The sequence below is a fragment of the Hetaerina americana genome, unplaced genomic scaffold, assembly GCF_022747635.1.
Source record: "Hetaerina americana unplaced genomic scaffold, ioHetAmer1.1.p SCAF_85, whole genome shotgun sequence".
Lineage (NCBI taxonomy): Eukaryota > Metazoa > Arthropoda > Insecta > Odonata > Calopterygidae > Hetaerina > Hetaerina americana.
In genome coordinates, this window is record NW_027287483.1 from 652477 (window position 1) to 724565 (window position 72089).

At 37.8% G+C, this 72089-nt stretch overlaps 1 protein-coding gene across 4 annotated transcripts; it reads left to right on the forward strand.

Annotated features, from left to right (window-relative positions):
* The first annotated feature begins 15277 nt into the window (after window positions 1-15277).
* Cont (Contactin) lies at window positions 15278-46508 on the forward strand. Of its 4 annotated transcripts, XR_011702915.1 has the most exons (24): window positions 15283-15309; window positions 15398-15470; window positions 16022-16201; window positions 16961-17187; window positions 17453-17695; window positions 18747-18897; window positions 20639-20816; window positions 20910-21110; window positions 22473-22575; window positions 23893-24074; window positions 24161-24451; window positions 26747-26884; window positions 29090-29230; window positions 33868-34037; window positions 34707-34845; window positions 35835-35975; window positions 36229-36464; window positions 38216-38386; window positions 38466-38651; window positions 40720-40888; window positions 41004-41137; window positions 41568-41751; window positions 42181-42346; window positions 45088-46508. XR_011702915.1 is itself a non-coding variant. In XM_071597290.1 (23 exons), the coding sequence occupies exons 3-23, from the start codon at window positions 16031-16033 to the stop codon at window positions 42282-42284; spliced, it is 3660 nt and encodes a 1219-aa protein (XP_071453391.1). In that variant the 5' UTR covers window positions 15278-15309; window positions 15398-15470; window positions 16019-16030; the 3' UTR covers window positions 42285-46508. The 4 variants fall into 4 exon arrangements, 3 of the variants coding, with proteins under 3 accessions (XP_071453391.1, XP_071453390.1, XP_071453392.1); XM_071597290.1 differs by having other exon boundaries at window positions 15278-15309; window positions 16019-16201; window positions 42181-46508; XM_071597289.1 differs by having other exon boundaries at window positions 15284-15309; window positions 42181-46508.
* The last annotated feature ends 25581 nt before the right edge of the window (window positions 46509-72089 follow it).

The window sequence follows — 72089 nt, forward strand, 5'->3', positions numbered from 1 at the left end:
AGGGAGGGAAATCTCAGGAAAGGCTGGAGGCCAGTGGTAGTTGGCTCCCAGCCTTTGTGGAGTGCGAAACCTCGTTACGCACCTTCATTAACCGGTTATTCAAACAGCGCTGCGCCATCAAATTTTGCGCAAAACTGGGCAAAACCGTAAAAGAGATTCATGACATGCTCAAGGCAGCTTATGGTGATAACGCCATGGGTAGATCGGGTGTTTTGGTGTGGCTCAAGTGGGAGGGAAAAATGTTCAAAATGCCGATCGTTCAGGACGCCCTTCGACCTCAAAAAGTGACAAAAATCTTGCAAGAGTGTAGGCTTGGTTGGAGAGGGATCGCAGATTAATATTTGCATACTTTCTGATGCACTTGGCATCCCTAAAAGTGATGCGCATCGCCTATTCCCGAAAACATGGGCATGAGCATGATGGGTGCACGAAAATATGGGCATGGGCATGATGGGTGGTGCCGCGAGTGCTCTCAGACGAACAAAAGGGAACTCGCACGCCGGTCTTCCAAGAGCTTTTCGACCCTGTCTCAGCCGCCTTACAGCTCTGACGTTGCTCCACCAGACTTCTTCCTCTTCCCACACCTCAAATCCATGCTGAAAGCACGTCACCACGGCTCGGTGGAAGCGTTACCACCGATCGTGACGAGAGAGCTGAGAAGAATTCCGGGCGCCGCCTTCCCGAAGGCGTACGAGGCGTGGAAAACCCGCCGGCAGCGGTGTGTGGACGCACAAGGGTGCCACTTCGAAGAATTTTGAGTGAATGTATCAATGCGGCGATACATTTTTTTAATCGACTCAGTCCTACTACTTTTAGAAGAAGACCGTTTAATATGGTAGCCTTGAAAATGTTCAGTTACATAGTTTCGAAGGTTTCTGGACCAAAACGGTCACATTAGTAGGGACATAAGAATAATTGCGTTAGACGTATAAGCTTTCACAAGAAGTATAGAATTGGTGACAAGGTCACTGAAAAAGAATGCTAAGAATAGCATCGTTCAAAATATAACAGAGAGCGAGATTTTATACGACACGGAAACATGGCTGTTGGTCGGTGTAGATTTGCGACTTTTGAAATGTGGATGTAGAGAAAATTAAAATGTACTTAAAGTAGAATAACCGAGGTAATTATAGGAATGGTGGATGATGAGAGAGGATTTTTGGGAGTAATCCGAGGCAGGCAGGAAAGGTGGAATCAAAACATTTTGATTGACAATATGGTGCTGAAGACTGTGAAAGAGGGGAGGACTATAGGCAAACGAAAAGGGTGTCGGGACTTATGTACGAAGGGATACCGGTCCCTTCACCTTTCCTAAAGGCAGGAATAGTTATAGGACCTGTTGGGCGGAATTAAGGTAGGAAGGTTTTATTTTAGTGCTGGATGTGAATTTATATTTTGTAAGAAGAGGTGAATTGGTTGTTTTTGTGACTTAATTCGTTTCCATTGAACGAAGTTGTAGGTTGTTCATAATGTTTGATGTTCCATTTCAGCAGGAAATGGCACATCAATCAAAAGTAATAAAAACAGGAGAAATCAGGATTTTTTTCGTAAATTGGTATAAACGAATCACTTTTGAGAAATACTCGTTTTTTTTCTTTCTATAATCGAAAAAAAACTACCTCAAAAAGTTGTGCAATGCTCTTTACATTCTAAGGCGTTGGACCGAAAAAATCAGCGAAATAAAAAATGCTGCGCCTAAAAATAAATCGGATAACAATTTAAAACTATAGCGCGTAAACAACTAATTCCTTAAAAATCTTAGACACCAATATTAATTTTGACCTTATACGTTGATTCTCTTATTATGGCCACTCTTATTACTCTGATTCTGCTCTCAGAAATATGATAATTTGTATGTGTATGCTGAAAAAAACGCTGCCGAAAATTTTTAAAATATTTTTCCTTCATAAATGGAAAAAAAATCACTTCTCAAAAAAATTCATATTATACTAATGACAATACATTTCACATGTACCAATTACATGTACATTTTAAGAAAAATGAGCGAAACTAAATCTCAGGCACTTTAAAAGTTTCAACATTAAAAATTTTTGAATCAAAATGTGTATGCCATAACTTATGTTCAAAGTTTTATTTCTGGCCACAAGTAACTTTATTACGTGTGTGTTCCATGGTGGGAGTGAGTCGTTTCAACGGATCTTTCTCCTTTTTCCTTCCCCTCCAAGCCCTCTTCTGAAAGAGTGCTAGGGTGAGATTTTGATGTGAGCATCGGCCTGGCCGAATCACTTTTTCCTACCCAAAGAAACTCGTACTTGACTCTTTAAATCATGTTGGTAGAGCATTCTCTCGGTAAGTGAAAAGTCAAAGGCTAGGATCCCAATCAGGTGATAATCCCGTTCAAGCCCTTCCTTGGACCTTGCCCTTCTCTTGTTTCCACGCATTAATCCGTCTCTTATGTAGCCTCGATATGGCGGATGATTGCAAATGCAGCGTCCTTCCACCATTGCAAGAAATATTTCACTTTGCCTCTATCATCATTCCACCCACGGAAGGAACAGGAGGTAAATGATTAATAATTTAAGACGGTCTAAGATAGGATTATGCAATGCGAAAACTTAGTTGCCATTTTAAATATATTTGTTCACGAACTCTCGAAGGAAAAATCACAACACTCGCAAAAGGGTCCGAATGGTTGTCAGATAATTTGAGTATTAATGAATACACATCATTGAGAGGATTAATATTTGTTGCGCTGCCAGCAAATATTTAGGTGACTTATTTCGCCGTAAATGTGAAAAACGAGGAGTTTCCCTTCAAATATACAACTTTGAGAAAAAGAGTTTCAGTTCACCCGGAAAGGGTTTCAAGTGACAATTGACAACCGTACGAAATTTAAACAAGGATACCAGTTACCCAGCGGGGAATATCCAGTTAAACTTTCAGAAAAACATTTACCTTTGACCAAGTGAATAATATTTCTACCAAGAGTTTCGCATAAATCAAATGCGTATCCAATTGCGTATAACTATCCTATTGCCGTGGCCATTCCTGTGCTTAAGAAAGAGTGAACATTTTCAGTTTGTTTTGTATAAACATTTCTCGCGGCTGACGCACACGCAGGTGACCAAAACATTGCCCATGTTTAGGGGGAAATGTTAAAAGCTTTTTTCCCTCTACCATACCCAGGGCAGGTTAAGGGTTTATATTTTAGATTACAAATAATAAGATTCCGAATTGTTCTTCCCACAAATGAGACAAACATCGTTAAACCTAAAAAATCGCGAAAGCTACACGAGTTTCAGCAATCGTCGTAGCCGAATTTGAAATAATTATTTTTCAAATTCAAAACTTCATTTCAAATTACGATCAATCTCACTCCCACAAAAAGGAAAATCATGAAGAAATGTCTTTTCTTTGCCAATTGAAAATTACTGACGGTCACGTCTTTGAACCCAGCTTGTAACGGAGCTGAGATGCTGCAAATAGTTTCATTAAAATATGAAAGAAATTGCTGAATATGTCCAGAAAGCGTGTAACTTTAAACCAATGACTGAGAAAACTTCGGACTAAATTTTAAAATTTGAGACTGAAATAACTTGCATTCTATGCGTTTAGGAACCAGGGGTGGTCTTCGGCAGGGATCTTTGTCACCTAACTGGTGTGTGAAGAGGAGCGCTTTATTCATAGATCAATTTTGACTCCAAAATTCCTTTTGTTTTCCCCATTATCATATATAATTTTTGCTGTTAAAATGCTCGCCTCATTGTGCTGGAATTGGTGTATGATGAAAATAAATTCCATTGCATTCCCAGCTCTAGGAATATATATATATTTCTTTCATTAAGAGTGGGAGAGGTTATTTCGGCATACGTTTCTTCAATACTTTCCATTTTATAATATCCTCTCTGGACAAATTTGCAGAGGATATCTCTGGAGAAAAATTCCGTCGCAGGACGATGGTGTTTGTCAGTAAATTAGATTTAGTACACACAAAAATGCTTTTCCGTACGAATGAGATGACTGTTAGACCAAGCTGAATACTTGGACTTCAGCTTGTGTTTGCCTTGTTTTTTAATAGTATTTTTACCATGGAATACGTTTCTGGCGAGAACTAAACATTAACACAGGATATGCAAATTAAAATGGACTCCAAAACTCAAGCCGAATGCTCACTTCAACTTGCTTTAAAAATTTCCAAGGACGAGTACATTGGAGCAGTTAGGAACTTTCGTGACCGTAGACAATTTGATCACCTCGCCGAACAGGTTTACACAAGGAATCACGGAAAACTGGTAAGAGTATACGGAGTTAGGATGAGTAAGGAGTTCAAGAACGAAATGTACAGTGCTCGAATTTTCGTTGGAGACGAAGTACAAATACTTGTGATTCAGGACAAATGTTTAAGGCGGAAATAACAGCCACTCACGCCAGTAACAGCCAGGTCGGCAGTTTCGTGGGAAATGAAGGAATTGAAGCGACAAGTATATTTCACAGGCATTGGAAAGTTCCGCCTCATAATAGCACTTATCCGCGCTAGAGCCATCTAGCGACGACGTCATGGAAATACTGAGTCGAAGTTGTTCAAACGAGACCATAAGGTCAGTCACACAACGAATAAAACACTGGGACAGTTTGAAGTTACGCTGAGGAAGGTCAGCCGCCTTCAAGTTCCCTTTGAGGACATAAACCTTTACCTTTTGCGTAAAAAGTAGGGTTTTGCGTATAATCCCGGGCTCATATTGAGTGGCATTGTTAACAACTTGATAGCATGTGGCTGGGAAAATTTCTCGCTATAAGCCACGACGCTGTAGAGAGGAAGAGGTTAACGAATAGAATATCCCCATTGGTTTAAAGAATTAGCTGGGTTCTATCGAGGAAAATTCTCCATTCAATGAGAAGGCGTTTTACTGACGCGCTCTGGATTTGTATTTAGAGCAGGTAGCATATAAAAGAAAGATCATTTTGCTGCCATGAATTTCCTGGTTACTCCTACAGAGATAGAAATGAACGCACCTCGTCGCGTTCATTTCTATCAAAGAAGAAAACAAAGACACCATTGTCATTAATGGCAAAAAGCCTCCTTCGGGATAACAATAGTATAAGAATATTCTGGTACAGAAACTTGAAAGGATTGGAAAACGAGGCAATGTTATTAAATGGCCTACGAAAGGAAATTTCTAAGGAGTCGATCTGTCAGAAACATTCTCGCGGTAGACCGAAACATAAAATGAGGGAAAGAGTTCTTCCCAAATAGTTCTAGGGCGTGAGTGAAAAAGATATCTTGAACTTCTCATTCTTGAGCGCTATTCGCTACGACTCCCAAGATGCTGCAAGTTTTTCCACTGTCAATAAGTTGTGGGAAAGAGGGGAAATAGGAAACAGGCAAGTGAATGTTTGGAATCTTAGGATGCACATACCAATTAGGAAAGGATTTAATAGGAATCGATGCGTATTTTTTTATTGATGAGACTTGGAATCGCGATTTGAGTGGCATGAGAAATATGAAAAAATACTTTCAGGGTTGTTGGTATTTGCTTACGGCAAAAGCTTTGTTCTCAATATTATGCTGGAAGCATTCGGCTGAAGACAGAAGCAAGACTATAGAGAATGCCACAGTCGCTTATCGAAACATTCTGAATTTTGCAAAGCGATACGGGAAGTGACTTTGCAAATCGTGCCTTTTCAAAATCACTCTCAGAAAATGAGATCTGGTTAAAGGGATCAATAAAAACACGGTTTTCAAAGCTGCAGTGATGGAAAGGTTTAACAGAACTTTGCAAGGAAAAATATATTAATGTGTTACTGAAATAACAACTTAAATTACATCGAATTCATTGAAAAACTCTCAAAATATCATAATGACGGAGTATACTGGAACACTGGAGTACGTACAAGTATCTCCTTCGCAGATAAGCCACATCCAATGATTTCTCAATTATCAAGCATCAATCTAAATCTCGGAAAAGGTTGAGTACGCATTCAGTGTTCATTCGGTGACTGCCTCGGTTTGTGTTAGGGAGCACAGATTACCCAGGGTTACAATCCAAATTATTCAGCGAAGATTTCAAGGTTATAGCTATTCCCAACAGTAGTTCGGTTCCCACGTACGAAATAGAGGATTTAAATGGTGAACACATAAAAAGCTCTTTTTGCGTTGAGGATCAGAGTATCGCAGAGTACAAAATTGCCGCAATGAATGCTACTAGATGGAGACTAGATGTTGGTAATGGTTGAAATATTGTTGCCACCGTCGTATGCTGCTGCTAGTTTAGAAGATATCTTGTGTAAAATCTTACTAGATCACATAGTCAAATCGCACCCAGCCACTTGCACGAGGACAGAATTAACGCAAATTCTTCACATTGCTGCACCCGCCCAGAAACGCTGGCAGCATACCTTTGAGGCAGTAAATATCGTGAATACAGGGCTAGAGAAAAAAAATGGTGCAGCATTCATAGCGCCTGCTGGTAGAAGATGAACAGTGGAGGTTTATTAGATGATAAAGCATGCCACCCACATACCAGCAGATGTGGTCCCCCAAAGACGTATTATTCCTTCTTTACACAGAAGCGGAATCGGACGAAGTTAAGACGCAAAATTAGTTTTTTGGATTAGTTTTCTTGTTAGGTAACATTGTGAAACAGCATATTATCGGAGACACTCGGCAAGTGTTCAAGGCTCATAAATACGACGGGAAAAGAAAGGCGTTGAATCTTCCAAAACCCTCAATATTTACCACTGCACGGGAAAGAATTCGATGTCGTGGACATGCGCAAATGTGATGACGAGTGAGCGAGGCGGCTGCAAATTTATATTGATAAATAAAGGAAAAGATTAAAGCCATGGCAGACTCCGTTTTGCGATTACCAATAAAACTTCGTTTACCTAGGTAGCGTCAAAAAAGATGCACACTAATGCAGATAAGCTCAAACACAAGATGCATTCTGTATTGTGTGTTGGTAGTCACGATAATGGATGATCTTGCCTTCCTTGACCGGAGGCACAAAAACTCTCTCCAATTTCAACATTGCAGCATCCAATGTTGTTGCATGTGCGTTAACGGAAAACCGTACCCTTCGAAGGTTTGGAGATTGATTTTGTAAAAAGATTAATTTTGTGAAATGATCATCCAGTGTATACACGTGACTACCTTCAACTGTATGCAGCGTCAGGTGTTAACCACCATTACTGCAGCAATCAAATCACCTTAGACATGTTCCGACATGGATGAATCGTTTTGGCATGGGGCTTGACCGCTGATCGATCTAGAAACACCTCTCTTCATCTGTATCGCGTAACATCCGGTTCGAGGCAAAATTTAAACACCCACTTCCGAATTCGGTGATTGTGAAACAGCAGATCAGCGATACGAAATAAATCAATGGCAAAAAAGATCAACGGCACAATAAAAATTCACTATAACATAGATGCGAACGAAAATTTAAGGTAATCATTGCCTGGAAATGTTCCTGTTTACAATGCAAACTCAAGGAGAGTGATGAGGTTCCTCGTACCCTCGGCTCTTTCCGTGTTATATATGTACAAGTTGTGATTCGAAATTACTCTAGGACACTTGCCAGAAACTTTATCAGCATAAATAAGGCCATTTAAATACGATTGGGGACTCGGTAAAATTTCGTGGATAAGAAAGCAGTCTGCCCCCCGTTGACAACACGGCAAAACATTTCACTAATACAATGAGCAAAGGTCTTAGTTGGAGCCAGTAGATATGATTACATCTATTGATGTGATTTGGTGATGATGCTGATGAGATTTTTTGCCCTAAAACTTTTTAAAATATCAAGCAGACGTTTATTGTGAATTAATGATAATGAATCCAGCTGGGTGAATTAAAAAAATATAATCCAGACCTGTCTGTGGGTAAATTACATCTTCACAGATAAAATATTGAGGGACGCTTCGAAGGAAGATATGTTTGGAAACATTTTACGTTTTTTTTAGTTTTCAGGGGTCACACCAGTTAAACTTAGGGAAAGGAGGCATTGTATGTGTTAGGCAAACGAATGAAAACTGTCAAAACCGCCAGCTAATTAGGTTAATTATTGCGTTTTAAACTGCCCAGGCATTATAATGACGCCTGGAAAATTCCGAAGTGGTTTATTTTCCATCATAAAAACTACAAGTTCAACTATTATTGCTCGATAAGTCGCACAAATAATGATAATTTTCGAAAAGAAATGTTAACAAATTAAAAGGCACAAATTAGTGCGTTTACTGGATTACCTCTTCGAGGGGCCAGGATCAAAACCCGATCATGTACGACTTTTTCAGTTGTATTCCGATCCCTACTCGAGTGTTAAGCGAACAGCAGTTCAATTGGAGCCACGTTGCATCGTCCGTCGGATAGGACGAGACACTGAGTGGCCCCTTGGATGCCTTCCGTTAGGAGTTGGCTACTGTGGCTAGGTTGTAGAGTTGGCTAAACTTCGAACAACTGTCGCAATTGGAAGGCTATGCTATTTTCTATTGTTTCACGCTTCACTTCGTCGAAGTATTTAATATCCATAATAAAAAGAAAGACTTGTACTTTCCACAGATTTTATTATATGGTACAACGCGTTTCACCGACTTGCGGCATCATCAGGTACAAATTTGCTAAACAGACAGTGCAAGAATATATACCCTCAGGACAGAGTGGGGGCGGGGATGGGTGGAAGGGCCTGAGAGGGGTGGGGGCTCTTAGGTGCGTTGAGGGGTTGTTTTGACCATTTCCGGGCTAGTTTCTCGGAGAGGAGTGGGGAGGGGCATGGGAACAATTGCTCATTACAAAGGGTCGTGTTGGGGTTTGCCAAGTGCCTTCTTATCTCCAATTGCTCGAGAGCGTCCATTTTTAATCCTTTTGGGAGTGGGTGTAATATCTCAGGGACAAAGTCACTGCTGTGGTCGAATTTCAGTAAATGCTTGGCAAAGAGAGAGTTGTTATTCTGATTTTTGTGACACCTTGCGTGTTCCTTGACTCGTAACTTAATATTCCTACCTATCTGACCGACATAAACGCTGTTGCAATCCTCGCATTTCAGTTTATAAATGCCTGATTTGAGAAGGCTATCCTGGGTGTCTTTTCCATTGGCTAGAAGTTTGGAGAGGGTTACGGGTGGGTAGGAGGCTGCTTTGAGTGAGGTGGGTAGACAGTTGGAAATCCTATATGAAATATCTCCTGGAAATGGGATCGAGCACCACTTAAAATCCTTAGATACTGCGGGCTGTGATACGGAAATACTTTTTATGGCCGTTGATTTTTGTTTTTTCCGCAGTAATGTGTCAACTAGTTTAGGGTTGTAACCATTGTTGGTAGCTATATTAGTGATAGTCAGGAGTTCAATGTTGAAGTATTTGGGGGAAAGGGGGATGTGTAGGAGGCGGTGGATCATGGAGTGGAGGGCTGCGTGTTTGTGAGGAAAGTGGTGCGCGGAATCATTAGAAATTATGTGGTCTGTATAGGTGGATTTCCTATAAATTGCAAATTCGTGTCTATTTTCCCTAATTGTGATTGCCAAGTCGAGGAAGTTGATGGGACATTTACGTCTTTTTCCATGGAGAAGGAGATATTCCGATGAAGTGTGTTTAGGTAATTAAGGAAGGAGTCTAACTGTCGGTTGGTTCCAGTCCATAGGCATAGTATATCGTCAACGTAACGAAACCAATAGCCCACGTTTTTGTTATGCTGATTGTCAGCATTGAAAAGATGTTCTTCTACAGAATTCAACTCTAAGAGAGAAAAATTGACATCGTTGGAAGCTCAGAGCACAGGACTTTACCCTTAACGTCACAATACAGGTAAGTTTTAATAAAATTCCAAAAAACATTTTTCATATTGAAAAAATCGAATAATTTATTAAAAAATTAATTTTTAGATGATTGGATGCATTAATGTATTCGTCTTTCAACGCTGGATAAGGCCTTGGAAGAGACTCTTCGCAGGTAATTTACACTATCATCCACGGTCCGCCTAGAAATGCTATATCGTCGGTCGCCCGGGTTGAGAACGGATAAAGTTTTGCACATCAAAGTGAAAACCTTCCATTTGACTGACTCACATTTTCAATCAAGAGTCCCTTCTCATAGAATCAAAACTTGTGGCAAAAAATAAAGGATATTCTTCTTTAATAGCATTGATAGCACACACATTTTAATGGTTTTACCGTTTGGGTCCAAGCTAACATTAAGAGAAGTATTAACTTAGCAAGAAGTTCTAATTTCGATCGAAGTATTAAATTGGAAACTACACGGGCAACTACTGATGACCTCTTTTCTTGCATATGTCAAAATAAACTCGATACGAAAAAGAAAAAAATAAAGAATGAAAGGTAAACTTGTTATATGGCTTTCAAATGAAATAAAATAATTGACTTAGTATTTCCACACCATACAAAACAGTGTGTGGAATTACTAAGTCCATTATTTTATTTCAATATGAGGTCTGTTCAAAAAGTATCGCGACTTTTGTGCTTTTTCAAAAAATATTAATTTATTCATGAATGTCTATTTTGTCCCCTTCAAAGTAATCCCATTAGATGTTATACATTTGTGCCAACGTTTTTTCCAATCCTCGAAGCACTTCAAAAAATCATTTTTTGTGATCTTGTTCAGCTCCTCCTTCGATGCAGTCATTATCTCGTCAATCGTCGCGTAGCGTCGTCCTTTCATATGCCTCTTCAGTTTCGGGAACAAGAAAAAGTCCCTGGGAGCCAGATCTGGGGAATACGGTGGCTGCAGCGTCTTTGGCGTGCTGTTTTTGGCCAAATATTCGCGCTTAAGCAACGATGTGTGAGCAGAGGCGTTGTCATGGTGCAAAAGCCAATTTTTGATCTTCCATAAATCCGGGCGTTTGTGGCCGATTGCTTCGCGCAAATTGCGCACACCTTGCAGGTAATATTCCTTATTTGCCGTTCTACCCTGTGGCACGAACTCATGATGCACTACGCTCTTACAATGGAAGAAAACTGTAAGCAAAACTTTCATATTCGACCGAACTTTGCACGCTTTTTTCGGTCTTGGCTCGTGCTGCAGCTTCCATTGGAATGATTGGGCTTTAGTTTCCACGTCATTACCATAAACCCATGATTCGGCACCAGTTATGACCCTCTGGAGCAAATTTGGGTCGTCGCGGACAGAGTCATTAGCGATGTTAATGCGTTGCTGGTTTTGGTCGAAATTTAGCAATTTTGGTACGAATTTCGCGGCGACCCGTTTCATGCCCAAATCATTGGTAAAAATCGAATGGCACGAGCCAATCGATATGTTTAGGTCCTCAGAGATTTCTCTAGTGGTGATTCGACGATTGGCCAATACTATTTTCTTGACTTCATCAATGTTGTAGTCTGTTGTTTACGTGCTCGGGCGTCCGGCACGCTCTTCGTCGTTCGCATCCTCTCGGCCCTCTGAGAACATTCTTTACCACCGATAAACGTTACTTCGGTCCAAGGTAACTTCTCCATATGCCACAGTCAAGATTCGGAATGCGTCCGCGCACTTAATTTCGTTTTTCACACAAAATTTGATACAGGTTCTTTGATCCATTTTTTGGAACAGGAAAAATCGAAGACAAGCCAGAACACGTTCAAGAAAAACAGCTGTCAACAATTAGCTGAACATTCAAAATGACCGAAATTTTCGGCATAAGTGAGAGACATAAGTACCAACATGACGCCACAAAATAATGGAAAATTAAATTTACGTAATCCCCGTAAATTCAAAATTCGCGATACTTTTTGAACATACTTCGTATGTTATTCAAATTCCATAAAGTTACGCCGGAAGCAACAAATTTTGTTGTCTCAGTTTCCCCCCCCCCTACCCACTCATCCCTCATTTCTATATCCTCCCGAAGATCCATAAACCTGACAGGGGAGGAAGAGATTAAGGAGAGATGGGCTGTTTCTTATAAATGAACGCAGGCCAGCAAGTTTAGACACAAACAGACAATATGACGTAGCTGAAAATATCTTAGTTTTAGGGCAACTCGACGGTGAGATAGAAAGGGCATTAATGGACACGAAACCAAATAAGGTCTTGGGAGTGGAAAAAATTCCTGCATAACTACTTAAAGGTTTAGAAAGATGCAAGAGAATGAGTTTTATGCCGAAATTCGGAGCTTTTATGAGAGCGGAATTTGGCCGGAAGACTTGGTGAGGAAGTTGTTAATTCCTATTCCAAAAAAAGTAAAGGCTATATTAAGTGATGACACTAGACAGTAAGTTTAATTTCAATATATTTAATATATTTACTTTATTTTGTTCACCTTCAAAGTATTCCCCACTGACCACTGTGCACTTCTCCAAACGATGCTTCCATTGTTCGAAACATTTCTGAAATTCATTTATCGGGATGTCCTTTAGGCCTTCTAGCGATTTTTGTGTTACCTCCTCCACAGTGTCAAAGCGCTTTCCTTTCATGTCCCTTTTGAGTCTGGGGAACAAAAAAAAGTCACAGGGAGCAAAATCCGGTGAGTAGGGGGGTGGACAATCGATGTCATGCCGTTTTTTGTCAAAAACTGCATCACGGAGAGGGCGGTATGAGCCGGCGCGTTGTCATGATGGAAGAACCAGTCGCCCGTGTGGCAAAGATCTGCTCTTTTGAACTCCATGACACTCCAGACATGTCACAGAGTTGATCAATGGTTCTGCGACGGTCTTGACGAATAAGGGCATTGATTTTGTCGACGTTTTCGTCAGTTCTTGATGTTGAAGGGCGGCCTGAACGGGGTTCGTCTTCAATTGACATTTTACCATTTTTTAAACGGGTAAACCACTCGTAGACTCTGGTTTTGCTTAGGGCAGCTTACCCATAGGTAGTCTTGAGCATTACAATAGTTTCCACGGCCGATTTTCCCAACAGGAAAAAAAATTTCACTGCAGCGCGTTGCTCATGATAATCCGCCATCACGTTTTTCGCCGAAATGAAAAAAGTTGTTTCACTGAAACAGCTCTCACGGACAGACCGATCCAGTTACAGCGACGGCGCTGCGCATACTGACGCAGGTGGCGTGAGCCTGACATACAACCGGCCGAACAAAAGCTTCCCCCACTCTCGCTCCCCATCGCAGCCCAATTTCCGTTACTTTTGGGTCCCCCCTCGTATTGCAGAAGAGACCACAAATGTGAAAAAACAAGTCTTGGTGCTTTCATCATGGCAACGCACCGACGCACACACCCCTGATTGTTGCTAAGTTTTTTTTCAATTAAAAAGTCTCATTTTTTAACAGGCCTTGCATTGCAGAAAATGGTAGTTGATTGGAGGGAATTGGAGGCTAATCAGCAACCTGCACAAATCTCACGCTGCTCAGCAATCTCAAGTTGAGTGGGGGACGGCGCGTCCCGATGGGCCGTGTTAGAAAGGGGGCAAAGGAAGGGTTGCCCATGTCATCTGCGCTGCTCAACGTATATATGGATGAAATGAGTAAGGAGACTGGATGACTAAAATGGTAAAAGGTGCGGGGTATAAGCACCATTCTCAATCGGCAGGAGTAAATAATTGTAGCTGAGCGGAAATAAGAAAATTTCTGAGGGGAACTGAGAGACAATTTTTTGTTTAAATTTAAAATAAATTCGGTGTTTTGGGTGTTCGTGAACATTTCTTAAGTGCTTCCCGGCGATGTCTGGCTGAAACCGTGATAAGTTTTTTTTAAATTTCTTAATGGGTGGGTATCACTCAAATCCATAGAAGAATCGCCAAAAGAAAAATCGTCGCCACAAGAGCCCCAAAGAAAGTGCTCATCTTTAAAATGGTCGTTAATGTGAAATAAAATATTTACCAACGGCGGATGAGTAATTAATTAACGGGAATAAAATGCCTGTGGAAAACGATGTGCTCCCTCTTATAGTGTAAGAGTTAGGAGGCTGCCCGGCCTACGGTATAATAAATGCGCTGAAATACTTAATATTAAAATAGTAACGCTGAGAATGCGGTAACTGGTTTCCTTAACTCTGATATGACTGGTATTGGAATACGGAAGGGAATTAAACCGATAATATTCTGTAATGAAACTGAAAAACCATTGCACATTACCTTTTTCCTGGTAGTCATGCAAAACGAATTTCAAATATTTTTTATTGAAATCATTGCTATTACTCAGCTAACACTGAGTGCAGTGTAATTTCATTTTTTTATACTGGAGCTACAATTGCCTGCATACCAATTTTTGAGAGTACCTCGTTCTCCCTTTTCTGTCAAATTGAATTTTGTATGGATAGTTGCTGATGGATAGTTTATTTTCTGGGGTAATTGAACTCTGCTCTGTTTTACAACTGAAGTTCTGCTCATGACATAAATCAAGATATATGATAACTAACAATGCGATAGTCCCTTTGAAAGAAAAGAAGACATTTGCATTTACTAGATGATTAATTAATATGATTGACAATGTTTCTGCTTTTCATGGACACACGTGATGAATATTTACGAATTCTGCTTGCAACATTATGATATTCTTAATTATGTTTTGTGTAATTTTATTATTACCTATTCACTCATCATTAAATTGCTTCGATCTTATCTCTGTTTTGGAAATTAGTAGGATATTTTGTCATTTATTATTTTATGATATTTAGGCCATTTAATCAGTTAAATATTTTCTTGATGCATGCATGTGCTCATAAAAAACTGACATAAAATCTACCGTGCCCTTAAATAGCTCCTAGTGGTGCACTAAAAATTCTAATAATTTTTACTTTATTTCCTAATATCAGAAAAATTTTGTTTGCTGTATTCAAAGCATCTAATAGATTTTTCACGTAAAATCGTGATTAGTACTCTTTAAGGGTTTCTCCCTGTGTTTGCATTAACATCTTTATTTTCCTGAGAAGAGAACAGCGCTCACCTTTCATTTTCAGAATGAAGATTTTACGGAATCAACATCTTATGTGGCACGGACTAGTGGTGTTCTTCAAAACTTATGGATTTACACTGAAGGAGGAATGATACATGTTTAGATGAACAGTTTCCGAAAAATATTTTTCGTAAGACTCGTTTTTCTGAAGTAACTTAAGTATTTATTCTGTAATTTTGTATATTTGGTTTACATTTCTGTAAAATTATTATAATAGCATTAAATAGTATAATAAAAGTGCCAATTTTTAAATTATTATTTATTCATTTCAGTGAATTTCTATGGACTCTTCCGTTCGTGAGGGAGCCTTGAGCCAAGTAAACATATTTAACTAAAAATCTCTATATTTCATCAAAATAAGCGTACCGCTGTCTATCACTATACAGTGCTGCCACGAATCCCATGGGAAATGCTGGTACTGTCTTGCGTTGGGCGTTTGTTTTTGTGAAATTAGTTGTTTACACCTTTGCAAGGAGGTGACAAATGTTGCCCAAAATAAGGTAAAAAATGCGTATTTTATGTATTTATAAATTAAATCTGAAAGACTTTCAACGGGATATATTCTGAAATCTTTCGTTACTGTTTTAGGGTGATTTATATTTTAGCGCGAAAGTGAGTTTCTTGCTCTGCTAGCCAATCTCTGAGAATAGCCACTCCCAAGGTGAGTCCTACTCATCGAATTCACGCGTGTAACTTCTTACATGGCATTTTTTTTATGTTAACCACTTGAATGATGTAATTGCTGTTGTAATTTTTTGCCTTTCATTTGTTAGAATTCATGTAATATATATTCGGGTTTTTATGAATCATCTTAGGGCGTTAACGGTGTGTTGAAATTTTAGTTTTAGCTGGGAATACTTTGAATAAACAAGAAATAAGTGGGATATTCCAGCCTTTTTGACAACTGGGATAGTTAGTTACTCTTCGGCCTTTTCAAGCGTACGGGTCACTGTTGGAATGTAATTGTTAATATAATCTTGTAATTATATATTATTATGATAATTTTGTATTCCTCTCACCGTGATATTGAGTGAAACGTTCGATGCGATTAAGTTTTTCGGCCTTATAATTTGTTTTTTTTTAATTACTCCTCTTTGTTTAATTTTAAGCACTTGAAAAGTCGGCGAATTAGAAATTTGGAAATTTTTATTGAAGTACGTATTTGTTTTGTTGTGCAGTTGCTGATTCTTTTTCCTCACTTTTACGAAGCAGGTACCCGATATGAAGTGGCTCACATTTTGTATAATTCTGGTGTCCTCCTCTTTTCCTGTTTATCTTCAAAGAGAGACAGAATTGCAATGTCCTGAGCATTGGGTTGAGTTTCAGTCATCATGTTATCGTTTTATCAAATCACCTCTCAGATCAAGAAATGAAGCACGCAAAAATTGCCAGGTAATACCAGATAAACTTATGCTCATTAAACAATTTATTTTAGTTGATTTGGTAAAAGCATGGCCGAAAAATGATAGTCATTCTGAAAAAAAATTGCTGTGGATTGTATATGATAAAATGAGTATTGCTTTTGGTTTTTTAAATTAGTTATGATGGCATATTTCACTGTGCATCGTGCAATTTAGTTTTCATATAGTATTGTTGTTATTGGTGATAGGTGAGACTTGGTTTTACGTCCTTTTGGACTAAACATGTTGTATTGTTTCGAGTGATGAATTTCCCACTGGAAAGATATGAGTCTGGTAATGGATACTATAACACCTTTTGTTCAAATGACTTTAAGACATCATGATTGATATCCAGATCAAACCAAACGAAAAGATGAAGACAATTGTCATTCATGATTCGAAAAATCCCATTTTCTATGACCACTATACAGTTTTAATGTATGCTAATTTTAGGTGAAAATCACTTAAGTAGTGTGTCCTAGTTCGTTTGTTTCCCTGTGTTTTTTTCTGCCTGCAAATCAGCATTTATTAGTCTTGTATTTGGCTCCTGGGAGAGCCATGAAATCCTTAAATGACATGTTAAATAAACAGGCAGTGATTGTTAACCATTGTTCTAAGAGCTTAAATAGTAATACGGTTGAGAGGTCAAGCTTTGTGCCTGCTAATGTAACTGGCTACCAGTCAATCTTGAAGTAATTTAAATCAGTACAGTGTTTCTTTGGTTCCAATTAAAATGATATTTTAATTGTAGGCCTATGACTCAGACCTGGCAAGTGTGGGCAGTTTGGAAGAGCATGGTTTCTTAGTACACCAGCTCCTCTGGAGGGACCCACAGCATCGGCGCTGGTACTTCGGTGCTCACCAACAGAGTGCTGGGTATTGGGTGAATGAGGGTGACAGCTCACAGCTTATTAATATGGATGCTGCTTTTTTACCCGATCAAGAAAATGTGTATAAGAAAGATTTCCTCGCGTATAGGTATGTCGGTGTTTGGTAGGAAGGACTGTTCCTCCAAGCCTTATGGGATACATTTTTAAATGTTGTATATATGTATGCTGGGTAAATGGGTTATGAGTCACTTATATACAAACAATACTTGGAGGAGCTTGCTGTAATTCATATAGGTAGACTATAAATCACCTGAAGTGAAATTCAGAATACTTCCAACTACTCTTTTTTTATTAATTTGAATTTTTATGAAATCAAATATGGCCTTTAACATTTTACATCCCTTTCTTTTCAGTTTCTCTGAGAGTCAGAAAAAGTGGGGGTTCCTAAAGGTTTCAGGAGATGAGCCTTTGCTGTACATATGTGAAGCATTGATTACACGACTGCATTATTTGGCAGCTGACGACCGAACATATCAGTATGGGTTTGATGCAGGGGATCCAAGGAACATTCCCAGGGGCCCATACTTCATTAAGCAGCCAGTAAATGTAGTTTTTGATTCGTACAGGAATAGTGTGGTGAATGATGTTGCCATGAGGTATGTTAAAAACCCAATTTTGCTCTAAATTAAAGAACATGCTGAGTAGTGATGTGTGAGTGATCTTTTTTCGCTTAAAGTTAAATTCAATTATGTATCAAACTTCATAGATATGAGGGTATCACCCGGGAAACTATTCAAAGTAATTTATTGTAAATTTTTGTCTTTAGAGGAATTTCACAGAATACATTGCCGTATTGTTTCCAGAAATCTTTTTAAATCTCTGTGTCTGCACTAGTTGGTTACTGGTGTCTTTGGTTAGAAGTTACAGTTTGCATCTTGGAAAGAATTAAACATGTGAACAGTTAATGTGAAGATTCTATTTTTCTTCTTTAATTGGGAAATAATCTTTTAAATTTTTTTTCGGGCAGCAGATGCTGTCTTATTTTTCTTCCGCTGTATTTCAGTAAAATTACCTGTGATCTACATTTGCTAATATGGCAATAATAAAAATAGACAATGAAAACTTTAATTATTATGCAAACAAACTAGAGCTCAGAAACTCTCATGAACGAATGGAAAGCAGTCCCACAGTGTTTCATGTTGCTTAGATCAAGTCCAGAATATGATATTTTCGGCGATACTGCAGTCTTTTTGAAAACCTAGGCATTTCATATGTGGCATCTGCTGACCTGGGATTACAGGAACATACATCGAAATAAATCTAGTATTAAACCCAAAGGTGGGTGACAGAATTCATTCCTAAGCAAAAAAATAATCCTCTATATTATTGTACTTGGCACACGTTATGTGTACCAAGTACAATACTACTTGGTGGCACTTTATTTAGTGAGTATTTAGTGAGGAAAGAGGTTATATTTCATCTCTTTCGTATAAATTATTTGGACATTATTCCTTTAAATTACCTGTTTGGAATAGGGTTCAGACTTTGTCATCAAATCCATGTATGCTTCTATCTCGTTGATGATCTCAGTTAGTTGGTCAGTCGGGACATTTTGTCCCTCACTGGAATACTTCATATCATTACATTACTGTGCACTCTATTTACATATGTATGCATAATTTGACATATTCACGTATTCATTTACAGTTGTTTAGCTGGGGGTTATCCTACTCCCACCTATGAATGGTTTAGAGAAGATTATGAAAGTGATCTCTTAGTATCGAGGAAAATTGACCCCTTGGCAGATAGCAGGTATACTGTCAGTGGTGGAACTTTACTTATCAACAATCCATATCAGGTGAGAAATGTTCATATCTTAAACATAATTAAATTACCTCTACTGAATTCATAATTACTTTGGTGGTCAGCATTAAAACGTTTGTCTTGACCTCCAAAGATTGCAATTTGTTGTTGATTTATTCGTTATTTTTGGATAAAAGTGTGACTGAAGTGACCCTATGGCACCAGAATGCTGTGCACACTAATTTGTAAATGGACATGTGTGCCACTGGCTTTGGGGCCAGTCTACTTGTTCACTTTATCCTTCTAAAGGGCACAGAGTCAAATCCTGATGGGGATAGTATAGTTTTAATGGTAATTTTAATGTAGCAAAACTTCCGTTAGATAGCACTTGACATCCAATATCTAATATTGCTGGAGGTAAATGAATGCCGCTCATCTAATGTAATATATCATGTGCTTGGTTGATCAAAATGAAATGTCCTGTGAAAATATTCTTGAGGATAGTAAACTTTTGTAAAATAAATACTTATCCTCAATATTGCATGTGAGCAATAAGCTATGCTTCAGTTCCTCTCTTTCCCTCAGGCATTTAGCCTTTGTTATGCACATGAACCTATTTTGAATGAAGTGATTAGTTCTTCTTACTCTTAACAAGTTAAATAAATCTCTACAAGTCTTCTTGTATTGTCAAGAAATGTTATAGTTATCCTGAAAGACTGGCAATAGTTGATTAAAATAATTGTTGGAAATATCTTAGTGTGTCATGAATGAAATATTGCGAATAACTCTTTTAAATCTAATTTCTTGGTGGTTGAAGCACTCGTTACTGTCTAAACACTATTGGTGGCATATATTTGAATGGAATGTTACCTGTAGTGCTACAAATTTTGTCACTCAGAAGAGTCTCATTACATGCGCTTGCTGACAGTTTCCTGTTAGTTCCCTATGAATGCAGCAGGTACAAATAGTTTGCAAATTGAGGGGTACTCATGGAATGATTTTTTAGCACCCTATTGCCTCATAGTGCTTCATTTTGCATCATTATCTAATTACTTGCCAAATTTAGATCAAACCAACCTTCTGGGTGTTTACTGGTTTGGTTTGGATTTTTCTGATAAGTTGTGGCTCTGGCAAGAGTGAGAACGCTGTTGGTCTCTATGCCATGATATACATATCAGTGATTTAGATAGTAAAAATATATATTTTATGCTTAAGTATCAGGTTGTTATAAAACCATAACCTGAATCCGACTGTTGACTGTTCAAATGTTATCATTTGTTCCAAATCCTTATTGATGAAAACCCTCTAAATATCAATAAGTGGTGACATTTTTGTGGCTATGAGAAATTGCCTGCTTTATTATAATTTACTTCTCATCCACTGTTAATAATTAAGTTTAAAAAGCATTTGAATACTTAATTGTGAAAGTTTTTGTTGATGTAAGCTTTTAACTTGGAAAAGTAAAGATGTCTCTGTGTAATATAATATATATAATATAAACAATTTTTATTGCTCTGGGAACATAGTCCCTTGGAGCAGAATACAGATTACATTAGGTTTTGAAACCTATGGAGTGAAACTGGTTCTAAACTACTGAAACAAGACATAATTTGACATCAGTTGAACGAAACATATAGTACAATACATACATACAAATACAAAGAACAATAGTTAAATATTTAGCCTGATAGAACAGTAATAAGGTCATTTTGGTAGTGTGGTAGACAGATATTCAAACATTTTCCTGTTGAATTGGGATGTAAAGCCATGATTAATATTTGTCTTTTACCTTTCAGGACAGGGATCGTGGTACATATCATTGCAAAGCTTCCAATAGGTTTGGATCAATCATATCAGAGAGTGTTGTACTGACTTTTGGTTCTATTGGAGAATTCAATTTGAAGAGATCCCCTGAAAGTGGAAACCAAAATTGGGGGAAAGCTTTATACTGTGATCCTCCAACATATTTCCCAAGTATGAAATCGCTAATGACTCAATTCAGTATAAGCTTCAATGCAAAGATGGTGTATGGTTTGCACTCATAATATTTTCATATTTTTCTTTTAGGTGTCAGCTATTATTGGATGAGGGATTTTTTCCCAAACTTTGTGGAAGAAGACAAGCGTGTTTTTTCATCGTATGATGGATATTTATATTTTTCCTCATTAGAAACTATTGACAAAGGAAATTACAGCTGTACGGTTCAAAACAATGTGTCGAACACAGGCCGCAATGGACCATTTTTCTCTTTAACGGTCAATTCTCACTGTAAGTTTATGTGTATAAATCATTATTTCATTATGACTAGAATACAGCCTCTCATAATGGATAAAATTGTTTTAAATGTTGATAAGCCTGTCCCTTGCATTAAAACTTCTTTGTTGCTATCATTTAGATATTCTTTGAACATTTGGTATCCCATAGAATTTTATATATTATAGCATAGTGCGATTCTGGCCAGAAAAATTTTATTTGATTTCGTAATTTTGTCCGAAGTAGAAAATCATGATAATTCCCAATCATAATTATGACGGGCATCAATCTCTTTGAGTCTCAAGAGCATGAAAGTTATCCCCATTGGGAATTAATTTGATAAACCATTTAAAATTAGCTCATTTGAAACTCTGATATTCCATCAAAATTTAGTGGTACAAATAAATATTTACAATTAGTAGCACAGGTTAAATATTTCCACATAGCTAAATTTTCAATGTTTAGGCATCAATATCAGTTGCTCAAGCCTTGAAACATGGCTTGTTTGTAAGTATTTTATATGTGGTGCCTATTGTAAATGTTTATTTATATCATTAAATTGAGTAAACCTTATATAACACATGGAAATCCACACCATTCATTAAGTATGACGGCCTCGCAGTGTGCATGTTTTATGATTTTTATCAAGTTGAGATCCTCATGTTATCCCTGTATTGGGGGAAAGCTTGGTGGGGATGGGGCTTACTTTGTGACATAAATATAAACTGATATATTAGAATGGTAAAACTTTAATATTGATTGCTTGGTATTTAAATTAAAAAAATAAAGACTGAAAATCCATCAGAAGCTGGAAAATCTGCAAAAAGTGGATATACATGAATAAGAACCTTCCTAAATGAGTTGTTGTGTTGAGCAGTTTTTATTTTAATTTCTTGCATTCGAGTGTATAAACTGTCATTTGTAATGTTGTTATAGTCCTGTGGGATATTTATGAATGACCTGCAAGTAGGGGAAGGCTGCCCCTTCAGCTAGCTCAAACCCTTCCCCCTTGTAGGTCTTGCCTTTACCACTACAGGTGCCCCCTACCCTTAGCACCTCCCCCCACAGAACATTGAGGGGAGGTACACATTTTGCCATGCTGGGTTAGTCTTGCCACTTTTTATATTACATCTTACAGCATATTTGACACCCCTCTGATGAACATGAAGATTCACTTTTAAATTATTTTTCCCCCAACTCAATTTTATACATTTTTTTACTGCATTCCTCGAAAATTTTAAATCAAAGTTTCACTGTTCTACATTAATTAAATCAGTTTAGATATTAAGAATTGGAGATGGGTTTTCATGTGAAGGCAAATTTTTGCCAGTAGAGAGATGCATACTCATGTGATCTTTTGCTTGGATTAATTTTCAGCCAATTACCAGCAGTTAAAATTTCCCAACAATTTTCCTAAGGCTTTTCCAGAGGCCCCAGTTGCTGGCCAAGAAGTTCGTCTAGAGTGTGTTGCCTTTGGATAGTAAGTAATTTTATTCTTATTTATCCTCATTCGTTTGAAGTAGTAAAATGATTTGTATCAAAAGATTGACTATTTCAAATGGGAAAATTTGAAACAAAGTCAGTTCCTTTGTTTTTAACTGTAGTTATTTATATATGTGCCTACATAATTTCACCTCGCCACGATGGCATTTTATTTGATTGAATTTGAAAATTGTGTTCTTTTTTATTCATGAAGATTTATTAATGGCCTGTGGGTACTTTGCTTACTGGCTAAATGAATGCCCTGGAATGGAACGGGTACATTTACTTGAATATAAGTAAGTGTTTTGTTGACATTCATGATGAAAAACTCACCCATTAGCTTAAACTTGAGCATCGTAAAGAATTAATTCTATGAAAAATATTTTAAATAAACATAAATTTGTGTAGAGGTGAGATCATGAGAAAGAATAGCAGGACTCCTGCTTTTGTGATTGTTTCTTTTTACTATGATTTACAACTGTTTTTTACTACTCTTTAGCCGGACTAAATATCGTTTTAATTAATTTTGATCTTTCAATATGAGAAAGTGTCTTATTGTATACTTGTTTATCAATTTTCCCTCTGTGTTAAGAGGTGACCAAAAAATAATTTTGCAAGAGTTGGGACTGAAGCCTTAGGGAATGGGTGCCCTTGGACCATGAAAAAGTTGTTTCCACCGGGAAATTGTATTTGATTAAAGTTACCCAATTCTACTGTACAACAATATCATATTTGAAGATGATTTAATTACTATTCACTAGGAACTTACCTTCTTAACTGCATGTAATTGGAGAGCCCATTGGGAAATATTCTATCAAATTAACGATACTTTGCCCCAAAGCTCAAAAATATTTTGCAAAATAGCAACATTTTAATCAACCTCCAGGTTGGTTATTGCAGGGGTTAGTGTTTGAGCAATGGGAAACAAGTGATTTGCCCACATTACATAAAAGCTTACAGAAACATTGGCAAAGACTACATTTTAAATACCTGGCTTAACCTTTCGTTACTTTTAAATGCAAGTGCTAGGAGTAGTAAAGAATATTATTGTTATTGTGCAATGACTTGCCAAATGCCTAGTTATTACAATTAGGTATCCACAAGACAATTATTAAACTGATGTAACTGTCGAAAGTGTAATTTTGCTGATGCAAATAATGAACAACTTTTGGGGAATTTATTTTTAGTTCCCCACCCATAGTATGCCAGTTACGATTGAATAATATCTCCAAAGATGCACTTATTTGATAAGTGTTGGCCCATTTTGGTCACCAGTTCATCCTCAAAATTTATTTTCCATTTTTTAAATTTATAGCCCAGTACCATCATACAATTGGACCAGAAAAGGGTCCTCTCTTCCTCGCAGTGCAATTACTGCAAATTACAACCGAGTTTTAATTTTACCGAAAGTTCAAGTTGAAGATCAAGGTGAATATGTGTGTCGTGTTTTTAATGACAAAGCAGCCATCGAGAATAGTGTTTTGCTTAGCATCCAAGGTAAGTCTTACTCCTGAAGTTATTTTATGTTTGAATCTTTCTTTTTAAGACTTTCCAGGAACTGTATTACATTCTCCATTTTTCAGCCGAGCCAAACTTCACAATTCCATTAACGGACAAACACATGGATAGTAAGTCTTCTCTGACATGGACTTGTGAAGCTTTTGGAATACCTGATGTGACCTATACATGGTACCGTAATGGAGAAATTCTTGACATGGAAAAAATTTCTGGTTTTGACAAAGCAAGGTACCACATACAAGACAATGTTCTCAAAATTAATGAGTTGGATCCAGAGCGAGATCAGGGAATGTATCAGTGCTCTGCCAAAAATCAGCTCCGGAACCGTTATTCTTCTGCTCAGCTACGAGTTCTATGTAAGTTCTCCCGACCAAAACATATATCTAATTCTTTGTCTTTCAATATATTCTACTATATGATTTCAGGTGCTTAAGGTTCAACTGCTCTATCTGCGAACTCAAATTTTAACAATTTCCTCTTAAATTACATAGTAGAAAAACTTTTATGAATATTTTATGAGGAAAAATTGATAGAGCAGGCTCATATGTTTTTCATTGTCAGATATGCAGATATTGAATGCTTTCATTAGTGGTAAATACAATTAATCATGGTCAATTCATAAAGAGTTACAGAATATTGAAATGAGGCAAAAGATTTTTCTATTTTGTGTATTAAAATGCATTTTTTGTACTTGGAGATTGTGTTGTGTCTTGTAAGGTTAATGGTAGAAGTTCAGTGTATATATTATGATGAAATTAGATATTTTGCCCATTTGTATATATTGGGGAAGCTAGCGCTCAAGAGTTTTATGTGATTTTGAACTATGTGGTCATAGAGACTCAGTTTTCATTTTCCCATATTATCTGTATGCTCTCTTTTATAGTTTATCAATGTGAAATTGGGTTACTCACATACCTACTGCAAATGCGAAAACTCAGTAAACACCAGGAACTCATTCACAGTCTATTTTGTTTTATGTTTTTCCTACATAATATAAATGCTTGATCTTTTCCTGACTGTGAGGTCACATTCACAAGTAACTAAATGTTTTTTAATTAATCTAGTATTCATTTCACTACTAAATAAACTATATATGCAGCTAGAAAATCTTATATAATGATATTTGAAATGGTTTTTCGCAGCTCATATTGATAACATTGTAATATATTTAGTATTACAAAGTTCATTATGAAGTATTTTACTTCAGTGACAATACTCATCAGTTAAACATATGAATCTGTTCTTTAGGAACAAGTGTCAACCGATTCTGAAATATTTATTTGTGTCAGTGGCAGTGATGCACTGACTCAGTTAGTATATCTAGTTATGCATTCAGCCGAGGTGGCTGTAAGAAAGCTAATAGATTCTCTATCCTAGCCAGAATTCAAAAGTGGGAATTCATGGTCCATCATCTCTGAGCATGAATGATCTCAAACACCCTATCAAACTCAAAGTGACAGGAGAAAAATGCAATTTTTGTAAAATGGTCTTAGCTTCCTCAAGGAGGAGATGGTGCAGATGACCTTACGTGAGGGTTAGGGGAAATGGGAAAAGGGAGAAGTTGTTACAGTGCTGGTCATTCTCTAGAGTTATCAATTCATGGTTGGTGGGTGGCCATGTAACAGTCTGAATGCTCTGGCAACAGCAAAATTAATAATGGGTGAAACCTCTCTTCATGGACATTCCTATTTAGCTACCACTCCTCTTAATGGCAACTTCTAAGAACAGAGAGGAATGAAGAGTGCCTTCTCTATTTCGACTATCTGATTAGAATTATGACAGGAAAACAGGGCCTTCAGCACATATGGAAGACTAAAACATGGACATTGCCTTCTATCAAGGCACAATGGGCTACTCTGGAGCCAAGTACTTCTGTCATTGTTTCAGGAATTCTCCTGATTCTCCTTTTTCAAATGATTTCATATTGGTTATAACATGGGAAGATTAAAGATCAAGAGATCTAGAAGAGAGGAAATTTAAGTGGTTACTCAACTTGACACGTAACCACCCTCTTTAGACCTGACTGTTGCATCACCAACTGCTTCAAAGTGCATTTCCCTTCTTGGTCTGCACATTAAACTCTATTTACTCATTTCATATTAATGTACTTCTTGATATCATTATCTTTTTCTACTAGCATTCTCATGCATATGATCAATTGTTATATAAAACTGTACTCATGGCGTGGATATTTTTTGGGCAGTAATTTAAAAGGGTTGAAAAGTTACTTTAGAAATTAACGTGGGTTTTGGTGTCATGTTATCAGACTTGAAAAATAAGACAGACACTGTGTATGACTCTAGGACAGTTCCAAGTTACCAGCATGAGCAAGAATACCATTGATATTAAAATGCTCATTGAAGAGGTGCAATTACAGTGCATCTGTGTGCATGGATTGGAACTAGGAATCCTGAATTTTTTAACTGTGTACTGGCTGAATAAGAGCCAAATAGTTTGTTATCATGTTCATGAGGTTTTTTCTCAAGTAGTTTTACCATCAACTTAATGGTGACTTGGAGTATGTTCATTTATTAATATTTATTTGAGATTCAACTTTTCATCTCATTTATCTCCCTTTTTGACAAAACAAGGGCACTTGTTTCAGAATGTGAGTTTAAATGACAACTAATCGGTGTTCATTAAAATTTCAGCTCTAAAGCCATCATTCAAGAAGAAGCCCCTGGAATTGGAAACGTATGCTGCAGAAGGTGGCAATGTGACAATTAAATGCAACCCTGAGGCAGCTCCACGGCCAAAATTTGTGTGGAAAAAAGATGGAAATGTACTTGGTGGGTAAAAGTGTGTTTTGTTGATATAAGGGCAATTAAGTGAAATTGAGGAATTAATTTGAAGATGTTGCTGCTTGCTGCTTTCTTCTTCCTCCCATTAGTGCAGAGTTGTTGAGAAAAGATTCAAAAGTCTCCCTGCAGAGATTCTTGTAGAAATCAGAGAGAAAAATATAGAGCAAACACACCAGAAAACTCAGCTCCACTTGGCCAGGAGTTCACAAAATTGTTTTAAGGTAGTGGACAGACGGAACCATTAATAATCTGTTGTTAGCTGAAGGTGTTTCTACCAACACACCTTTCAGAAGTCAGCATTCTACTTGGATTCGAAAGATATAAAGACTGCTATTTTGTTTTATATAAGGAGTTTAATTGCAAGCAATTGAAAGATTCTGTGCCTTGCATGACATTTTCATACGTTCCATTGATTTGATTCAGGTGCATTTTAATCGAGAGCAGTGGAGAATATTTAATATTAATCAAAGGATCAATTAGTCCTTTGAAATTGGTCCAGGCTTAAATTTGTTCCAATGATAATTATTGTAGGCCTAACAGACTTTACTTTTATGAGGGTACAGCATTGCCACACACTGCAAAAGCCTTTGCTAAAGTTTGCATTGGAATTCTTATGGTGATTGATAATTTATTTTGATTATGAAGTTTTTTTAAGAAAGAGAAGATAATTGAAGATTGAATAATTTAAGTTTGGGAAAGTGCAAATCCATTTATTTATATTATAAATACATTAAAATCTTGATTATCCATGTGTGGATTATCTATTTTTCAGATTATCTGTGCCACTCTCTTCCCAGCACCTCTAAATTTTAATAAAATTACAATCTTAAATATTATTAATTACTTTGAAACTTTGATACTTTTTTTCAATGTAAGTTTTTAATGTTTTGGCTTTCTTAAAAGTTTTTAATTTCATTCAAGTTGCCAATAGAATTGAATGCTTAATTTAAACATTTTTTTACTATCTGTTTTACTTTCCCTTTGGCGTGTCCCTCACATTCATTAGCCCTGGGAATCCCATATTTTCCTTTAAGATTAGCAAATACATAGTCATGCTATGCAAAAAATAAGTAATTGAATATCTACAATGAACATACAACTATCTATCTGCACTGCACATAAATACGCTCCAAACTTTGATATGGAGCATAGTTATGTATGGTGCAGAAACATGGTCATTGAAGCAGGATCTTAGGCATAGATGGGAGGGTTTTTACAGGTGGGTGAAAAAAATGATTGAGAAGGTGAAGTGGACGGAAAGGGAAATAAATGAGGAAGTACTGGGCATGGTGGTAGAGGAGGATTGTTGGGATACGTTCAAATGATGGATGGGAAAGATGGATGCGAAGCGTATTGATTGGCAGTTGAATGTTGAAGACTGTGTTAGAGGGGAAATGTTAGGCAAACAAGGAAGGGATAGGAATATGATAGGAATGTTGGATGGAATGAAGGGAAGAAGGAAGTATACAGAGATGATGAGAGGTATGTTATGGAGTAGGATGTTGGGTTGTGTTCATTAAAAGAGACGAGGACATTGTCGCTGTACAATTTGGTAGCTTGTGTCCATCCAAAACTTATCTTAACCCATTGATTACCTGTAAAAATAATATCTGCAATGCATTATTTTAAACAGTATAATGTAATGAATGTGAATCCGCATTAGAGATCCTTTTTTAAAATTGATCCTTTGGCAGTCATTTGTTTTTTCCTGGCTTCATGATTGGTGTAGCTCAATGAAAAATATATGTTCTGCTATTAACTTAATGATAGTTCTATGAGCTTGTGAATCTATATTTTAACCCTTTCTAAAATAGCTGAAAAAATGGAAAAAATGTATTTTCCATTGCCAAAAATCTCTGAGTCAATCACACGGAATGGAGAAGGTGTGTTTCCGTGTAAGTGTATTTATATCATGACCATGACCATGTTTTGGTTATCCATGTTTTTCTATTATTCGAGCTTCATCATGCATCCATTAGCTTGGATAATCAAGAGTGTACTTTATAATGATTGACTTTAAATTAATTGGCTACATGCTATTGAGTTTTCAGTTTTATTTGGTTTCTTATAACTTTTTGTGCAAATTTTTACCATTGGAAGTGCATATAAGCTCATGCTAGGTACAGTTTAAGTTTATTTGGGGCTGTGAATGTGCAGTTTTCTTCTTATCAATTGATGGCTTTGTTTGCCTAGGTGCTGGAGGACGAAGGAGAATTTTGGAGAATGGAAACTTGATAATCAGTCCTGTCTCCCGAGATGATGAGGGAGTTTACACATGTACAGCTTCAAACATGTATGGCTCAGATGAAAGCAAGGGACGGCTAATCGTGTTGCGTAAGTTGCCCTTTATTTTACTCTATCCATACATAACTGCATGCATCACTCATTGCCTTGTTTTTAAAATGAAATAATTTGATGATCTACTGAAGAGGAGTAAACGGGGAAAGCTGCAATCATGCATTAATCTGTTTTAATGTAATGTGCACACAATTATCATTGCAACGTCTTAGAACTTTTACACTTTGATTAAATTTGGTGACAACTTGTATAAATATGTGATGGCAATTTACTGTACGTAAAAAGTATGACAGTACATAGTCCAAGTGATGTATGTGGCTTTTAAAAGCCATATTTTCTTTGTGTAGGTTATTGAGGTAACTGATTACACTTCTGTTGATTCATAATTCATAGGCCATGATATTAGGTGGGTCATACAGTACAAAAATCCATCTGTTATGAATATCAACAGATGTGATGTCATGTGGAGAGCAAACCACAGCAGAATGTATTGAAACATTTCAATGAGCATGATCTTTTTGCAAGATAATTGCTCAAGAGTGTAAAATTTTCTAGCTTGTTACCCTGTGAATGTCCTTAAAATAATATCATAATAGACGAAACTAAAAATATTTTCTGAAGATTCAATTTACACCCTCATCACCATATAATAGGTTTTGCAAAAATCCAAAACATATTTTACAAGAACAGCTTAAAATATACCTAAAACACTTTGATTATGTATCTCATATTCCAATGTTTTTCCATTTCAATCAATGAATCTGTGAAAAGTCTTTAAAACTAAAGTGATGATATGCATTCTCAGAAGAATAGATAGATTACACCATGAGTTCTTAATGGTGCCATATCAGAAACCCTCCATTTTAACAGGTGCTGTTTTTGTGTGACAAAAATAATGCATACAAACTTGAAAAAAGCCAGATTTATGTTGGAAAATATTAACATTGTGAATTGAATTGATATCATTACATCCCTAAAAAGAAGAGTATATCATAAAGTTAGATTTTTGAACTCTCCAATCCAAATATGTGTAGAAATGTTCATACGAAATCTATGCAAGCATAGGTACTGTATAAACACATTTGCAGTATGCAACACACATATAATGCATGCAGTTTAATACAAAGTCAGAGAGTAAAAAACTGTAATTGTGTCAAACATATTTAATGTCTAATTTGTGTACAGTTACATAGATCTGTATTTCCTTTTCAAATGAAATATAAATGTTATTTCATTTTACAATATGCTTGTTAATTTGCAATATTTCAGTAAAAATTTCATCGTTCTGGATCAGGGTTTGAACCTTGTCGATCAATTTACATCCCAGTACTTTGCTAATAAGGTGCTAACATCACATTCTCTTGAACTGCCTATTTATAAGGACATTCATAATTCAGCTCTTTTGTCAAAGTAAATCAGTGGAGCAAATTGCTCTAACAAATTACTATTTATTCAATGTAAATGTTGGCTTTGAGGTCAAGGATTTAATCTTATCCAATAAAGCAAATCATTTGCATGATCAAAGTGTTTAGTAAATATTCTTTTTGAGACTTCACATGGTGATAATGTCTCGTATGATAATGGATTGCTGTTTTAAGCTCCTCATCATAAACCACCATGAAGTCTGGCTGGGTACACCATAGTTATAGATTGTGAATGTTACTGTATTTGCATAAGTTTTTAAAGCATATACATTCTGATGCTGAAACAATTTTAAATTTAGTCATATTACAGGAAATTTCATGCAATAGGTACATTTCTTTGACTAACCCCATCAAATAACCAACTAATTCTTATGGGTAATCTGTATTTTAAAATGTAGACCATGGACTATATACAGCTTTGAAATATCCTTCAAGAACCTTTTATGAATATCTTAAGGTCATGAACGTTCTTTATCTTGATGATGACAGTATTTGATTTTGGCACATCGTATACTATTCTATGCAATGTATTAAACGTGGGCCATTCAATAAGTCCTTAAAAAAATATGGAAAAATAAAATTATTTTGGGTTGATTTTTGTTTGTCAACGTGATCTCCCTTTAGCTTAATACGAGGGTCATCCGGAAAGTAGTACCCGTTCGTGCCGCATGAAGTGCTGACGACGCGAGTAGCCGCTGGACGAGGTCAGATAGCTTCAGTGGCTTGTCTGCCTTCTCTGAGCCAAGTTGCGTGACGCTAGCATTGCCTGTGTTGTTTCTGTGATTGTTTACAATGTTTAAAAAAATTGAGAACGCCGCCAGGTGTGAAGTGAGGGCAGTGATTAAATTCCTCAATGCAAGAAACGTTCGCCCATGTGATATTCATCGCCAATTAAAGGAGGTGTATGGAGACAATGTAATGGACGAGTCGTCTGTTCGGCGGTGGTGTCGCAACTTCAACATGGGGAGGGGGAACACACACGACGATGAGCGTTCGGGGAGACCGTCTGTCATTACAGACCAACTGGTGAGCTCAGTTGACGAATTCGTGAGGAACGATCGGCGCGTCACAATTGATGACATCTGTGAGCATTTTCCCAATGTTTCTCGAACAATTGTTCATGAAATTGTTAAACACCATCTGCATTATGCAAAAATTTGTGCAAGATGGGTCCCTCGCGTATCTCAATGAGCTGGCGGCGAAGGACTATGCAGCAGGAATACAGAAACTTGTCACACGTTATGACAAATGCCTTAATTTGCTTGGAGATTATGTTGAGAAGTAGTTTAAAGTATCCTCTTTCAAATAAAATTTTTTATGTTTGTTAATATTTACTTTTGTCTCTTTATTTCACGAACGGGTACTACTTTCCGGATGACCCTCGTAATACACTTTTCAGTGTTTTTCTAACTTTTTTAAGCTATCCAGAAAGTAAGATTTCTGAAGATCCTCAAAAAGAGCATCTGTGTTGATGATGTCGACCTTGTTTGGCATGAATCATTTTCTGCCAAGCCATTTTCCAGGTTTGGAAATTAAAAAGAGTCATTGTGGGCCAAAACTGGTGAACACAGAAGCCTGTAAAACCGTTTGTTTTCATTTCTGTCCATTTCACCTTTTCTGTCATTTTCCACACACACACTTCAAAATTCTGCAATCTGTGCCCATCATCCTGCTTCAATGACCATGTTTTTGTACCGTTGAAAACCTTGCTCCATAAAATTTTAAAGTTTTGAATGGCCATTTCTTTACCTCCTTTCTCAATGTCTCTCTCATCAATTCTGTCCTTGTGAAAGCTGCCTTACGTAATGGAATTCCTCTCTTTATGTCTGTACTACTTGTACCATTTTGGTCTGGAACACATCCAAGATAGGTGAACTCTTCCACATGCTATTGTTTATGAACTCCTGTTTAAATGTTGAAATTATCCCTCCTCTTTCTTGAAAACCATATAACTTTTGTTTTGTTTACATTTATTTTCATCCTATACCTGTTGCACTGGCTGTTAAATGCACTAAGCAATGCTTGCAGTCCCTTTGCTGATTGACTAACTACAGCTTGGTCATGAGCAAATCTAACTGATTTTATGAATTCACCACCAACTTTCAATACTATCCCCCATTCTTCCCATGCCTCTTTAACCATTCCCTCCACATATTGAACAGCAAAGGTGATAATGGTCTTACTCATCTTCATAGCACTGCCCATCTAGACTCTTTAATTCCCCACTTGCACCTGAGCAGTCCGAGATATAAACAGGTTGCGGATAAGTCTCCAATCTACTCCTATTTTCTGCTAAACATTCATTAATCTTTCTCAATCCACTCCGTCAAATGCCTTTAAGAAATCAACTAAACAGGCCAATACATCCTGATTGAATTCTATGTTCCTCAATGAAGCTTTTGTCATCACAGAATAATTCTCTGCTAGAACTTTTCGATGCTATTAAATTTCTCAAGGCTGTGCTATAACACTCCAAAGAAACTTTATTTAACAGTGTAAACAAGTTGCTTATTAATCAAATTAGTAATGCACAGTTTTATGTTATTGAAATATAATAAAATATGATATTAGGCAGTATAGAATAGAGATCTCATAACATTTAACCTTGAAGGGAGGCAGTCTGCTACTAAATCCTGTTATTACTATGTGGAGTCTTGTAAACTTCAATTTCCCAACCCCAAGCCTGCATAGTTGTTGATAAACACAGCACAGAAGGGCATTCCTATTTGGTTTACATTTTTAAATCAAATTAGATGATGAAACCTCAAAAGATTTTAAGGGTGTCACATGGAACAAACCTTGTTGACTACATTGACTCTCTGTTCTCTGCATGACTTCAAACCATCGGTACAACTAGGTACTTGAGCGTCTTTGTTTGGGCCAAAAAATGTGGATGGTTTGTAGTTAGACAGTTATTAAATTGTATACGACCTCATTACATTTTTCCCAGAGTGGTGGAAGAAAGAGAAATTTTTTTATCAGCATTATATAAGTGTAATCTTAAGTGGATATCAAGGAATTGAATTTAAATTATGTAATTTTCTTGCACTTTAAATGCATGTTATTAAATATATTGGTTAATACTATTACTACAACATTTGACTTGATCATCGTGCACAATTTCATACTTCATTGAACAAACTGTAGACATTTTACGTATTTTTTATAGTCTTTAAGATTTCATCTTGTTGGGTAATGATTTAATATGTTTCACTTATAAATTGTTCAATTTTATAATTTTTTATGCAGGAGGACCTAAGTTCTCAGTTTCACTGAATCCCAGAGTTATAACCTCAGTTAATGAACATGTGAAACTCAGTTGTGAAGCATATTCCGAGGAAATCTTGGATATGGCTTATATTTGGAGGCATAATGGCCTACGCATACGTGATGATGGATATGACACTAATGAGCGTATTGTAAGTATTTTTGTAGTATTATTCAGAACACGCCTCTCATTAGCTTCCTCAATACATTTTTTGAACCATAATGATGTAAATTTAAATCTTCAGTCATTCTGTGATAAATCAGAACAGGTAGAATCCTGATTTTAACATCTCCTAGTTAATGTTTGCTAAGGTGACTTTTAAGTGAATCCAAGTCAAGTTCTGTTTATATTATGCATGTTAATACCAATTTACCAACCCTTGCATATCAAATAAGTTACCAAACCATGTAGATTGTTGAGAGACAAAATGTCTGTCAGTGCTAACTTGTATTGAGGAAAATAGTCCTGTTACAATGGTAACCTGCCAAAGTCTGATCCCAATTTGAAGAGGTTACTTAGATAATTTCAAACCGTTGCTGGATCATGTGTTGCTGAAAGGTACTGGAGATGGAGGATCATAGTGCTACTCTAAAGAAATAAAAACAATTGGCTAACTTAAGGATCATTTTTTATTATAGAATGGATTGCCATATTAGAAAAAAATGGCAATCCATGGGGTTGTACTATAGTTCAGTGTTGACTAATAGTGTCTCTATCTTGTTGTAGTTCAATTGTAGTTGTTTGTGTTCACTTGCTGTGTTCACTTACTGTGTGTACTTATCCAGGATTTAATGAGGAAATGTAATTTATCTATTTTTAGAAAATTGATGGTGGTGATTTGCATATATTGAATGCCTCATTGGCAGAGGCTGGTGAATATGAATGTATTGTTAAAAGTGCAGTTGGAAGGATATCTTCAGCAACATTAGTTTTGATCCAAGGGCCACCTGGTCCTCCTGGTAAGAATTTGTCTTTACTTTTTGTTGGAATGTAGTGCTAATATTATTAAGTTCAACAGATTCAGGCTTGAGGTCGTGGAAGTTCATCATAATGAAATAAGGACAATTTGCACTTTTCCACAGTTTATTTAACGCACGACGCGTTTCAACTCACAGAGTCATCATGGTCTTGTACCTGATGATGACTCTGTGAGTTGAAACGCGTCGTGCGTTAAATAAACTGTGGAAAAGTGCAAATTGTCCTTATTTCACTAATATTATTATTTGGCAACTTTTTGTCATCTGGAAAAACTTACTTTTTCAACAAGTATAAATAAACAATTATGCAAGGAATAAGTTTAGGATAGAAATTATTTTTTTGTTTTATTTGTATCAGACAAATATAGTCATGAAATCTTGCAATACAACATAAGGCCAAAGAATTTGAATGATTTAATTAATCAAATAATAAGTTTCTATATCCTGGGAGAGTAAAATTTGTGCACAGGGGATTAATACTCAACTGGGAGGGTGGGAAATAATTGATTGAAAATGAGAGGTGTGGCAATTTAGGATAATAATAAATAATTTTGCCAGTAGGTGAATTTTGTTGGCATCTTTTTTGAACATATTTTATACTTGAATTGCCTTAAGTAAATCAGGAGTCTGCTTGCCTTTAATGTCAGCATATGATCAGTTAAAAAAATATTCATTCAATTTACGCTTTTTTATTAATGTGCATCACTCTTCAAGCTGGTGTTAGTTTTGGGTTGAAGACATCTCTCATTTCGTGTATCAGGCAAATTGAATGAATATGGTCAAAAATGCTGGAATACCTTTTGCTCCATATTACATGGAACCTCATACGCAAGGGACTTTGCATAATTCTAAACATGACAAAATATAATAAGATTGAAATGCCTTAATGTTGCAGTGTTAAAATAATTTTTTTTCTTTGTGGAAAATTTCTTTAAGTCCTACAAAAATATGCAATCATTTACCTCTGTCAGGTGGTGTTAAAGTTGTAGACATTATGAAAACATCTGCTACTATCCAATGGACTGATGGGGCATCAAATGGCCGTCCCATTACAAAGTACATAATTTCAGGCCGAACAAATTGGAATACTACGTGGTATAACATATCTGAAGGTGAGTGCTTAATGTATCACATAAATTGCATTGCATATTATTAAAATAGGTATTCTGGTAATGTAAGGCACTCCAAATAACACAAAATTTAAGTGAGCTTCTTGGTAGTGCAAAATTATTTCCCTTTGTTATTTTGTTGTTAATTTTATACTTCATTCAGCCTTATTATTAATTGATTTAAATCCTTACTTTAAATGGTACTCCGCTGCGGTAATAATTTTTTGGAAAATATTTCTCATTTTGTTTATTTTAGGAGTGGTTGCAACAGAAGTTGGTAGGTATAATGGTCGGAAGGAGGCAGTTATTCGTGATGTTTTATCTCCGTGGTCAAAGTATGAGTTTCGAGTAATAGCTGGTAATGAAATTGGATATGGTATACCATCAGCCCCTTCACCACAGTACAACACACCCACTGATCACCCTTATAAGGCTCCAACTAACGTTGGAGGAGGTGGTGGGAAGATTGGTGATTTAACCATTACTTGGCAGGTATGGATATGTGGTTTTTTGCATTTGATTTTTCATGTGTGGAGCAGTCGATTTTGGATGTCCATGCTAATATTTATCTTCATTCTCATGCCTAAATAGGATCCATTGAATGAATTCATTTGGTCTCTGGATTTCTGGAGATAAAATATCTATTAATTTCCCAAGTAATGTAATCTTTATTATCATAGAAAGTCTCAGTTAATTCATCCTAATAATATCTCTAAAAACTGAAAACAAAGTTTGCTTTTGTTGTATGTGCCTTTTTCCCAAAATCCAGTTTGAAAATGGGAGTATTTCATTTAGTGCTGATTCATGTTGCATCATGTTCAAGGTGACCGCTCAGTTGGGAAATCGGGAAACAGTCAGGTTTTTAGCATTTCTTCAAAAATTTGGGAAAGGGCTGAGTTTTTTTTTGCAAAAGTCAAGAAGTTAAAATGGAAATTTGGAATTCCCAATTACAATTATTTCTCTTTTTAATTTAAAGGCTGGTTAATGGGTCCCAGGTGTATGATATTTATATGTCCCACGAATTCAATCAGACTGAAAATACTGTCGAATGAAAACTTATACTATTTAGACAATTTGCACTAAACAACCTGTTAGGTCGTATGCTAATTAATTTTTTTTTAATTTCACATTTGGTTATAAGCCACAGAGATATATGGGGAATTTAATAATTTTACCGATTGCCTAGCTATTAAATATAATTGTATATACATGGCATCTTGAATGATTGCATCTTAACTTCTTATGATCAGCTAGTTACCAATGATCTTACAGCTCCTTACTCTCTTACATCTCCTTTGCTGCTGGAAAACTGCATACCTGCCCTGAGCAGTGGAGTAAAACTCACGTCCAAGTTCTTTCATAAATCATTACTAAAACTAAGTTGACTGGCAGGTTGGCAGTGGTAGAACTACTGGCAGTAACTACCTATTCATTCTGTTGAATCAAAATAGTATTATTGTTGAAGCCTAGACAAATTAAGTTAGTATGTCAACCCAAATGATTACTCACTTGAAAACACATGTATTTTAAATTTCTTATTGTATAATTGTGAGAGTTAAAGAGCTAATTTATCTCTTTCATCTGTTGTTTAGAGGTGATGGGATGGAAGTGGCTCTTTGTTCTGTCAGAGACTGCCATGCTGAGAGTAGTCGGGAGAGGTTAGGGAGCAGAAGCTCCTTGCAGATAATAACATACAAATCAGCAGATGATCTTTTAATTCAATCTGTTTGAGAATCTCCATCTTTAGACTATTTGGGAGCTTGTCTTTAAACTCACAAAATTTTACAGGTTATGTACATAGTGTTGAAGTAAAAGCATGGGGATGTCTGTGTGCCCTATCTTGGGGTAATGCCTCTTGTGTTATCTGTTTGGAGCACCATGGGTTATTCATCTGAGTAGGAACTCAATAGCTTTCAGGTTTGACCATAATGTAATGTTCAGAGGTTATGGTAAAAGTAGGATACTAAAAATAATGAATTACATACTTCCTTAAATTATTAGATTTGTGACTGGCACAATAAGTGAAATCTAAGTCTATCCACTAATTGTCATTGAGACTCCATTTATACTGGTATACATTTTTAGAAGGTTTTCCGTGCTTACCTTTATGCCGTTGATTCTTTGCATAATAATAGAAATCAATTATACAAAAATGTAGTGAATATAGATGTACTGTTTTTGCACTGCTTGGGTACTATTTGAATGGGTAATTAATCCTGATTGATTGCTTCTGATTTTTTAAGCCACTGTCAATTGGAGATCAGAATGGCCCTGGAATATTCTACAAAATATTTTGGCGGCGCAAAGGCGATATAGAATTCCAAACTTCCAAACTTAAGCCAGGCAATGTTGGGATGTCAGTCGAGGATGTGTCACACAAGTACTATTATACTCAATATGAAGTTAAAGTTCAGGTAAGGTAGTATTATTACCACTGCTGCTGTTTTATTTATTATTTATTTTTTAGTAATTTAAACTTTTTAACATTTTTAGGCTGGAAATGAAGTGGGATACGGCCCTGAATCTGAAATTGCCATCATTTATAGTGCTGAAGATATGCCTCGGGTGGCACCGAGCCAAGTTTCTGCTCGTTCATACAACTCAACTGCTCTTAATGTCTCCTGGATTCCTATTGAGCAGACTCGTGAAAGAGTACGTGGGAAGCTAATAGGGCACAGGGTAAGAAACTTTATCTTCATTCTGTTGAAATTGTTCAAAAATTTACTCATGTTAACTTATTGTGTGTTAACTTGAGAAGATTGTGTATGCACCCAGTGATTTTTAAGGGCTAAGAATTTATGTGGAAAATATTCTCAAATTTTGTCATTTTAAAAAGGTAATATCAGAATTAAAAATTGAGAATTGCAATAAATGTCATTTAAAATGTATTACCCCATAAACGATTGGCATTATCTAGATGACATGTTGTCCGATGTTTGTCAATTGCAGTGGTGGTGGGCGTACTTCCTACACCAATTTATATTACCTCCAATGTTAGTTATGTGGCTAGATGAATGGTTTTAGTTGTTCTGATTCTCTCATTAGCGTGTTTTTAATCAATTGTTAGCAATTGATAACACCTAAATTTAATTTTGCCAATATATTAGCGCCCTCAATGAGGAATTACAAATGAAAGTCACATGACCAATGATGAACTCTCTAAAAATCATAGTGCTTACCTCTTAAAAATTAGGTCTTTGTGGGTTCATGATGGAGTTTTTTAAAGCAGCGCAATATTTTTTCGTCAAATTGGCCCAAAAAGAATCGAGTGCTCACAAATCCAGTGCTTTCTTAAAGCTACTTGGAAGATTAGTAATTCTTCTGACTTCCTCTTTTCTACTTCATGTGCTAAAGGTGTAGTTTTGAGTTATTGTAGGTCAAGCTCTTGCTTAGTGACATAGTAACATGCCTCCTCTCTTAGCGCTGAGCCATGGCTGTTTTCTCATGTCTTTCAAGAGAGGATAGTTTTCTCATGGCATGTCTGATTTGAATCTCCCACGGCATGATATTTAGAGGTGTGGGCAATGTTTAATTATACTCACCAAAAAAACATGCTTTTTGTCTTAAAATTACAGATTAATAGGTTACTTTCCTTTATGTTTTATTGTAATTCACCAGAGAGAATGTTAACATGAGTGACTAAGGTTTAGATATGAGTTCAAAGAAGGAATCAGATTGGTGCGTAGGCAAGTGCACTGGTTTCCCACCCTGAGGGCCCGAGTTCGAATCCCGGAGGATAGTGTTTTTTTTCAGTGGTATCCCAATCCCTACTTTAGGTGCTTAGTGGAGAGCAATTTGAGTGAGTGCACCATCTGTCGAATGGGAATTGAAAACTGTGGCCCCCTTGGTGCCTTTCGTTAAAAGTAGGCGAATGTTGATACTGGGTTGCTCTATACCCTTTCTCCTTTCCTATCTATCCCTGATGGTACAAATGACCTTAGCTGATGATTGCTTCCCGTAAAATTTCTACTGTGAGTTCAAAGAGGCTCCTCTTTGCAGTCTTTGAAGAATTCATTGGCTTCAAATTGTTTGATTTCTATTCCACTTATAAATTGTCTTACCACAGCGTAATTTTTAATTGGGAAGATCTGTGACAGTGATTTTGCACTATTGGCTGCTTTAAGTACAATGGTAATGTTGATGATGTGACAATTTTCTCAGAAAATTTTGTGTTAGCTATCACAAATGAATACCTTTATAAATGTTTACTTTCATCAACGCTTATGATTTCTGTCAATGTTGAAGTATTTTACTGTTTTCCTTAACTTCGATGCTCAAGAAACAGCGTTTGCATTTTGTATGGGTGTGCCTGAAATAAGAGTTTAGGTAATATATGTACAATATGGAGTTTATCAATTGCATGGGAAAAAATACATCAGTCCCTAAATAAGCCATGGTTATGAAATTTTATAGTAGCATAAAATGGAGAAAAACTGTGATCAGAGTACATGCTAATAAAATAAAAAGTTTGCGTGTAATCCTAATTTGAGTTTCAATTTAATGTGAACCTATTGTAATTCAAGGACCTACTGTGTAAGATTTTGCTTTACAGTTTGCACAATGTTATTTAACTAGCATGCAGAATTGAAGTGCCAATGATATGTATATCTAAGTTTCATAACCTATAACGTTGTAGTCTAATCATTGAGCAAATGGTGTTTGTCCATCTTACTCCTGAAATTTTTCTTTCTCTTGGTATGTCCATCCATAATTTGTAATTACATGCTTTTTTGGATTATTTCTATAGCTCAAATATTGGAAGGAAGATGGTAAAGAGGAAGATTCAGTATACTACCTCAGCCGAAGCACAAAGCCATGGTCTCTCATTGTTGGTCTCCAGCCGGATACTAATTACTATGTGAAAGTGATGGCTTACAATGCTGCTGGAGAAGGGCCTGAGAGTGAACGATTTTTGGGTAATTGCACGACTTAATATAACTGTTATTAAGCAATAATATATAGTTTTTTCTTTTTTATGATGTGAACGTGCAGCAACTTAACATCATTGAATTATTATTCTTTCCTTTTCAGAGCGAACATACATGAATGCCCCTCAAAAACCCCCATCTTCTGTGCACATATATGAGGTTGATCCATCAACAGTTCGAGTGGTCTGGCGTTACGTAGCGCCAAGCCAGAAAGAAGAGCCCCTTATTGGTTATAAGGTAAAATTTGTATGCAAAATTTTAAATACAGTTATGTAAATATTTCTGTTTTATCAGAAATGTTGAGCCTCCCAGTTCACTTAGGCTATGTTTAAATTACTGATAGGTGTGACCCATTTTCCAAATTTCTTCCTCCATTGACACAGGAAAGCTTACTCATATGTCCAAGAAATTTTGAAGTGTTTGTTATATATGTGGCCTCTGTGTCACAAAATCCCCATGCAGTCATCATTTTCAATGCCTAATATTATAATAAGCAGCTTGTTGGCTTTGTGAAATCAAAGTGAAAATGAGAAAATAAAGGAGAAATCTGACATTTGAGAGAGTTTAATGTAAACTAAGACATAAGGAATGGAATTTTACCAAATATGACTTGATATGAAGCTTTTTTTCTCTTAGGTATTTAATTATAATTTTGCATATTTTTTAGGTTCGCGTTTGGGAGGTGGACCAAGATATGAGTACAGCAAATGACACGATCATAAAGGTTGGCAATAAATTGGAGGCATACATCAATGGGCTTTCACCAGGGAAAGTCTATCACATGCGAGTGCTGGCATTTTCAAACGGTGGAGATGGGCGAATGTCTTCCCCTACTGTCACATTTCAAATGGGTAACTAGATTTATATTCGTGACACTCATTCTAGGTTTACTATTTAGATATTCTTACTCCGAAGGAGCTGTAACCATCTAATTTTGCCCGTCCTTCACTGTAACTGTGGTTTGAAATTTCTTAAAGTTCGAATGAGTCGGTCTGGCATTTAATAAACTCTCAATAGACCTCTTTCAATTTTTACGTTATTTTATTACATATTTTATATTGGCTATGTAAGTTCAAATTAATAAACTTTATGCCATGAAGCTTTCCTCATGTATTTCCCCTGAATTTATAATGCATAAGTAACTACATGAATAGATTTTACAATTGGTGATATTTTAAAATGATACACTAAATAAGTAGGTTGTATTTTTTAAATAAACATTGGTTAGCTTCAAGCTAATATTAATACATTCATTCCATTTTCTTGAATTGCTCTTTCAGGTGATTTGGCTTCATTAAAAGGCGGCTCTTCCTCCATATACTCATTCTCAATGTTGTCACTCCCTTGGTTAATATTTCTATGCTTATCCTTGATGCTGCAATGATTTTCTATGCCACAAATGTTCATGAGCTTGTATGCTCTTCAATAATGTGTGCCATGGCTGAGGTATTTATTTTAATACAAACTCTGGGATATTGACCTGAATGTTGTGTGGGAAAGGAGATTTCATTATTAATTATACCAAAAATATAATTTTTAGAACAGATACTTAGTTAGCTCTAAGAAAACAGTTGTGAGAAAGCTAAATTTTATATTTTCCAAATTGCAAGAAATTATTTGACTGAAAATATTGTACAAGAGATGCAAATAATTGTTAGTTTATATACTAAAGTAAATTTTAAATCTTCAGAGAGATGAAGGGCACTCTTTAACTTATTTTTAATGACATAAATGGTCTTATTGCCATATTAATGAGATATTAAGAAGTAATAGTTTTATATATTGCCAACAGCCAAGAGGGTGATGCCTTTTGCACCCTCCGATTTAATCTAAACAAAAAAGGATGTGATCAAGGGATGTTTGGCTTGTATTTTTATAGCATTTTATATTTGTGTTCCAGTAACTGAATATAAAGTATTTCGCATGGCACATGTTACTGCTAACTTAACTTGCATAATAAGGTATTTTACATCAGGGTTTATTCACAGATAAAGTATCTAAGCGCTTACGAACTTTTGTCATTACACATTTTGAACTAGGCTGCTGGTGATAGGACTTGAGTTGTTGAGAAGAAGGTGAATTTATTGTTTATTTGAATAATTGAATTATTTTCATGCCTTCAGTGTATCAATAAGCAGTATTTTAGCTAAGTTCGCTTCCATTGTAGCAGCTTTTTTCCCTTAAGTGTAATATTACTATAAAACTACATTAATGTTCTGCTGAGCTCTCAAGGCCTTGTATTTATTTATGGGCTCAGTAATCATTGAATTGATGCTAATATTGGAATCAGTCCAATTAAGTTTTGAATGTGACATAGTCTTATGGTTTACATCATAGAAATTTTGTAAAGTGCTTTAAACATTCAATTTGTGGTTGTTTTTCAAATTTATGTTCATAAATATTTTATCTGATTTTTTTCATTATAAGCGAGGGTATGCAGAGTTTATCTTTGTGCCTTTTAATACTCAGGATTTCATTTATCCGTGATAAATAACAATGAATATAGGTATTAATTATTAGAAATACTTAATATTCTTCGGTAGATTATTTTTTTGGTCTAGGCTCAAGTCAAGGTTATCCCTGTAGTACTCTAAGTTACAATTGTCTGATTATTTAACTATAAATGTGGGTTAATATTCTTTTAACTTATTCTAACTTTTTTATTTGATACCTGGACTTTTAAATTGATATTTTTCTTTAAATCGAGGGCATTTTTCTGCAGTAATATGCATAGGCTGCTGTAAGAATATCTTTGGTTATACTGTCTTTTATAGAATCTACAAGCATACCCATGATTTATTTAAACTCTCGATTAAGTTACATATGTAAAAGAAACATGCTGAATCTTTCCAATGCAAATTGATATTGTGATCACTGAAGTGGTGCTGCATATTAAGGATGCAGGGTGTTTATAGAACAGTATATGCGGGGAAAGTGGGGATTCGGTTTGATTTTTTTACTGGTGGGTGTTGGAGAAGGACCAATAAAAAAGTGAGCTTTTTGTCCGGTTGGAAGTATCAATTGCTGTTTCACTGTTATACATGTTCTATGAACTCTTTTTGCTCATCTGATCATTATGCGTGCCTTCCCCCAAGAATGTATATATGTGTTGCCTTAACGATCTATTAAGCTTAGGATTTTTGGAGTCAAATGGCTCTATGATGACCTATGATAGTAATAGGGCATGTATTATTCTGAGACAAATCCTCATTACTTGCTGAGGAAGAAAGGGGAGGACAGGGATCAGCACTTCCAGGCAAAGATATAGGGTTGGTGGCCAATGCTCTAGCCCTAGTTCTTGTTAGCTTCACAAAAGTGTGTGATAGCATATGAATCTGCAAATAATATCATGTAAATACTAAAACTCGCAAGTTATATTGCAAAAAGTTGCATATTTGTAACAAAGGGTACAAGGTTGAGGAACTACATTGAAATTTAGGGGTTAAAAATCTAGGTAGAAAATTGCATGGTTAAAATTTTGAATTTCTGTCCCTAGTGCACAAACTGATGGCAATAAATTTGCGAAAAATGCTTTGGAATTTCTCAGATCTCTTGTTGGACTACCTATTATAAGCAATACTCTTGCAGCTGAAAGATGCATGTGCATGCAGAAGATTTGTATCTTTGAAATGGAGAAAGTTCGCGCGTACATGTTCTCATAAACCACTATGGTAAATTGCATACTCTTGAAAAATAAGGTCATTCTGAGACAATAATGTAATTGAGTACTAAGAATTTGGTTTTTGATTGGTGGATAAATAGTTAATATCATTATTGAATAATGAAATGGTAGAAGCTATTTGCTGCATTTTAAAATACAGCGCCAATGAAACCCTCTAGGTTTTGTGGCACATCAGTCCCAGTGGTGGCAGCTGAATGCGAGAATGTACAATGGAACTAATCCAACAATTATTTGTAGTATTGTGGAAAACTTGTAGTACTAACCATCATTGTATCATGATTAAGAGTAATTATTTTAGCTTGTTCTCTGTAAATATTTGGAAAATATTACTCTCTTGTTTAAATTGGCAAACATTGTTCTTGTGTTCATGTCAAACTTATTTTATGTTATTCTCAAGTATTGGATGGTCATAATTGAGTTTTCTAAAGCATTTCTTTAGCTGTAACATGTGAAATATGTGTCCCTGTGATAAATAATTGCAGTTAATGCATTTGTTCTGTTTCAGGGATATAATTGGTATTTGTAAATACTGATTAATATAAATGTTGCTCCAGCTCTTACAGACATTGTCAAGTTTTGAGTTAGAAAGTGTTGGCCACCCATGGTTAAACCTAAATGGTGTGAAGGATTAAAAAAGTAATAGTTATAGTATTATCATAGTTTTATAAACTATGGTTTTTATTGCCTGTTGGCCTACTTGCTGAGTTGGCCAGTATTACAGGAATTGGTGGTAAGCGAGTCTATTTGGAAGTTCTGTAAAATGATCTGGAATTTTTTTTTTTTAGAACTTAAGAAACATGTGAATTATTTTTTCTTTGTTTTTATCATAAGGTTATGCTTTTCATATGTAAAATAAGACGATTTATTGTGCATATTTTCATGAGTGGATTAATGGTTGTCAGATGACTCAAAAGTATTAAGCTTTGTTTTTATATCTACAGTATTCAGTATTAAATGTTGGAGGGTCTTGCCTCATGCATTGAGTGTCTAATTTCAGTAATCAAGTTTGCATTTACAATTGGATTAAAAATGCAGCCATTGAAAATTTTAATTTTAACGAAACTCACCTCTGATGGTTGATTCAGACAGTTACATTCTAACCTGGAAGTGGTCTTCAAATGCAAGAACTGGTTACAAGTGATGTATTAAGTTCTAAAATTTTCTTATGTCATCACTGCCTTCTTTCTAACTCATTCCCTCTTTTGTGCTGATATCTAAGATAGTGCAGCACTCCTGAAAAGATGAATGCAGATTGTGGGCTTAAATTGTATGGATTGAGTTTATTACCGCAACTAATAGATTAATTTTATAAGTTGTTTTAGTTAATTTTTAATATGTCAAATCTGCACAATAGTCACTGTAATTGCACTATCAGTCCTGAGCCACCTCAATCATGACTGAATCGTAAGGGTAGTTAATGACCTTGAACTGCCCAGGCCTTATCATATTCCGTCCAATCTGCATGTATTAGCCAGGGCTGCGGTGATGGAATTATAAGTGATGGCAGATTGCAAGATATTAATATTTGTTACTCAAGATTTATTTGATGATATTTACTGTTTTATTGATTTTTCTTTAAAAATGTACACATTTGTGTTGTTCCGCTTGGATGACAGATACTTTTCTATATTTTTAATCAAATGGTGAAGCGGAGGCAAGTAATGAAGGGTTTTGCAGTGAATTCCATTGGCATTTCCTGTGTTAATTTTTTATATGTGATCTTTGTTATATTTTCAAAATGTATGATTGTGATGCTTTTAATTTTGTACTGCATGTCTTAATGCATACATATCATTTTGATTTGAAGGAAACTGCATTAAGATTTTATGAAGAATTACCGTTATTCTGCAATGCTGCAAAATATGGTGCATTGTACTTTGAATATGTAAAATTTTACATTCCATAATTATGCTGTGTAAGCACATTATAAATGCGATTAAAGCATAAAATATGTTCATTGTGCGATGTTATTTGAAATTTTTACATCCCAGTTTTCTCCTTAATTATTTTTTCTTTGAACTCTTGAATCTATTATAAGGAAGGTGGGGTTCTGAGCCAAAAACTTAACAAAAAGTGTAAGTTAACGTCTTTGATAATCTGGGAAAATTGCATTTACCAGTGCCTCTATACTCTTTGTCAAGGCATTTTTTAGGGATAGAGATCGAGCGGGAGCCAATCTCTGTGAGATGGTCTTATTTTAATACAATTTTGGAATTTGTAGAATGCTAGTTAACCCTATCAGTTTTTATTATTTTGCATTATACTATCATCCTTTTCATTGCAAATCCTTTTCCTTGTTTTGATGGATTAAAGGTTAAATATTATTTTCCTCTCATCAAGACTTAAACAGTTTGATTTCTCTTAAATCTGTTAAATCAGCCTACAGTGTGCAAAGATTCTTTTTTGAAGTGATCTCTCAGAATTATAAATTTGCTTAGTGAAAGCATATTACTAAAATTATTTGGCCATTATATGCCAAAATATTATCACATGAGCTACTAAGAGATCACCAGGTTTTTTATATTTATAGAATTGCTGTCGCAGAATACTGTCACCTTATTCAAAGCACAGGCGCACATAATTTTTGGTACAGATAGCTGGATATCCACTTTTATTGCCGACGGTGAAATTTTTCCAAAATCCTTGCTATTGTTATGTTTACAGAAATGACAGGGCAGTAAATGCCAAGTTATCGCTACATGGGGCCAGAAATAGAAGCCTAAAATAAAAATGTACTTGTTTAAACTAGGGGGCTGAAATGGTCTGAAATGCGTGCTACAGAGTTAATTTGCAACTTTTAGCAAAGATAGTAATCACCGAAATGCTAAGGATACGTGGAATCACTTCCCTGAGATCATATGTGAAACAAGTCCATTCCCAGTAAATTTATAAAAGATAACACGGAACCTAGACGGTACATCGCGGATGTTAGAAAAGCATAACGACGTCATAGGATATATCTCGCCAAAATGAAAAATATTAGGGATGAAATCTTTAGCGACAAAAAGAGTATCTCTTATGATTACAAGATATCTAGGGCGAATGCCAGGATGGAATTACGGAAAGCGTTAAGCGATTCAAATGGGTAAGATAAGCGGAAAATTTGAAAGAGAATCCGAAAGCATTTTGGTCGCACGTCGGAGAGTTTCAGGGAAATTAGTCAACAGTTCATTCACTTAAAAATGATAAAGGCGAAACGGTAACCAGCAGTTTGGAAAAGTCTAACTTATTTAATACCTTCTTTCATGCGTCTACATTGGTATTATCATAGTTTTATAAACTATGGTTTTTATTGCCTGTTGGCCTACTTGCTGAGTTGGCCAGTATTACAGGAATTGGTGGTAAGCGAGTCTATTTGGAAGTTCTGTAAAATGATCTGGAATTTTTTTATTTTAGAACTTAAGAAACATGTGAATTATTTTTTCTTTGTTTTTATCATAAGGTTATGCTTTTCATATGTAAAATAAGACGATTTATTGTGCATATTTTCATGAGTGGATTAATGGTTGTCAGATGACTCAAAAGTATTAAGCTTTGTTTTTATATCTACAGTATTCAGTATTAAATGTTGGAGGGTCTTGCCTCATGCATTGAGTGTCTAATTTCAGTAATCAAGTTTGCATTTACAATTGGATTAAAAATGCAGCCATTGAAAATTTTAATTTTAACGAAACTCACCTCTGATGGTTGATTCAGACAGTTACATTCTAACCTCATTGCGTTCACCAATGTCTCACCGTATGTCTCCGATAGCTTACCAAATCGAGCCGGCCAACCGATGCTCAAAATTGAAATTTCATATCATGCAATAGAACGTTTGCTGAAAAAAATTAAGCCTAATATATCCTTCGGGCCCGATCAAATACCCGCTCGTAAATTTGAGGATCTATCGTCGGAAATTGCACCATATCTAGAAATCATATTTAAGAAGTCGCTAGTAGATTACAAGATTCCCAGAGATTGGAAAACGGCTAACGTCACACCAATATTTACAAACGGAGACATGGAGGAACTGAGAAATTACAGACCTATTTCCCTCACATCCATTTCGTGCAAGGTTATCGAACATATAGTGGCTATTTCGATCGTGAGGCACCTCGTTAGTCAGGAGTTATTAAGGAAAAATCAGCACAGTTTCTGACAGGGTAGATCCTGAGAGACAGAACTTGCACTTTTTATTCATGGCATCCTTAGTTCGGGAGAGAGCAATCTTCCAGTGGACGCGGTTTTTCTAGATTTTAAGAAAGCCTTCGACAAAGTACCTCAAAGTATAAACTAAAGTGTTATCAGACTTCTTTTGCGTATCGCTACTTTACATTATCGACATTGACTCCGTGGTCACTGTTAAGATACGTTAATTTGCCGACGATGCAGTGATTTACTAATATCCGTAATCCTGAGGACACTGCATCTTTATCAGATGACCTAAATTCTGTCCAACGTCGGTACGGGGCTTGGAAATTAGAATCAAACTTTAAAAAGTGCGTAGTGATGAATTTTTGGAAAAAGAGCGTTCCCTCCCGAACGCCTACTGCATTGGGAACACCGAAATAGACTTAATTAAATACTTAGCGTTTCAGTCACTCACGACCTCTTCTGAGTGAAGCAAATACGGGGAACATGTGGAAAAGCTAACAAAAAATTAAGATTTATTAGAAAAGTACTGGGTAAATGTTATGAAAAGGTCTAAGAGAAAGAAGTCTTTCGCTGGTAAGGCCTCATTTAAAATGTACTGCTAGTATCGTATGTGGGATCCTCACGAAGTTGGATTAGTTTTCGAATTAGATCGCCTGAAGCGTAGAGGAGAAAGATTTGTAAAACGTTGGTATGGTATACTTCGTAGAGTATCCAAAATATTAGAGGCTGGGAATCACTCGCAGAGCTAAGGTTGAATTAAAGATTAAATCTCTAATAAATGAAAAAGAAACACTTTGTTCCAATCCACCAATTTATAATAAATGAAAAAGAAACACTTTGTTCCAATCCACCAATTTATTACAGGTACGACTAGTTTCGACGCTACGGCGTCATCCTCAGGTACAAAGTTTAAAGTCACAATCATTGTATATATACTCTCTTCTGGAAAGGGTGGGGGAGTTGTGGGAAGAGGGGGCGGGGAGGGGAGTACGGGGGTAGGTACGAAAGTATGCCCCCGTACTCCCCTCCCCGCCCCCTCTTCCCACAACTCCCCCACCCTTTCCAGAAGAGAGTATATATACAATGATTGTGACTTTAAACTTTGTACCTGAGGATGACGCCGTAGCGTCGAAACTAGTCGTACCTGTAATAAATTGGTGGATTGGAACAAAGTGTTTCTTTTTCATTTATTATAAATTGGTGGATTGGAACAAAGTGTTTCTTTTTCATTTATTAAAATGAACTTCCACAAAGTTGAGGCTGAAACTATTGAACTAATTAAATCTCTAGCATAAATTGGAAGGCCGTCTCTTTAGCAATGATAATGAAATTGTATCATTGCACCTATCGTACTGCGGAAGGAGTGATCATGCCAATAACATTAGAGATATTAAGTGTAGAATAGAGAGATTTAAGATGCGATTTTTTCCAGGAACAATAAGGGATAAGAATAACATTTTCCGACTGCGGTAGGGTCAAATTCTGGTCAAAATTAGTCTGGTGTGTATTCACCCCAGCCGAAAACCCCAGCGGTGGCTTCCAGTGCACTAAAATATCAAATATAATATTATCCCAGTACTTTCCGACCAGGACATACGTCTTTCCCTATCACCCTGTTGGTTGCCTCAACATTTTTTTCCTCTGTCGTGCATTACATACTTGCCCCTGTTGTTTCTTATGTACACTTACCAACATGTAAACATGCTCCCGACATGGAAATCTGGAAGAAATGACGCGGTTTTTAAGCAAATTTTGAAGATGGTTCTTGCGAATTTTAATATTTTTATTTTAAGATTCATGAATTTAATGTTTAAATTTTGAGTGCATTCGACGAAATAATGGAAGTTAGTAAATAAGTATCTGGAAGTGCTTGCTCGTCTTACCTGACGAAGTAGATAATTCGAATGTCCTAATTACATAGTTCAAAGTTTCTCCGTGCGCGAAGCCAGCGTTACAAAATCCCCGGGGAAGCAATAGGAATGGCAATTGGAATGTAAGTGCCTTTAAGTATCTGGCTTTCTAAGTATTGTTGTATTCTGTTGTACATTTTTAATTTATGAATACATGCAAATATTGTATGTTTGACTATAAATAAATCTCACGAAGAACTTTATAGTTTTTAAATTCGTCTGCTTTGGCTTACAAAGTATTTTAAGTTTTGTATCTCAATGTAGTTCAAAATTCTGTCAGTCGTGACGCTGCCATCAGAAAATTACTGGGACAGCATACTACATTGATCAAAAAGTTCCCGGAATAACCACCGTGTGGCGCTCCCATCGTTCCGATTTGAGTTCTGTTTTTTTGTTAAATTGGTACATCTGTTGTTGATATTCCCTTTAAATCTTAGTGTCATAACTTGACATTTGCAAAAGTTACGTAGCCAAGAGTACATCTATCTCTGTGTGTGTTGGCGATTTTTTACAATTGCAGAAATGGATTTAAATTTGCAACAACGAACTTGTATTAAATTTTGCGTAAAAAACGGATTTAGTGGCGCACGGACGTTGGAAATGTTGGAAAAGTGTTTCGGCAACGATTCTCTAAAAAAAACGGTCGTTTACCAGTGGCACGAGCGGTTCAGAAGTGGTCGTGAGTCAATCGAAGATGATGAACGCAGTGGCAGACCATCGACATCGAAAGTCGGTGAAAAAATTGATAAAGTAAAAGAAATGTTGGTCAATAACCGCAAATTAACCATCAGAGAAATAGCGGAGGACTTGAACATTGCCTATGGATCCGCCCAAGACATTGTGGTTAATGATTTGGGTTTCCGTCGTGTTGTTGGTGCCAAAAGACCTCAATTTCATGCAAAAAAGAGACCGTGTTGACGTCGCAAAAGACATGATTTGCGAGGCTGAATCCGATCCCACATTCATCAAAAGGATCATTACTGGAGACGAGACGTGGGTTTATGAGTACGACACGCAATCCAGACATCAGGCAAGTGAATGGCGTTCACCAAATGAGCCGAGACCAAAAAAACCACGTCGTTTTCAGTCAAAAAAGAAGGCAATGCTGACGGTTTTCATGGATTACAACGGTGTAGTGCATCATGAATTTTTGCCAGAAGGCCAGACAGTAAACAAAGAGTATTATTTGGGCGTTATGAGACGTTTGCGTGAAGCAATTCGCCGAAAGAGACCAGAAATGTGGGCAGAAAACTCGTGGATTTTGCACCATGATAACGCACCGTCGCACAGTGCTATCATTATTCGTAATTTTTTGACGAAAAATGCAACAAATACCATCCAACAGCCACCGAATTCACCTGATTTGGCTCCCTGTGACTTCTTTCTGTTCAATCGAGTTAAAAAACCATTACGGGGAACGCGTTTTAGCAGCCGAGAGGAAGTAATGGAAAAATCGCAGGAAGCACTGATGGACATACCGAAAACCGAATATAAAAAATGTTTCGAGGATTGGATCAAGCGCTGGCATAAGTGTGTTGCAGTCGATGGGGATTACTTTGAAGGGGACAATATAGATTTAGATGAATAAACTTGTATTTTTAATTTTCTGAATAAATTCCGGGAAATTTTTGATCAAGGTAGTATGGGATTTCGTGTTTAAAACGATGTTATACAATCTACATTGCATTATTTGATGACATTTTTGGATATGTAGTGGTCTTTCATTATGTGGAAATTTTCGGTGACTTGCGGAAGGATATAGAATAAACATATTAAACTCTGTGGCTATCGAACGGTTTTTTGTCATTCATCAAACCCAACCCATTAAAATTAAAAACTACTGGTCACCGTTGTAAAAAAAACTGGTTTTAGGTATGGAATAATAATTATGAAAAAATGTTCCCTAAAATATGCCACTATTCCCATAAAATACGGCCGAAATGCATGAGATGATCCACCAGTTTTAGTTCATTCCCTCCTAATCCAATATTTAATTTAAGTTTCCTAATTTTTGAGAATCTCGCTTTGCTTATGTAAAATAATCTGCATGGCTGAATTCCCTTGGCTTTCTGATTCAATATCGCTAGATAACCTGCAGGCCCAAATAACTCAATCATCCCGCCGCCCACCGTTATTCCCCGCTCAGGTCCTACCCATGCTACCCTCAACATTTCCTCTGTACTCGTACATGTGTAGAAAGCTCCAGCGATAGTGGAACCTAATTTCATTGCTCATCTCCGTCTTCCTTCTGCTGCCCTTATCTCTACTATCTGATTCATTTACAAGTTTGGAAAAAGTCGCCTGAACTTCAGGCTCCAGGGTCGTTTATTCAACGATCCATCAATTAACTTTGCCCACTCTAAACGTTCGCGCACCTTTTCAAGATCCACGACTCACACATAGACACCCTCATTATCTTCCATGTTCCTTTCTACCAAGTTTCTCATCACAGCAATTGGCGTCACGCGTTCCTCTTATCTCTCTAAACCCAAACTGATCTTCGTCTCGAAAGTTGTTTGCATTATTTTGCAACTTTCCAATAATAATTCTTGGAACTACCTTTGCTACTTCTGAAATTGAAATATTCGTCCTATAGCCCTCACTTACAACTTAGCCTTATACTTTTCCGGGTCAACATGGACTTAAAATACGAGGGACATATTCCTTCCTTATAAAAACTTCGTGTAGGTTCAAAGGATCCCTTTCTCCATTTTTTCCCCAAAACTCTCCTGAAATTCTTATTTTATTAGGGATATTACATATTTTTACTGCCTTGTTCGACTTCATCTCCGTGAGTACCTTTTCTATCTCGCTATCTGGAATACCTGAACACAAACTATTCTCATCTACGTGACATTCTCTTTCTATTCCAAACCGGTCGGCCTGATATCTTTGCCATAAAGCTCTTATACGCATTCTTACCACAGTGCCTAATTCTCTTCTGGCGCTATGCTACGTATCCTTGGCCTAATCACTTCCTCCTCAAGTTTATTGCTTAGTTCTCTGTACATTTTCCTCCTCATTTCCGTGCCTAGGTTCTCCAGTTTTCCTCCATTCTCTTAAACGTCACTCCCATGACCCACGGCTTCTTAATTATCTTATTCTCTACGATTTAAACGTTTCCTTAAATTATAATTGGTAATCTACCGGTTAAGATAAGTTTTGCATTGGCTCAAGCTACAAAACGCTTGTCACAAAGTACCGAAAATTCTCTCATCTCTCTTTATAATACACAAACCAGCATCCTAATCTACAGCAAAGTCCCTCTTCATCTCTGAGTACTTCGTTCCTCCCTTCATTCCACCCAGCATTCCCATCCCATTTCTACTACTTCCTTGTTTGCATAAAATTCTTTCCGATTATTTTCCAAAGAAACTGCGGGAGATGCCGCAACAGTAACTTTTAACGGAGTCATCCGCTAATGTGCATTTCAACGCAACAATTTCAGAGTGTAAAAATCATTCGCCTTGACTGGGATTCGAACCCAGATCCCTCAATATCCGGTCGAGTGCTTTAGCCACTTAGTGGCTTATAAGTGGCTAAAGCACTCGACCGGATATTGAGGGATCTGGGTTCGAATCCCAGTCAAGGCGAATGATTTTTACACTCTGAAATTGTTGCGTTGAAATGCACATTAGCGGATGACTCCGTTAAAAGTTACTGTTGCGGCATCTCCCGCAGTTTCTTTGGAATTTGTCAAAGTGAAAACACCATAAGTGTTTAAAGTTGGCTTTAACCTCGTGGACTGTGGCGCCTTGCGCACGACTACGAATGCCTGTGACATTGTATGTACGGTATTTCGTCACAACATCTTGTTCCTTTAAAAGCCCCAAAATTTCAGAGTTTAAGAGGACGCCTCGATAGCTTAACTGGCTAAACCACTCGACCGGGTATTGAGGGATCTGGGTTCGAATCCCAGTCAAGGCGAATGATTTTTACACTCTGAAATTGTTGCACTGTAACAGTTATTGCAAGTATAATAAGTCCGTTGAATGCAGTAAATTGGGCTTTTCGATCAAAACTTTCTGATTCACCACAGGGCGGGGCGGGCATCTGAGTCTCCAGTTGCGGTAATTCGGTAGCCTGAGGTGGCGTTTCTCCAGTCTCTCTTCCCGTCTACGATCCAGCGATATTCCGAAGTTGGCCAGGCACCTGGATCTGTTGGATAATGGGTCTCCCGATGTTTCTAGTGGCCCAAGCCTATCAACGGAATATAAAATGAATCACCGAGTTTTGGGACGCGCAGTTATTCCATCAGCACCCGATCATGGCATGTTTCGCAGCTCATTACGCGATATACGATATACCGACGCCACGCTCTTGCAAAGGGCAGTCGTCTCTCAGGACCTGATCCGCGAATACGCAGCACGATTCCTACACAAATTACCTATCTTTCAGACAGAAGCTACCGCTTCCCTTCGGGGTTCATCTAATGCTCTATGCTTATGCGCCGACGGTGCTAATAATGTTATATATTTAATTAATAAAAAGAGGAGTTTAAGAGGACGCCTCGGTAGCTTAAGTGGCTAAAGCACTCGACCGGATATTGAGGGATCTGGGTTCGAATCCCAGTCAAGGCGAATGATTTTTACACTCTGAAATTGTTGCATTGACTTTCCGATTATGTTTTTCAAAATCCCATTGCCAATAAAAACGCTATACATCCATCTGTTATGCTTCCTTTAGATTTCTCCCAACAATCCCATCTACTTCCCCACCATACCTAGAACTTCCTCATTTGTTTTCTTCTCAGTCCACTTCACCTTTCCCACCCTTTTTCCACACCCACATTTCAAAAGCTTCCAATCTATACCTGCCATCCTGCCTCAATTACCACGTTTCCGCAGCATGCAAAACTACGCTCCATATGAAAGTTTTAAGCCTTTGCTAAACATCCTTACTCAATGTCCAATCATTCATTATCTCGTTGTGGAAGCTTCTTTGTCTAACGCGATTGTTTGCCTTATATTCCTTCCACTTTTACCATTTTGGTAACACTTCCGAGATAGGGAAACTGTTTCACCTCCTCGAGTACTCGATGAGCTCCTATTTTAATATTTTTTTTAGCTTTTCTCTTTCTCGAAAACCGCATAAATTTCGTTTGCTTACATTTATTCTCATCCCGTATCTATTGCCCTGACTTTCCAATGGGCTCAGCGATGTTTTCAACCCTCTCCCTGAATTTTTAATTAGAAATTGATCACTCATAAACCTAACTGATTTCGTAAATTCCCTGCCAACTTTCATTCCAATCCCCAGTTCTTCTCATGCAACTTTTATCATATCCTTCACACATAAAAGGTCTGTCCCAAAAGTAGTAGGACTTATATTTTCCCGGAAAGACGAACGTTACGCTCCCCCATGAACTTTGAGACAGACCTTGCATCTGCGTGAGAAATATAACTTATTGTTCTGCAGTGCTCACATATGGCTGTATTTCCATTGTTTTTAATAGGCACTAACACTGATCTGACATTCTCCCATAAATGCTATGATTTATCCATACAGAGTGTTTCTTCCACATCCTCCTAAAACTTTAATTCTTCTCATTCCCCTCATCTGCATCATATTCACTTTCAATGTCTAACCTTGCTGCCCTAATGACATTACCATAGAGCACTTCTAGGTACTCCTTCAATCTCTCTTGAATTTTCCCTCTTTCAAAAATATTTTAAATGTGAAATTAATTAGACATAAAATATGTCAATAAGCTTTTGTTACAGCAAGCAAAAAACTTCAAGCTTAGATTAGCAAAAAAGATCTTTTAAAAAAATTATGAAAATCTTAATTGGTAAGATCTTATACGCTCATCAATATTTTATACACGAAGTATAGTTATTGAAGTTACGTATAGCCTGAGTTGTTCATCAGACAAAATATTATATTATTATTAGGTAATCTACCGGTTAAGGTAGGTTTTTGGATGGACACAGCTCCTAAACAAATATTTTGTGACTCCTAGCAAAACAAAAAAAATCCAGAATCCTACTCTATATCAGGTCCCTCTTCATCTCTGAGTACCTTCTTCCTCCCTTCATCCCGTCCAACATCCATATCCTGTTCCTTCCCTTTCCTTGTTTACCCAACATTCTCCCCTCTATCACAGTCTTCAACATCCCACTGCCGGTCAATACCCCCTTCATCCACTTTTCCTGCCTCCATAGGATTTCTCCCAACAAAACCCTGTCCTCGCCCACCATACCAAGTACTTCCTAATTTGTTTTCTTCTCTGTCCATTTCACCTTCTCTATCCTTCTCCACACCCACATTTCAAAAGCCTCCAGTCTACGTCTATCCTCCTGCTTCAATGACCACGTTTCCGCGCCGTACATAGCTACGCACCATATCAAAGTTTTTACGAGTCTTTTCTTAATGTCCTTACTCAACGTCCCTGTCATCAACACCCTCCTCTTTGTGAAAGCCTCTTTGCCTAGCGCAATTCTTCTCCTTACGTCCCTACTACTTTGACCGTGTTGGCCCAAAACACTACCGAGATACGTAAACTGTTCTACCTGCTCTAGTTTTTACCCTCCTATTTTAATGTTTAGCTTAGCCTTTTTCTTTCTAGAAAATCGCATAACCTTTGTTTTATTAATATTGATTTTCATCCCATACCTGTCGCACTGAATTTCCAATTCTCTCAGCAATGCTTGCAACCCCTTGGCTGACTGAAAACCTAAAGCTTGGTTGTCAGCGAACCTAAATGATTTTACGAATTCCCCGCCCACTTTCATTCCTACCTCCAGTTCTTTCCATGCCTCTTTAATCATTTCCTCTACATACAGGTTGAACAGCAACGGTGATAATGGGCAACCCTGCCTTACACCTCTCCTAACACTGCCCATCAAATATGGTAAAAACATATGGTATACCGTAAACATAGTAATCAACCCGAAGGTCGGTTTGGTATGTGATGGTAGAGTTCACCCGGTAATACAGGGTTCGTCCGGAAAATAAGTGTATTGAACTCAGGAAAAAAAAAATTCTTACACTTTTACATATCTTAAGCTAATATTCCTCAAAATAGGACCCTTGTGAGTCGATACACTTGTTCCAGCGGCGTTCCCAATCCTGGAACGCTCCCGCGAAGGCATCATCGGGAACCTCTCGAAGACACGTCGTCACGGCCTCTTTGACGGCGTCCAAAGTCCCGTATCGCGTTCCTTTCAAACTCCTCTTTATCTTCGGGAACAGAAAGAAGTCCGGTGGTGCCAAGTCCGGGCTGTAGGGCGGGTGCGGCAGCGTTGCCACGCCGTGCTTGGCCAAGAAGTCCGACACGACAAGCGCGGTGTGAGACGGCGCATTGTCGTGATGCAGCCGCCAGATGTTTTTGATCGCTGGCCGGACGCGGGCGACTCGTTTTCGAAGCCTGTCGAGCACTTGGACGTAAAATGCAGCATTTACAGTTTGTCGTTCAGGTACAAATTCGTAGTGGACGACTCCCCTTTTATCAAAAAAGACAATGAGCATCGCCTTGATCCGAGATTTGCTCATGCGAGCTTTCTTTTGACGGGGTGATGATGGGGTGTGCCACTCCGCACTTTGTCTCTTCGACTCCGGGTCGTACTCAAAGATCCACGTCTCGTCACCCGAAACAACGTTCTCTAAAAAATGTGGATCATTTTTGCAGTGATCCGCAAGTTGTGTCGCGATTTCCAAACGATTGAGTCTTTGATCATCACTGAGCACTTTCGGCACCAACTTTGCACACATTTTTCGCATCTGTAATTGGTGCCTAATAATCTCGTGCACTATTGTTTTTGGCACATTACACTGCTCTGCTATCATCCGAACACTAAGACGACGATCAGAGTTCAGTATATCGCGAACTTTTCGCACATTTTCGTCGGTGAGTGTCGTTGATGGGCGTCCAGGCCGTGGTTCGTCGTCGACCTCTTCTCTGCCCTCCACGAACATCTTGTGCCACCGAAAGATCATGTTTCTGGACATGGCTGACTCCCCGTAAGCCTGGTTAATCATACCGACAGTTTCGGTAGACGATTTCCCAAGCTTTACCGCAAATTTGATGGGATAACGCTGCTCCAAAAACTTCGGCATCGCGTTCCGTGACGTGGGTCGAGCGTGGAGGTTCGCGTTAACAGAGCTCCTCACTACACCACAGCTCAGAGCCGACTGCCTTTTTCAGCGTCGCTTGCCAACATACCCCCCTCCAATCGCAGCCCGTCAGAGCGGTGCTGGGCGCGCCTGGAGCGGCGGGAAAAAATCAGTACACTTATTTTCCGGACGAACCCTGTAAGCCCGACGGCGTGTGAATTTCACACATCAGGGTAGGGGGGACAGTTCCTTTCCCAGTGCCGGTATGGTTTCCCAGGAAGATCTAGTACCCGAAAAATCACATAGCTTGGCTGGAGCAGCCCAGAGAGTCGTGCCCAGGAATCGAACCTGGGCCTGTCCGGTCAGCAGTCCAACGCTCTACCCCCTGGACTACCGCGACCCTCACCCACACACACACTCACACACAAATGGGAACTGGCCCCCCTACCCTGATGTGTGAATTTCACACGCTGTCGGGCTTAGTACTGGGTGAACTCGGCGATCACCTACCAAACCGACCTTCGGGTTGATTACTGTGTTTAATGTTTTTATACATATATATATATATATATATATATACACATATATGTATATATGCGTATATATATATATACATACATATATGTATATGCATATATATGTATATGTATGTATGTATGTATATATATAATATATTATATATATATACCTGTATATACATATATGTATGTATGTAAATATATATTATATATATATATATATATATATATATATATATATATATATATATATATATACATACATACATACATACATACATATATATAAACATCACTCCAATGCAAGTTTGCATTGAAAATAGGAAGTTATGTTGCCATACCATATATTCAAACGCTAGCATGAAATGATATTATGAACCTAGCACAGATTGGAAATATGTGGAATGCTATAATGAGATCATTATGAACGAAGTCTTAAATCGTTCAGAGTATTGAAAAATAGACGTCTCCAAGTTTAGAAAAAAAGGTTCAATTTACGGGTAACTGAAATGTTTTTGTGAGAAAAATGCCCTAGTCTATGTCTACGCGGTATGCTGGCAGAATAATAGAATACTCTCAAAGTTGCTGTGACCGAAGGGAAAAGACTTGGAATGAATAGTACGGTATTTTCTTGGAAAAAATAAAAGTTCCTACCTCACTGGCGATCTCTATGCACTGGGTGCTTAATAAAATTCAAAATAAGTCAGTTTTGGCAAACACCAAACTGGGGTTTTCAATGCCAAAGGCTTCCTCAGAGAAATTTATTTGTCTCTAGAAACCTCGTGGAGCGTGTTAATTGTTAAAATATGTAAAGTCATGCGGTGAATTGGCTGTCCAGTCGAAAATCGATGGGCACAGTATCTTGTTTTCAAACTTCCTGTTGTGGTCGCGGTACAAAATAACAGTTAAACTCGTAACTTCGTGGTGAGATAACGCAATATATTTTTTAATATGAGCTTATATTGACAATAGCTAATCTATTGTTGCGATCCAAGAACAAAATATGTGCACAATTTCATTGAGGCTAGCTCAAGTAAAAGACAAATGATTGAAGAGACTGAGTTACACAGAAGTTTTATAAGCCTCGTTTTAATTTGTAATTCCTGGCGCAAATACCACTTGTGATTCTGTTCCAACAGAATTCTTATCGATCTCGAGTGTTTGAGAAGGAATGTTAAACGTGCTATTACTTTCCAAATGAAAAAGTCGCATATAAACGATCTATAAAATCATGTCAGGTATTTCGCCCATTCGAATAAAACGCTCCCGAAGAGGACTTCCAGTCTCCCGCAGGGCCAATCCACAATCCTCAATTAAAGAGCCTCCATCGACCATCATTTTTCACTCCCATTTTCTGGAAACATACATACCTTGTTTTATTTGCATACCACAAGGAGGGAACTCCTGCCCCACCTGTCCACCCACCTCGTGCCCTCTCTCTAAGAGATTATGTTTGTACACTCAAGTGTAGCAGTCAACAAAGAGAAGAATTGAAAGGACCGAAAGAAAAAAAAACTAGAGAGACATCGTTGGCATATCACAAAGAGATAATGAGGAGTGATAGTAGGAAATGTTTCGAGGAAACGAAGGCACAGACCGAAAAAACAACAAGTGGAGAGTGCACACTAGTCCTGGGATTTGTGGCTGTTTCAGAACTGGCAGGAGCGATTTTGGCGCCCGGGGACTAATGGGAAATTTAATGGAGCGGGAAGTTAATTAAAATCATGTAAAGGAGAAAACAATGAAGTGTCGGAGAATAATGTAATTAAAAAAAGAAAATTTGAGCGATGGTGAAAAATAATATAACTGTACGAATGCTATTAATTTATTTCCCAAATGTCAAGTGAAACGTGCCAAACAAAGTATTATGTCTATTCCGTTAACGCAACCATTATATCTAACTTTCGTGGACTTTAAAATAAGTGATATTGAAGGATTGCCCAATAAGGGAGTAATATCCACCCGGTGGAACATATGTAGCAGCGGGCGGGACGTTAGTGAACAGCTATTGCCCTCAATTTCCGGAGCCCTTCCCTGGGCGACGATGGTGTTAAGGTGCTAAGAGGAGGCAATACTTCTTTGTCAGGCGAAAGGAAGCAGAAGATAAAAGTAAGGAAAACTATGTGTGACGTTAAATCCTGGCAATGCCGCCAGAGTCACTCTCGCCCTCTTCTCTTGAATGTGCCCAGAAAGGTCCTTCGGTGTGAATGGGCTCGCAGAGCAGAAAAAAGTTTTCGAAGAATTCCCTCCACAGCATTCACAAATTTCTCGTGGGAAACAATGAGCTTCTTAATCCCATTTGACATTCAAAATCTCTCCTTTCTCTCCGTACGCGGCCCGGCATTCAATGTCGTCTTCAAACGATGCAGTTTACACCATCGGCAGACTCCTTGGAGCACTAAGCTCCGAGAGTGAGGCCGAGGTGTAAACTGTTATCTTCAGGTGAGCCTTCATTCCGGGGTACATTTCCACCGAGAAAGACGGGTACGCCGCTCACGAATGAATTTTTGAAAGAGCCTCTCTCTCTCTCTCTTCCCCCCAACCTTTCCTCACTCCACCCTCCAAACCCAAAACTAGACTCACGTTGAAATTTCTTTCTGCCGATCGCCTGTGGGAACGAGCATTTAAAATCTCGTCTCGCCGTTGGAGTGATGCACTCACTCGCACCGCGCAAAAACTTTTTGTCATCGTCTTTCAACCGGTCTGCTTTCGAGGTGGTTGGGGTGTGCAGTGGGGAGGGAGGGGGGGAAGGCCGGGAGGAGGCAAAACCAGTTCCATCCACTCGATGAATGGCGACACCGGGAAGTAGACTCCACCGGCGGCGGCCGCATCCACGTGACGACCCACCACCCGCACGCCACCCACTCCTCGCATCCCCCAACCCCCTATCCCCCAAGGGCCCACCTCCGAGACCCCACTCACACCGAAGAGACGGAAGTCCCCGAGACCCCCAGGAAATGATGTGTCGGTCATTCGAGCCTTAGGGCTTAGGGCCCGCATTCGGAAAACACCACTACAGTGGCCACTACCATTTCATGCGCCACATAATGACGGTGAACCCTATATATAGTATGTAGCGATAATACGGTATTAATGCGCTATTCTCACTGGCTTTGTTGTGGTGTTGTTACTGTTTCATGTTGTGCTACCTGACGAGCGGGACACCCAACATAAATATGGCGGCTGAAGCTCGCCTGCTTCGCTCCTTGGCGATATTATATGCTTGAGCAAATTAAGCTATTTTATAGCATTTTTAATTTACGGAAACTGCGGAAATGTGCTGAATCAACCGTTAGTGCCGTTAGCGAAATATGTTCACTGAAATGTGTTATTGTTATTGTCTGGTGGCACTCAGTCATGATATTGACAAATAATTCTATAATTTTGATTTGATGAAGTTTATTTATGTTCTTATGTTATGATTTATTTATTTTCCCAAAAGTTATGATGCAACGCAACCCAATGGAACGCAACCCAATGGAACCCAACCCTTTCCTTTGAAAGTAATAATTAGTCATACATGTACGTGTTTATTTACGTCTAAATGTGTCATGTTTCTCTTTCATTGATAATTATCCGAAATTATATATAATACCCGTTAGTTTATTTGGTTTTTAACGGGAAATTTTTTCGTGTCCAAATATCGTCTGATTTTATGTCGAAATTGTCACTATTAAGGTATTTTTAATTCGTATGTGCCCATGTCCTTTTTCCAGCTTGCGCATGGCCGCTTTAGACATCAAAACAACCAATTTTAATGAAATGCAAAAAATACCTCAAATCATACACTCAGTAATTAATATGTACATCATTCACTTCAGTCATTTGTGAGGATTGTATGACGCAAATATCCGGTTGCTTTGTAAGTCGCTGTACCGTTTATACTGATCAGATTTACTGTATTGTTAGTTTAAAAAAAAATATGATTGCTTAAATGCTGGATGAGGGTGTGCGCTGCCAAGGGCTATGGAAGAGTTCCACAAACTTACATACATAATCAAGTTTAATTCAACTAATATGCTAGCATAATAGCACTAAGCTCTCAGCAGAAAAGACTTTACCCCCTTTTCTACTGCATGCGCTATTGAATCAAAGAGACGGAATCGAAATTCGGAAGCATGTGATAATTTCTCATGGCAAATCGCATGAGTTAGGAACTAGCAAATTCAGGTACAGCAGTGGGATCGGGAGTTAAAGCAAAAATAGAAAAAAAATGTAATGGCAGATTATATTTTAAATATAATTCCTTGATTCACTCTCAATTCAGCTAAGTAGAAACCGTGGCAATATTCTAGGAGAGAAAAAATTCGATGCTCTAGCAGTTATGGCACTTAGGGCGGTTAAATATATTCAGGTTGGTATATAGGTACTAATAATATGCACTAAATAAGCATAGAATGGTTTCAGACGTCACTTTGTGGAAGCGATTCATTTCAGAAAATAAATACTTAGTTATTCCACACACACACACATGTATATATATATATATATACATGTGTGATATATATATATATATATATATATATATATGTATATATATATATATATATATATATCAGAGAAAGGAACTGGCCCCCCTACCCTGATGTGTGAATTTTACACACCGTCGGGCTTAGTACTGGGTGAACTCTACCATCACCTAATAAACCGATGTTCGGGTTGATTACTGTGTTTATGGTTTATATTTTCATTTATTTTAAATTAAACACGACCCGGGTTTCGACTTACAAAGTCATCATCAGGCACTAAATAAGCCATGAAAAAACAGGTACCTAGGAAAGTAAGCATCTGGGAAAGCCAGGTGACCATCCTTCACATAACGCTAACACAGGAGTTTTGGAGGTGGTATTCCAGTGACGCATGTCCCAAAAAGTGTTGAAAACACAATCCCGGAGTTTATTCCCTCCGATTTCCGGCGTGGCACCGATTTTCTTCGCTATGTAACCACCATCATCGGTTCTCATTCTTCTCACGAGTTATTTCCACATGTTTTTCTTTTTCCTCTTTGTTTTTATTATATCCATGTTTCCTTATGCTTTCTAGCAAACTGTTCAGAAGTATATATTGGAAAGCAGAATTAATGTCCCAAGAATGTTCGTACTTATTCTGAAGAAGTTGATGCATGGAAATTATTCCTTACCCAATAACACCTCTGTGAAATATTGTTACTGCTGTTTGAATACAATAGTACAAAGAAATAAAAAAACATGCCCTCGTAAGGTTCATATCTAACTCGAATTACTTGCTCATGGACAAAGAATTTCGTTTCAGCTTTCTCCGCGCCTTTTTCTTGGCTGCCATACTCACAGTATCGTTCTTCTCCAATCTGAAATTGGCTTTGATTTAAGTTTAATTTCAACTAATTGCTACATAAAGTTCACATCGATAACCTCTGTTTTGGCTGATATCACCCGTCTAAATTGTATTTCATTTGTCCCTCCTAGCTCGGCGCTTCTCGGATTTGATCGAGGAAAATGCCGCTGACATTCATACGCCAAAGAAATAAATATGAGGAACAAAAGCCTTCTAACCTTCTCCCCCACTCGAGATGAATAGAGGTAGTGCTGTCTCTGAATAAGGATTTACAGGTAGAAGCAATACTAGTATTCCTGTAGAGTCGCTGCGCCTACTTTAGGTAGTATCGTTTCTGAATACAGGCCTTAATACCGTGACGATATTCACTTGCACGCCGTGACGAACGCGGTTAGATGTTTCCTCAGGCGAGGGTAATTGAAGAGGCGAGCGAGACCTTTGCTCGCTTCACTCGGGGTGGGGGCAAGCTGATCCCGAAAACGTGCGTGAATGGCTGCCTGCCCGTTGCCGACAAGGTCTCGCCCCTTGGAAATATGACGCTACCTGTCTCTACAAGCGAGTGCGAATTTAAAGCGGGTAGCGTCCCCGCAGAGTAGATGTGAGTCGCCCACGAGCCTCCTCATTGAAGAATGCGGACGGCCGGCCGAGGACCGGAAGGGAGTGGGTGAGCCTTTTGCCGTGCTGGCCCTCCCTGACCTAGCATTTCCCCGCCGTGTGGAATGTTTGGAAAGTCACGTCGGAGCACAGCATGCGCGGAAGCGGTGGGTACTGGGGGGCAGCGGCACCTCTGGTGGGGAGGTGGCACCCCTGGTGTGGGCCTCTCGGCCGTGGGCCACACTTCGGTGGGAGGTCGGAAGGTGGCATTTACACCGGAGAAAACTGCGACCCTTGGATATCCCCTTCCCCATTATCCCACTGTGGTGTCCACCTCGGACGTGACGATCTGGGCTCCGCTCCATAGTGCCACGACACACCCATTTTAAAGCTCCAATGATTAGTTGTAACTTAAATGCGGTGATAACTGCTTATAGTAAAATCATAGTAAAAAAAGGTTCTGTCCCAAACATGTTTGAATTGATGAATGGAGAAAACATGTACTAAGAGAAGTTAATTTGTTTAACTTTTTATTGAAGCGTTATCTGTGAGGCGCTTACATCCGGACAAATTTCAATTTGAATTCCCCGCCCAATCGTTGTTCCACTGGAGGTCGCGATTGGCGTTCTTGAAAGCTCTAGGCATCTGGTAAACAGCCATGGCCTCAAAATGGCCGAGATGTTACGTACATTTGCGGAGTACAATCTAAGAGAATATCGGAAGTGTTCGCTCAGTAAAATAGTTCGATTCTTCGGTTACCCCAGATAAACTGTTTACGATATTGTGGCTAAGTATAATGCTTCGGAGAAGTCTTGGGAAGGTTTTGCTATCCCGGTTAAGAAACCTCATTCGAGGAAACGCGTGTCACGAACTGCGGCATTCCTCGAAATGACTCAGGTGCTGATTTCAGAGGAGCCGGGGCGATCGCTGAGGAAATTGGCGTCAGAATTGAATGTCAGCGAGCCAACATTGCGTCCGATGGCCGAGGAGGACCTACGATACAATTCGTACACAATAAAAGTGCGACACATGCTGTCTGAGACTGCCAAAAAAAACGGATAGCTCGCTGCAACCTGCTATTGTGTTCTCTAAAAATGAAGCTGCGGAGCGAATCAAAGTCTCTTCCGATAAAAACATTTTCACCGTTGACGACGATCAACCGGAGAAATGATCGCTGGCTTATCCATTTGTATGAACAATCACCGGTACTCCTGCAATTTTGCCTCACTCTCTTCTCTTCCTATCCCTTCACTCGCAAATTCCCTCAACCTTTCATTCGACCAGTGTTTTTTTTCCTTGTATCCTAGAATCCCTACCCGATTCAGCCACCAATATAGAGGTGAGAACTCGAGAATCCGCGTATATATTAGCTTTCCAATCTTTCAAAATTCCCACCCTTAACCGCCATCTTTAATTTCCCTCCCAGCACTCCCTGCACCTCCCCTCCCCCGCCCAGACCCCTACCCACTCTCCAGAAAATGTTCGGTCTTACTTGAAGAAGGCCGAAAGCTTAAACGATTTACCATGTGAGTGTCCTTTTAAGTGTTACTATTTTATTTGTGTTCTATAACACTTTTTGAAAGTCTCACGGACGTGAATAATAATGTATAACACTTAGCACTAGTGGGCACAGACAAAAACACAGAAACACACAAAAAAGAGACTCACTAACTTTCGAATTTCGGTGGTCGCAGCCACCTTCATCAAGGAAGAGAGGGATAGAACTGCTATCTATCTCTTCTATCCCTCTCTTCCTTAATGAAGGTGGCTGCGACCACCGAAAATTCGAAAGTTATTGAGTCTCTTTTTTGTGTGTTTCTGTCTGTGCCCACTAGTGCTAAGTGTTATGCGTTATATACATATATATATATATATATATATATATATATATATATATATATATATATATATATATATATGGGTTTGATGAATATGTAATAGATTGGATTAATAACTTTTTAACAGGCCGCGAGTAAAGAGTCGTAATAGACGGGACATCATCGGACACAGTAAGGGTAAAATCGGGTGTCCCACAGGGAAGTGTTATTGATCCGCTATTGTTGCTTTTGAAAATTAATGACATCGGGTGCCAGGTTTCCAGGATACGTTGACTATTTGCTGACGATGTCGTGTTACATCGGGAAATAAGTAAGATCTGGTGCTTTCCCGGCGTATTTGCTTGATGAAGTGTTCTCGGGTCTTCCACCGGGTCAGGGGTTCCATATTGGCCAACATGGCATCCCTGACCCGGTGGAAGACCCGAGAAAACTTCACCATCGGGAAATATCCAGTCATGAAGATAGAGTATCATTAGCTAACGACCTAAATGCAATTCAAAAGTGGTGCGAGATATTGGAGCTAGAATTAAATTTGAATAAATGTGTTCCGATAAATTTTTGGAAGAAAAGTATTTCATCAGAAAATACTCACACTATATAGGGGACAAACATTGGATGTTAAGGATATTTAACAGGCCCCGACTAGCTAAGGTAGATCAGATCACCGACGTAAAATCAGAGGGATTTAATGTAGCACGGATATATTTAAAATGTCGTTTTTTCCTCTAACCATTAGAGAATATAGGAGACATGCCATCAATCACGTTGGAGATAATTAGAATTGGTAATGTATGTATTTGACGATATCTTGCATGTTATTCTTTTTATTTAATAGATCCATATTTTAAACAGTTCTACAGAATGATTTGAATGTACGTATCCTGTTATTGAATATTTTTGCATGAAAGCACTTCATTTCGTGTGATTACGGTTGTCGAGTGCATGAACAGACTAATGTTTGCGTAGAGGTGACTTGATTGGGTTTAGCATGTGGTATTATTCTAGTTTACGGGTGGTTTACCTTATACCCCAGCCACTTGCCCTTGCGGCGGCTTGCGGGGTATTTTGTAGATGTAGATAATTTGAGGAAATATGGAGCGGAAGAACTAATAGTCAGCCTTAGGATGAACTAGCTGAAGCAGTTGATGGAAAATTTATGCTGGAATAAAGAGAATGGTAGATGACAAGATTGTTTGGAGAGTTGCAAACAAAACAATTCTCTGCTTGATAACCCGTGAAGTTGATGACTTATTAATTATTATTATACAAGTAAATACGAAAAGTCACCATACAAAATTCGAAAGATTAAATTAAGAATATGATTTCAATATTTAATGCAATATGGAAAAATAACTAAATATTTTCGTATGATTACACGCATAGAGGGTCTTTGCTGTAAAATGCAACTCTTTTAACGTAATTGGGTGTTTTTAATATGCATTCTCGTCCACACAAAATATTTACTTGCAGTAAACTGCTTAGCTTTTATACTGAGCCAATTTTTTCTCTCAGTGTGAATCTTGCATTCATTTATCAAACTCATGGCCTCAAATGTAGTGTTCTTTAACGACGGACAGCGACATTCCCTTCCTTACAACTGCCACTCACCTCAAACTCTAGCGCATTCTTCTCTTGAAATCGTACTTGATCATGTAATGTTTACATGGGAGTGTAAAGACTTGCATCTGTGTTTGCACGAAATTAAGTTGTGAGGCGGGGGGGGGTACAATAAGCAGGTGGTATGGATAAGTGATGAGGGAGAGGAAAGGTGTTTCAATGACTAGGAAAAGGGAGAAAAATAACTTAAAACTCCGAAAAGACGTGAAAATCCATATACATGCTAGCGGAAAACTTAAGTTTCAAACATGTGTTTATTTCACCCGCAGTAAAAGTTCATTGGTATGTGGAAAAGGAGGGAATGAAAATGAACCAAAACCGATGTGCCTGAACCATACTTAGACAGATCATGCCAAACTAGAAAGTATAGACTCAATAATATTCAGTTTTTTTACTGTAAAAACTGTGTACCTCTTTACTCGCCTGGTCTAGCGGAGGTATGCAGTGTGAAGCATTCACACCGTGAGTTTGAGAAACGTGCTACTGGATTCTCGAGTTAGGTACCGTCATCAAATCAACCAGTACACGTACCGACCTGGCCGGATCACATATTCGGGCTGGCAGCAATGCAAATGTTAACCTTCACAACCCGGAAAACCCTTCTCGCCCTCGATCCTTCAGCCACGCTCTGGAAATTTAAATCTCGAGTTTTGGAATCGGCTTTCTCCAGAAGCGGATGTGAATGGGGCGGGCTTCAGTTAGGTGGTGGGACCGATAACCGAGGACGGAACTACAGGGTCAAAGAAAGGGTTTCAATGAGTGCACCCGCTTACCGCTAACCTAGAAGATATCAGGCTATCATTACATCTACATCTACATAATACCCCGCAAGCCGCCGCAAGGGCGTGTGGCGGGGGTTGCTAGGCCACCAACCGTAAAAAGGAACATTACCACATACAAAACAACAACATGGAAAATTACACCCACAGCAGCGCACACACTTATGCAAAAATCCCTTCATCCAACACTCATGAAAACACATATACCGCAAACCAACAAAAAACTGCACCCCAGGATGCAGCACGAAAGCTATCCAACGACACGCAAAACATTACATTATTACATTTCCTATGGTTAGCTGTTTCAAGCAAAAGATAGAATGACAGTCATTTTAACGAAATTTTGATTCTATATTAAAACACCCAAACTCATATTCATTTAAGGTAATCAATGGCATCCAGTCTGAGGGGAATTTAAAATATATCTACACCTGCATAATACCAAGCCGCCGCAAGGGCGTGTTGCGGGGGGTGTTAAGTCACCACTCGTAAAAATGAACAAAACCACATGCAAAATCAACACACGAATGTAAAACTATACCCGCAGTGGAGTATACATTCATGCAAAAATGCTTTCATCCTACACGCATGCAAATGCATATATTATCACCTAACAAATAATTGCAGCCTAAAAAAAGATGCAGTATGAAATTCATCCAATAACGTGCAAGCTATAATTTGACAAGTAAGAAGCAACATTCCACTACCGCGTGGACATGCAACATACAATGATCTCCTCCCTTAAGGACACAGGTAGGGAATGTGACCTAACGCTGCAGGTAGCGGGAGGGTCCCCCCACAGAAAAAGACGAGGGATGGAAGGGAAATCTTAGAAACAGACAAAGCAGAACAAGCAATACTGTTAAGAGCAGTATATTATTTATTGGCATTCCAATGAGGTTATCCGGGAAGGGTTTTGACAACAAAACACACGAAGTCAGTGAAATATTCACCCCTGGCATTGGAATCGGCTTTCAGGCAACACTTTTCTCACTCCAATTGAGGTAAAATCTCCATAAATGGACTGTTAAATCTAGATAATGGGATCCACTCTACTATCTGTAAGATGTTTACTTGCCACTGTAGCTTATGAAAACGATAAGGCTCACCTAATACTCATTTATCGTAAGCTTGGGTAAAGTTTATTCTTTAATTTTGGGTTATGACTGATTTCATCCGCTCCATGCCTTATTGTCATTGAGAGATTGGTGAGAGAGGCGCGTTTGTTTCCATAGCTCATCAAATACGTGTATGATGAGAGCCATAAAGATCACGTAATAATTGAGCAACCCGTTGACAGCGTGAAAACGATTCCATTGGGGTCTTTATACTCCTAAGGCATCACTTCCAGTGACGTCATCCAGCCCTCTTACGACTTCCGGTTCACACGTTCCACACCTGTTGTATATCCCTTTCACACTCTGATTCCCTCGGGTCGTTCCTTCGTCCCCCCTCAGCTATCCACCCTCTGTTCCCACTTAGCCTCGTAAATCACTTCTTGGTAAATTCAACGATTAAAGACGCTAAAGGAGACTTTTTAGGACTCAGTCACTTGCTCAGTGGTCAATCGAATGGTACTTCCATTGTTAGAAGGTCGTCTTGCCGATGAAAATCCCTCTCGGGCATTAGATTGCGCGCTACAGCCTGACCCGAACTGGGTGCCCCACTCGTTTCACGTATGTGTCACCTCAGCTTGAGTTCACTGCTATGATTGCATATGGTTAAGAATTAACTAAATTAAACTTATAAAAATCGGGAGAATTTTGATTAGTGATTGAATCTCCTTTTCTCTTTGATTGATGGAAGTTTTATGAGAATAACAGTCCAATCCAAAATTCAACCATTTTTCAAGAATTCGTTTGCCGACATCGGTTTCCGATGTAACTTGGTGGAATTGATTCATAGTGTAAATAAACGTACACGTGCCGTGCGAAATGTGAATTCACACGATGGTTGCTATTTGTGTTTTCAGACTAATAATGAAAAGACAGTACTTTATCGATGAAAATGGCTTTATTGTTTTTCGAAGTATTCACCATGATGCAACAATTTCAGAGTGTAAAAATCATTCGACTGGGATCCCAGTCAAGGCGAATCATTTTTACACTCTGAAATTGTTGCATTGAAATGCAAATTAGCGGATGACTCCGTTAAAAGTTACTGTTGCGGCATCTCCCGCAGTTTCTTTGGATATTCTCCATAATGATCAATACGCTTTTGCATGCGCTCGAACCGATTTTCGGAACACTTTTTCCACTCCGATTGAAGTACCCCCAAAACATTGTTTCTGAATGCATCAGCAGCTTCTGCAGGCGCCGAAAAACGTAGGTCACACATTTGTTTCTTGTTAAAAGGGAATAAAAAGAAGTCATTTGGTGCTAAATCAGGGCTATACTGAGGATGACCCATCAAGTCGACGTTTTGGCCAGTCAAATAGGTAGTTGTTTCAGCCGATATGTGAGAGCTTGCATTGCCATTATGAAGAATGATGTATTTTTTTCTTTTCACCACTTTAAGAGTGGTTTTATTAATATTTTGAGCCTTCACAACACTAAGTGCTTTTGGCGCCATCTGACGTTTCCATCTGAAAGTGCAGATTTCAGAACTTCAGAATATTCCTCTTCAGACGTATCCTTCCGGACAGTAGGAAAAGACATCAGTGGGTGTTAGGAAGTGATCATTCGCGGGGATGATGTAGATTCATTTCAACATAAACCACACTAATTCTCTTAGAGCTCAATGCTAA

Excerpts from the sequence above, each read along its gene's own strand:
- Cont (XM_071597290.1), top strand. The coding sequence starts at position 16,031 with ATGAAGTGGCTCACATTTTGTATAATTCTGGTGTCCTCCTCTTTTCCT. Across the intron at positions 21,111-22,472 it reads TTTAACGGTCAATTCTCACT|CCAATTACCAGCAGTTAAAA; the intron begins GTAAGTTTATGT and ends ATTAATTTTCAG. Across the intron at positions 24,452-26,746 it reads TGCTCAGCTACGAGTTCTAT|CTCTAAAGCCATCATTCAAG; the intron begins GTAAGTTCTCCC and ends TTAAAATTTCAG.